General features: G+C 45.0%; 2 protein-coding genes across 2 annotated transcripts; one reads left to right on the top strand and one right to left on the bottom strand.

Annotated features, from left to right (window-relative positions):
* Positions 1–7,253: 7,253 nt before the first annotated feature.
* On the bottom strand, positions 7,254–13,475 carry ackr3b (atypical chemokine receptor 3b). Its single transcript, XM_036541208.1, has 2 exons — positions 13,310–13,475; positions 7,254–9,212 (listed from the first exon to the last, which is right to left on the bottom strand). Exon 2 carries the CDS (start codon positions 9,173–9,175, stop codon positions 8,075–8,077), a length of 1,101 nt encoding a protein of 366 aa, XP_036397101.1. The 5' UTR covers positions 9,176–9,212; positions 13,310–13,475; the 3' UTR covers positions 7,254–8,074.
* A 5,492-nt stretch (positions 13,476–18,967) lies between these two features.
* On the top strand, positions 18,968–69,058 carry iqca1 (IQ motif containing with AAA domain 1). Its single transcript, XM_036540767.1, has 20 exons — positions 18,968–19,011; positions 19,306–19,418; positions 22,590–22,917; positions 23,693–23,812; positions 24,562–24,753; positions 26,871–26,942; positions 28,877–29,082; positions 30,768–30,852; positions 32,034–32,183; positions 36,941–37,016; positions 45,985–46,091; positions 46,480–46,578; positions 50,571–50,638; positions 51,113–51,195; positions 52,450–52,557; positions 56,358–56,557; positions 60,975–61,061; positions 65,520–65,697; positions 67,104–67,342; positions 68,882–69,058. The coding sequence occupies exons 2-20, from the start codon at positions 19,408–19,410 to the stop codon at positions 69,056–69,058; spliced, it is 2,586 nt and encodes an 861-aa protein (XP_036396660.1). The 5' UTR covers positions 18,968–19,011; positions 19,306–19,407.
* Positions 69,059–72,089: the final 3,031 nt, after the last annotated feature.

Raw genomic sequence — 72,089 nt, 5'->3', positions numbered from 1 at the left:
AAATAAAGTCCCCTATATCAAGAGACCAGGCAATGCTCATGTGGCATTAGTCTAATGTAGCCTGGTTTGTAGGAGTAATCACACATCTACTGTGCCATGGTAACAAACACAACTCCTGTATTACACATACTTGTCATACTGTTATAAGGGGAACAAATACATAGGCTGACAGCCTATTTGTCATCTGTCTGTCTGTCTGTCTATCCTTTGTGTAATGTGAACTCAGTCTTGGACTCTGACTAATTTGAATCATTGCAGGATTACTCCCTGGGCAAATATATCCATATATTTTAAGGTGTGTGTTGGGGGGGCTCACAATCCCTTTGATTAGAAAACATAAACCAGGACAGTCCATAACTGGTGAATAAGTGTAAGTCGCTCTAAGATTGACATTTCATATAACAATAAAAACAACAAAAACTATTAACTGGAAGATGTTATGTCTGAACATCATGTCACTGTCAGTGGGTGACTGAAATGTTATTATGAATCAGTGATGGAGGTGAAAAGGTTTCCCTGGAAACCATCATTTGTTATTTTGCTTTATAAAGTATCCCAGTGGATGTGAATGAAAGCGGAAATGCTTTCAGTACAATTCCCTTTTATTACCTGTCAATCCATATTAATGAAAACCATTTTGAAAAATGAAATGCTTGGTCTGGGATAGACATATTTTGGTCCTCTGTGACTTTAACAACTCTAGACCTGTTTTTAGGCCTCATCTGACATGGGAATTGCTGCACTGTCCTATCATGATGAGGAAGTTACTGTTTTATACACACAATCGTCTCCATGGAGAGAGAGGCTGCCATAGGGACTGAAGATAATGCAAATCACGGACAAACCCAGCCTTCATCTTTGATATATTTTACCCCATCGAAGACACCGTTTGACCTTAAAAATGCTCTGACTACAGCAGAGACTAGGCTCTGGGTGACAGCACGGTACAGCACACCCTGAACATTATTGAAAAAGTTATTTTTGACTCGCCATGAAAACAGTAAATATTTACAGACTAGATATGGGGAGGTTTACACACGTCAAAGCCAAAGCATACAACTATAACTTACGCAGCAGAGTCTGAACTACGCAGCCCAAAATATTTAACCTGTGCGCGTATACAGTTTATAAACGCGATGCATGTGTATTCATGTATGGCAGCAATTGAGATATTCAAAACAGGACCTCGGGAAGATGTCGGGTATGTATTTTTTTCTTATCACCATAGAAACATCTGTCCCACATCTGCTCAATAAAGCCGACTTCATGCTACACTGAAAGGAAAGGAAAGACGGTGCCATACTCAGACAGCGACGCGGAGCGGTCTGCCTCTAACATACACACCCACACACAAACACACAGTCTGACACGCATACGCGGTCGCTCTCACACAAGCACACACACGCTTGCATGCACTCATACTGTACATTCACACACCCTCTCTCTCTCTCACACACACACACACACAGACCCTCCACAAGCCTCCCTTTCTCCTGTTGCAGCTCAGCGTAATGAAGATGCGGAGAAAGGCCGTTTGTTCCAGGGCACGGTTTCGCCTCGCGGAAGCCCTCTGGCATTCAAACACACGTCGCTCCCACGATCCGTCCATTCACAGCGTCGCGGACAGAGGCGAGTTCAGCAGACTTGGATCTCGTTGCGGTTGTTTTGTTCCTCTCCATTGATGTTTAATGGGAAAGTAAAATACCGTAGGCCCGCTGGCACCCCTGGCACGGAACCCTTTATATTTCACCATGAGTGGAATTCTCCTGTAAAATCTGCCCTCCTGCAGGAATACCGCTCGCTCCCCTCGCGAAACCCCGAGGCCAGCAGCAGCGGCTCAGCTGCGAACAGTACAGGCAGAGAAACTACATGACTGAGGTCCTGGAACTGTTTTAGCACTGCTAGCCAACATGGCGTGTTGAATAAGGATCAGTCTTTGGCAGCTGGCATTGTCAGCCGATCACATCTGCGGTAGTGTTTACCTTTCTGCACTTTACGTGAAATCATAAAAGTTGTAATAAAAAAATAACAGTTGGTGTTTCGTTAAAGAAACGTCAAATGTCAACTCTTTTTTCCTATTATTAAAATATTTTTAATTACGTCGCTTAGTGATGACTATATAATGTGAGGTGCACGCAGCTTCAGCCCAGTGCTACACCCTTAAACGCAACTGAAGAAAGCAATCAGCTATTGACGGGTCATCCTAAATTAAGATGCCAATCCTCTTAATTCCCAGAGAACAATTGTGAACAGATTCAAGTCAGATAAAAGTCTAATGGCGATCCCCCGTCTCTGCCCTCATGCACTGCCACCGTCTCAGGAGCACACCCATTACTCCACTCAGGGGGCACAGCCAGGGCTGGAGCCAGCAGTCCTGAGAGCGCCTGGCCTCCAGGCGCGGTGAGGGCCGGGCCACACAAGAGCAGCAGGCGAGTCTCAGCGACACAGAGGCTAATTCCACTCACAGAGGCCGTTGCTCCAGGGACTGTCCCTGCTTACGTTGGACGGACGGCGTTGTAGCCTCAGCCAGAGACACAAGCTGAAAAAAGCCTTATTATTTGCACTGATAACAGGAGATAGAGACACTGTGACTGTTAAACAGTGTAATAAAATGAGGGGTTAGCATGCTAGTAAGTGTTTTAAATACCTATACCCTCAGGGCAGGGTTTTTTATAACAGAATGGAAAAACGTGGTGGCAGCTATTGTGCAACAGGTATTCAGTACATCAGAACAGCGTGGTTGTATGTGTGCACTAGGATGGGTGCATCTATGTCCCCAGGCATGAACGGAGAGTTTATTTTGCTTGATTTGTCTGTTGGTTCGGGGGCAGCTGTGAACTTGTGACCCCCTTGAAAAGCACAGAGAAGCAATGTCCATTGAGTGGCTCTTTATCCCGCCTGGAGAATCTTCTGGAATCTCCTTTTGACATTCCTGTTAAATTATGGCTCCTCTCCCCCTTCCCCCATCACCCTTTTATCTATGAAATGCCTTGAATTTACCTCTAGAATATGTTTCACATTGTCTGTGAGATCTGCCACTTCATCGTAATTTAGAGTGATCCACCCTCTGCCACACTTTCACAAAGTAATGGGTTCGGCTGAATATTTGAGGCCAGCGCTCCCCACAGTAAATCACACTTCTAGACATTAAAAAACAACCCGAGACCTTTACGTAAACACTCACAGATTTTTAAAAAAGATTAATATCAAATTTCTGTCAAAATTGTATTCATACAGTAAGGAAATTATTTTTATGTGTCCAGGCTATGACAGAAGTACACAAAGCTGAGATACTCAATGAGAGGGCACACTGTACATAAGGAAGTCCATTTCAGACATATGGCTGACACATTGCTCCACCATATATAGAATACACTTCCACTTGATTTATGGAAGTAAACAATAAAACAAACTTTAATTTGGAAAGTAATCAAATTTACATCCAGTATTTGAGCACAAAAATATGTGGATAAACACGTGCAGCATCTGGAATCTAGTAACATTGGAGTCGTTCTGGTCTTAAAGGGCACGTATGAAAATCATTAGCGAACGATTATTGAATAATTCTGGGGGAAAGCAGTGATTTTGCGTCACTCGGTGCCAGATAAAACAGCAGAATTTGTGGGGGAACTGGACAGCGGGAGAATTGGATTCCCTGGTCAGCAGTGTGTCGGAGCAGCATCCGCAAACCCAAACAGCCTGTCACTCATGTCCCACTGCAACTGGACTGAGCCCTTGGAGAGCCTCACAGGAGACGCAGGGAGAGCTGGAGCACAACACACACATGTACATGAAAGTTAATATCAATGAATAGTGCTCCTCAAGGAAACAAGAACATGTGTGCCATTTTCCTTCCAGTATTCCTAAGAGATACAGCGAGAGATTTGGTTCTCTTGCCGTAGAATGTGGACTGTATCCTCTGTATTCAAACCAAACCTAACCCAGCATATCCAGCACTGTATGTTCAGACATCTCACTTCTATTGTCTGAAGCACAAAACAGCCAAGTAATTATCTCCTTCTTTGTTTATTGATGGTAAATGGCTCAGTGCTTGGTTTAAATGTTGGATATATGGGACAGTGACTGTGGCGAGAAGTTGAATTGCACACAGCCAGAAGCCTGACAGGGAAGCCAAATGGAACATGGGGTTATGTAGATTCATCCATGCTGAACAAATACTCTCATGCTTTCCAGACTGACATCGCACAAATCATTCCTGTACTTACTATGAGACTACCATAACTTACTATAACTGCAACAGAATCTGAGCTATATTCATAGAAAACATGATGCATATCTGATGCAAATTTATGTATTTAAAGGTGCAGTCATGCAGGCATCTGTTTTTAATGTTGATACATGTCTTTTCTGCTCTTGCCTGATATCCACTTGATATTCCTCTACGCACCCACAAAACCTGGCACACAGTGGAAGAAAGAGCCATTTTAAATCATTTTGACAGCTTGTGGACACAACAATTCGGTCTTCCCGTGGATCTCTGCTTCAGTTTGGCCCTCTGACCCCAAGTCTTCATTTCATATCAGCCTCAAATGACCTACAGACTATGGTATAATAAAAACAGGTGTCAGCCCATCACAAAATGTGTGTGTCATAATAACAAAAGAACCATAAGTTGTCCACAGTTGACAATAAAAAAGACATCTGGAAAGATGAAACAATAAAGTTTATAAACGGATTGCAGTTGATGTGACGACATCTTGACAATAATTGTTGGTCAAAGACCTGGGCATGAGCCATTGAAGAGTGGCATTGCCTTCTCAAGGTTTCTGCTAAGAAGGTTGTTTTCTTTCCTGCTGGTAAAGAAGAATATTGTTTTACTCCAACCCTGCTCCCAAGCCTAGCACTTGTCCAAATTTATCCTTACCAACATCACTCACACATGCAGTGCATGGCAGTGGTTTCCATTAGAGGTCCTTGGGCTGACTCTCTATGAGTCAATAAGGAAACACACAGAGTGGCAAAAACAATGGAAACAGGTGGAGCTTGCTTTTAACTCTGGCACAGTCAAATTCCTAAATTCTACTCAACAGGAGAAGTTAGAGAGGCGACACGCTGAGTGTGCGTGCACCTCATTGTCCTTATGTGCACGTAGTGCAGTGGAAAAATAGCTACAGACAAACAAGGCGAGGCGGACTGGAGTCCGTTTAAAACTTTTGACCTTTACTAGGCTCCACCTGAGTGGAGATTACATGTACTTGCAGGATGCGCCGCACTGGGAAAACGTTCATTACGCTGTCTTCAGGGGAAGAGGCTATGCATGAACTACAAAGAGAAATACCACAGTAACAATTCCCTTGGTTTTCCCAGGTGTTACCAATTAGCCGGTCCTGTTGTCTGCTTATTCAGGAGACAGAGAAACAAACAGTCTCCCTCTCTCTGTCTCTGGCTCTTTCCCTCTCTCACTCTTTCACACACACACACACACACACACACACACACACACACACACACACATACACACACACACAGTGAAGCCTGCTTTTCTCCTTTCTTCATTTGCAAACAGTAGCAGGAGAATAATAAATATGAATTAACATCTTGAAGCCAGCTGCTATCAGTTGCCATGCAACTTTTACAAACTGCATTTTTCTTCAGAGTCTGAGCAAATTTTAATCAGTGTGCATGACTATGTACTCTTTTGTTAGCTTTGTAACTGTAACATAACTGTGTAACATAAATCATGATAACTATTTCAGAAAGAATGCCCGTTTGTATGTCATGCTGTTGGATTTTTCCTGACCTGTGGCTTAAAAACCTAAACAAACATAATCAAGTTATATTTAAATCTCTTCATGACAGAAATTACTCTATGATTCAATTTAATTCTGTTAATTCCATTATAATATTTCCAATATATAATAAATATAAGTTAGATCTTGAAGCATTAACCATTGCCTCTAACAATAATCAAATATTTTCATCATATCACAGATATTTCCTTGCAATCAGGGAAAAATGAAAAAACAAAGACTCAAAAGTATATTTAATGTGTTTATTATTTGCAAAAGCAAGTAAAAGACATATAACAAACTACTGTAAAATCATAGAGAAATACTCACTACAACAGCGTGTTTATACAGTATATAAATATGCATATCTGGTTCTAATTACATCATCGTGTTTGGCTTTTACTTAACGGAATTCAGTTCTTGTTCTGAATAACAACTTCAAGGAACATTTTTCATTCCACAACAGTGTAATTTTATTTAAACCTACAATAAATAACCACACATTTTGATTTTTTCCAAAGAGAGAAACGCTTCCTTAAATTGCGTATCTGTTAACATGAACTTTATTCACAATGCAGAACAGGGAGAGAGAACTGACATCTTCAAGGTTCTTTTCAGTATAATTTGACACCTATCTGTCATCGTCTTTCACTAGCAGAATGATATATACACCACATAAACTGTGGACAGAACTTGAGCCATTGTTCCAGTGAAGGCAAATGTGACATCAGACAAGAGACAACTTTTGAGATTCCGACCAGATTAAGTGCTTCTTACCATGTTGCAATTTTATGACAATGGGCTATTCCATAGAATATTACTTACATCTGTACACCATCAATGTGGACCACATTCCCACTAATATAACAACTCATACTTCCTCCTCCAGAGAGACATCTTCTTTTGGCAGTATACTGGCACAGCAGTATTTTTCAAATTCACCCATGTACATTCATGCAAACAAAGGGCTCCTTATTTTGTGTCTAGAAAACACAAAGCAAGGAACCACAGTGTGGTGTAGAATAACAAGGGGACTGTCCCAGACCCCGGGCATCCTGCCTGTCTCTCAGTGGCACTCACCTCATGGAAGGTAACAATAACAGACACACAGAGGACCCTAATTACAAGGTGACACTGAAATACTTTTCCACTTCTGGACACACTCATGACTCATTTTTCACTGAATATTTGTCCCCATTCTAACAGTGTACTATTATGTATGTAATGCACACCTTCAGAGATAAAAAAATAATGTACAAATGAATGAATACATAAATAGGTCAAGAAATGTACAAAATACAGACAATCTAATTATATAAGTTATCTGAAGACATATTCCTTCTAAGTATACACAAAGCACCAGGAAAGTGTCAGGTTTGAAGCGTTCCATTAGGTGTGTGTTTGCTGTATGTCCGGGCATGCACATATTCAAACACACACTTGCACATGTGCTCGCATGCAAGCTTACAAACACGCACACAAACTCAAACACGCACACACACAAACATGCACACATACACATGTCTACACACACGCCTACACACACAAACAATAACATCTCAAACATGGCATGTTCTTGGATCATTCCTCAGAGTCTGGAAGCGTGAGTTGTGTTCTCTGACAGGTCTGGTCTCTGTGCCAGTGTTTCAGCCTGATTTCTTCACCTGATTCTCAGTACAGCAGCTCTGACACAAAGGCAGGTCCAGTCTGCCCAGCACTGAGAAACAATGGAATCTCAATGACTGACCTCTCTGCCTTTTGGGTGCTAGGGACCAGTACAGTTGTAAGAAGCTGTGACTCTAGAGTGACTACACCAGCTGGCATATCTGTCCATTTCTGCCTCAGGGACAGCCCCCTCACCAAGCCCCACCTCTCAGCCTTATGACAAGCCCCACCCCCCTAACTGACAACAAGCTCCACCCCTTGGCCCAACAGTCAGCTCTCCAGGGGAAGTGCTATCTTCAGATTTCAATAGTCTTTGACCAGACTTTCCTGGGGCAGACCGACTTTCACAATGCTCTGCAGGAATTCTGGGAGTGGAGAATCTCACTGGCATCACAAGCTGGCAGACTCTGGATACAGCCTGTAATGAGAACCTTCTTTTATAAGATTTTTTCTTTTTACAAAATCTGTTTAAAATTTGGTCTTTATAGTGCCTCACATGTGTATATCTAATGCTAGACCCCCCTCCCTGACCATGGACTTTGCACAGTAGATGTTTTCTAGCCTTGAGGAGGATGGGGGGTGGGGTCCAGTTCCAGTCCCGGTTCCATTTTCCAGATCCAGAGTCTAAGCTGAGTTCCATTCGGGACAGTGTGCGTGTCTCACGGCTGCCCGTTGTTCTCCACGGCGGAGTACTCTGTCTCCGACACCCTGGAGGCGTCAATGAGCTTAGCCAGGCCGGTCTTGGTGGAGTACTTGAAGATGAAGGCCTTCATGAGGTCGTAGCGGTAGTTCTTGTTGATGAAGTTGTAGATGACGGGATTGATGCAGCAGTGGACCAGGGAGAAGCACTGCGTGAGCTGCAGGGCCATGAACAGGAAGTTCTCCATCTGGCAGCTGAAGGGCAGCACGTTGAGCAGCGAGAGCGTGTCCACCAGCAGCACGCCGTGGTAGGGCAGCCAGCACACCAGGAACACCACGATGTAGGTGAAGATGATCTTGCGGCTGATACGCCGCTCCGGGTCAGCCGAGGAGGAGATGACGCCGGCGAGCAGGACATAGAAGACGGCGATGACCGGGAACGGGATGGCAAAGCCCAGGATGATGAAGCTGAGCTGCACGCCCACCATCCACTCGCGCGGGCTGTCGGTCGGGTACACCGGGCGACACAGGGTGTTGTGGGAGTGTGCCGACTCCACCGCCTGCAGGAAGTAGGTGTCGGGGATGGAGGCGGCCAGTGCCAGCACCCACACCAGGACGCAGATGGACCGGCGTGCCACTTTCTTGGAGCGGCTGTTGGAGTCGCCGAACAGGGCCACCGACAGGTAGCGGTCCACGCTCATGCAGGTGAGGAAGAAGATGCTGCCGAAGAGGTTGACACTGAAGATCAGGTGCGTCATCTTGCACATGGCCTCCCCGAAGGGCCAGTGGCCATGCTGGACCAGCGAGATGACCCACACGGGCAGGGTGGCCACCACGCACAGGTCGGCAATGGCCAGGTTCAGGATGTACAGGTGGGTTTCGTAGCGGTGGCGCTCTGCCCGCAGGTTGACCCACACCACCACGGAGTTGGCCACCAGGCCGATGATGAAGATGAAGATGTAGAGCGTGGACATGGTGTAGAGGATGGCACTGCGGTTGAAGCTGGCCGTGCACACCAGGGCCTCCACGTGGGACAGGTTGTCGTCCTGGTCGGTGAAGTTCATGCTCACGGAATCCCACAGCTCCATGATTTCAGTCAAATCGTTGGCGCTCAGAGTCATGCTGCCTCAGTGAAAGGTGTCTCTCGTGAACTGAAACCTGGGAGGAAAAAGCCAGACATGTACGGGTTAATAACTCTGAAGGCTTAACAGGCTTTAAGGAAACACAGGGATGACGGTGTAAATGAAACAACAGTGAAAAACCAAAAACGAAAAAAAGATGTATATTTACGGAAACAGTATGCAGTACCGAAAACATTCCAAACACGCCGTGACCCGGAGGCAGACGGAATGTGAAACCCAAAACTGCTTTAAAGAATGTTTTCTTACTTGTTCATTATAAAAAAGCCATTTCCCATGGCTCCTGAGTTCATCTTGTGCTACTAAAAACAAAGAGTCAGGAGCGGGTGCTGCCAGGGGATCAAAGTGGGGAATTACCAGGGCCCGCGACGCAGTGTCCTCCACACATGAGACTAATCCCAGAAAGCAAACATGCTAAACGAGACCATGCCCGCCGCCTGCTGAGATCTGCATTGTCAGGGTCACCGCGCAACCTATGACCTCCTGGGTGTGACCGCGATCCTGACCTCTGCCAGTAGACGTGAGGAGAAAGGTGCAAAGATCCACACTAAAATGGCTACATCACAGTACTGCGAGGAAACCTGGCCCTTGCACACTCACCTTTGTGTAAACATTAGTCAATCAACAGGCCAAACTACAGAAATAATGTTATATATTTATGTACTTTTTGTGTGCCTGCACGTGTGTGTATCCATATGTGCATGTAGCAATAGACACATATATCTCACATCAAATAACGCAACCTATATTGTAAATACATATGCAATTGTATACTGCAAGAGAGGATCACTAATTGAAGCAACTGCCAATGAGGAAAGCCACCCTGTACATGACTATCAGGGTAAAATGGGTAAAAAAAATACACAGCCCACTGGCTCACACTGTCATACAGGGTAACAGAATCTAATAGAACCTTTTGTGCATCCTGGAATTATAGCTCCATGGCTCCTCCCAACTCATTAGCTGAATCCAAACTGCATTTGGAACCAAACTTCATGCTCAGGATGGGGTGTGCCCTGCCCCAACCCATCCAAGGGCAGAGTGCTGACCCCCGCACCCCTTCAGAGGGCCAGAGAACGTCTTTGATTGAGATGGAGGGGCGGTCACTTGACACAGAAAGGTGAAAGGTTGAGCCCCTCGATGGCAGCTGCCACAAAACAACATGACACTTCCCCTTGAATTGAGAAACGCAGGGTAAAAGCCGGCAGCTTCACTGCCAAGACAGTAGTGAGATGTGAAACGGGATCTAAGGACTCAGATGCGGCCAGGCCAGGGGTCTCTGTGCTTTCAATAAGGGCCGTCCACAGTCAAAGGCAGACCGCAGACCACATAGGGGCAACCACAGCTGCAACAGCAGCCCAGGGAAGCATGTAAAAATTGTTCCTGCTTAGGAACGGATTGCTCTGTTGAGCTCGCACATGAAAAAAATACCCCACAAAAATTCTAATGATGTTCAATTTGAAAGCTCGACCTGCATGACATGAAACTTGAAACGGTGTATCTGTGAATGTGCCATTTGTTTCAGTAACTGCAGGAAACTCCACATTGAAAAAAAGTCCTTGCTGTTCAAAAACACATTCACAGGGAAACTACATAATTATGCAGTTAGGGACAAAATCTTAACACTACTAAAACTGCGCAATCCAGTTTATCTTACTTTGCTTCAGCACACAGATCAAACCACAGAATGTTTTAATAAATGAAGGAAATAATTCTGACTTTCTGCTGGACAAACTGCATGCCTACCATATCAAGGCAGTTTTGGAACTTTTGAGACACTTAGGTTCCAAGGAAATGGCCTGGCAATTTTTGTCAACAGCTACCAACCAACAGTCATGGCGTTGTTTGCTTTTCCCCTGAACACAGCCAGATGTCAAGACCGTTTGAATACATTGACTGAATAATAATGCGGTTTCCGTGAGCAGACAGACAGACAGACAGAGAGTCACCTTGTGGCATTACAGAGAAAAAGCACCTATAAGGTGAAAACATAATGACTAACTTGTCCTAGTAACGATCAATCGCGTGGTGCAAGGGAGAAACTGGAGCTCGCAAATCGCGCTGGGCTCTGTCCAGCTGCTCCGCGTGCGGCAGAACCGCTGGGCCGCGGGAGGGACCTCCAGCTCCGCGCAAATCCGCCGTGTTTACAGAGCTTAAACAGACTCGCTCCTCACCTGATCCCACGGCCCCCAGGCAGCTCTCGCTCTGAGGCACAAAGAGTCCGCTGTGCCGACCGAGTGGCTCCTAGAGCAACCCCCCCCACATCCCAAATCCACCCTCCCTCCGTACACACACACGCACACTCTGTCTCTATGGGAGTCCTGCTACTCTCCATTGTCTTCCTCTAAAGTACACGATGCGCGTGAAGCACTTCTTCAATGCATACAACCAGCCATTATATGTAAATACACTGCCGATAATCCAGGTATCCAGTGCATTCTGCATGCTTTACAACAGTGGGCGAATCGACCTATATATAACCTATACATATATATATGCATACATACATCATACATTATCTTAATTATTTTCTTCATATGATTTGCCAGAGACTTTCAAACACAACATCTTTATGCAGTCTTAAATCACTGTGCGGTATCTGGCAGCTGCAATGATGTTTCCTTTGACAGAATGTATTAAAATAACAAATATGTGTATCAGTACATTGCATCTCCGAGAGGTGATTTACGAAGCATACGTTTTACTGTAAATAATATTAGTCACATAATTCAAAGAATCTACTGATATCACGACTTTGCGTATAACAATCAAAAGAAGGTCGATGTGGACTGAGAGCTGCCCAGTACTTTTCAGGTATAATTAACTAGCCAATTAAATTTGGTACGCAGTAAAAACGGTGCGACTCAAGGCTTGTTATTGCTTGCTATGTTAATCCGAAACTTTGGAGGTGCAACAATAGAACTGTGATCTTTGTTCTGTCTGAATGGATTCACCGTCGATGATTTAGCCAGCTTTTGTGTTGAAAAAATAAGAGCTACATTTAGGCTACCAGCGTGCCCTGGTGGGTCTTCAATATTCTGAGATATATTAAAAAGAGCTCCTTACTTAGCGCGCGTATTTTTCTCATTACAAAAAGACAACTGTTTCCAAGCTTAGTTAAAACCACGTCAAGCTGCGTCGGACAGGAACCAAGTAAGTAAAATCCAGTAGTTCAGCGAGAAACGGTAAAAGAAAATGTACAATAAATCGACCATTTCGCACACATATAGTGCGTTTGTTTTTTGTTTTTTTTATATGTGGCCGTAAATAGCACTGAAGTCAAATACATTTAGAATTTAGCGCATGCACTCCGCATGGCTGCGATCCAGGTTCAGAAGTATCTTGGAAATTTATTCACAATATACTTCCCTTGAATCAGAATTTAACAACATATAACACATATTTAGATCTTAAATTATTACTGTAACTTACAGGTTTACAATTTGCACAATCGCCCTGATTGACATCTTATGTATATTCAAGACAACATCAATTAACTTCTCCAAAATATGCTTAAAATGACTACGTTCGCCTTTGCTATTTGATAAACGTTTTTTAAATAACTGCAGTTTTCGGTATTCACGAAGTACATGCATCCTAAACAATCGCTTTAATATCATCCCGGCGAGCTCAGTACCACCGTTCCTACCTCCACTCCAGATAGATCTCCGTCAAGTAAAGAACTGTGGTTTTAAGGTCGGTACCAAAAGAGTGTGTCCTGCTTTGGCCTTATCGGATGCCAATGAACAAAGCGTAGCCAAGCGTCTTTCACAGAATAGGGACATTACAAGGGGTTGGAACTCACTGTTAATCCCTGCCACCAACTGCGTGAGCCCCAGGCGCTCTGAAAATCTAATGGCTGAGGTTACTATATGCAATAGTGTCACGGGTTCCGCGAACTAGCTATGATTATCTAAGCAACACCCCAGCAATCTGTCCTTTTATTAAACTCTGTTGTGTTTGCACGTTCGTCAAAACCTGTCCCGTTTTAATTAAAACAAATTTCATTATAGATCATATTTTTTATAAATCATACACCGTTTACACAGTTCAAAGTGAAACACATGCTGCTCTTCACTAGTTGTAGAAATTCAATCGTCAAACCTTTGTACTTACTTTTGTATTTGATTAACTCCTCCAGGAGCAGCCGCTTCGATGCTGTGCACAACCTGCGAGACACAAACTGGGGTGCGGATCCGCAGTCTTCCCTGGGATGTTAGCTCTCCGATTTCTGATAGTACGCGAAGGAGCGTTCCTGCCGAGTCACAGCGAAACTACCCTCTGCGCTCTTCGCATGCACTTGTTAATATAAGGGAAACTGCAACGCCTCCCGAGGCAAGACGGAAAACTGATTCATTGAAGTTTCTGCCAAAAACAACAAAAGGAGTGACGAACGTGCAAAGCATCGGATTTCCACTCCTTCCAGAATAGCTGCATACAAACATTTGCATCTGATAACAAAACACTGGTACGTCACTGTCACATTATTTTTGTTTTTAATGCAGCGCGAACAATTCGTTCGTGGGAGGCGTTACATTTCTGTATCGCGGGTGCGCGGGTGGGGGGACGACGACAGTATCTCGAGGTGGTAGTGTTCAGTGCTGTCGATTTTGCAGTCACATCTGTTGTACATGAAATATTTTGCGGTTACCTTTATAGACACGAAGAGGAATCGATATGGATTCGGCAGCTGGGACAGGGTGGAGAGGAGTGACACAAGTCTTAATGATTTGCATAGGCTTTGAACACAGGACATAATCAAGACCCAACAATCAATTAATTTGTGTTATTAGTTTTTTATGTATGTTTAATAACATATTGTATAGCGGACTAGGTATTCTATTCACGGGCAGTCTTAATGAAATTTTCATTTAACATAATGTCCAAGGTTTACCCCAGCTTCATACTCCATATACAGCTCGAGCGCACCTGAGATATAATGACAGTGAGTTTTGCCGTCATATCAATGCAGCCACGCGCAAGTTTCGCGATGAACCAGCAGGGGTCAGCCATAATATATTCTGGCTGCCACGGATCTTTAACGTAACGCCGAAACTGTACTCCACTCTTTCCTCGATAATGTATATGTCCCTGCCCGCTATAAGCAAACAGACAGCTGACTTTTTTTTTTCTTCTGGAAAGGTAAATAAAAATCATTTTCTGAAAGCCCCCAAAAAACTTTTTTTGAATCAGAGTACAGGCCCAACAAAAGACTTTGAGAATATATATTTTAGCTCAATAGATATATTAAAATATGTAAATTATTGCCGTTTTGGTTATTGCAATATATTTCTGTATTTCTATATATTTACATCAATACATTTTAATTGTTTTTGCAATATATTCTTGGTCTGAACAACATAATATATTTCATTTCCGTATGGTGGTGAAGCGTTTCTGTATAGTTTCCTTGTGGTATTGACCTGTTTGTATCTCTTTACCCTTTAACAGGTTTACTGTGTCCTGCATATCCTCTTGGAATGGACTCAAAGGCTTCCAGGTGACAGTATTTTAGCTTACATTTGTATTGTGTGAATGAGAGGTCTCACCTGTTTCAGTTCTCCTCAGCTGGCGTCTATATTTAACACCAAGCACAGAGCTTCTGTGTGTCTGGCTCCTAGCCCATGCTCCATTGTGAAATAACCCTGGGAGAAGTAGCTCAGAGGAATGGTCACCACAAATAATGTTGTTTATTTTGGAAAACGTGGTCCAAGTACGTGTTAACGAATCACAACACAATGTCTTGCAAGGAGCCATAATGTCAGGCCATAAGGGCAGCATGTAATGACATCCCATGCATGTTCACACACCCATATATGACCCATATTCAGACTATTAACAATTTCTGACTGTAACACTCTCTTCCAAGCTGTTCTATGTCTCTTCTTTTTTAGACCTGATTATTATGATTAGCATCCAGGCTTCATGTCCCTGACCTAATAAAATACAACCATTACAAAAGAAGCTATCATTTTAATCTTCAAAAGTGGAGGGAAAAAATATGAAGGAGCATGTGTTATATGTCTATCGTCCTCCCTGATCAATAATAATTGACCAGATTTCAAAAGCTCCCATACAAGTCGCCCTCGCTCCTTAAAACCTTTGCCAGGTTGTTGTTTTCTTGTTTGCTGGTGGTTTTATGAAAAGAGAGGAAGGAGAGGACTGACCCTGGAGCCTGGCCATTGCATGGGGAGCAGCAGCTGAGGGAACAATGTGCCCCCCCCCCCCCCCAAACCCCCTCTGCATCTGGTCCTATCCCCGAAAAGGAAGCTCACGAACATCCTGTGCTAGCACCTGATAAAGGGGGACTTTCCAAAACGGTGGTTCCCACAGAGCTGGGCTCTTGGGCCTGTGTAAGGTCCCCAACAGACTCAGTGCTGCCTCGACTGCACATCCCAGCAAACACTGCGTGCCTGCCTCCCATAAGCATGCACGGACCCTCACTGAAAGAGCTGCTGCTTGGGTAATTAGACACAGCTACTGAGAGGGCAAAACGGCTGCTGCTTGGGATGGCTCGGCCTTTACACATTTATTATCTCAGTTTAGGACACAGTTGCCGCCCGGCGTGCTATTGGGGCGACTCATGGCCAGAAAGTGAGGCTACATTCTCTGCAGGAGCTGTCAGAGTGCTCCTGACTCGAGGAGGAAAGAGGAGACAGGGCTGACCCTCCCGGGAGATGAGGACCTCCTCGAGTGGGGGAGAGAGAGGGGAGGCTGGAGCCTTCACGGTTGCCTAGGAGCGTAGCTTCATTCCTGCACGTAAAAGAATCCAACCCGCAAAGGCGGCGATGTCCAGCAGGGTCCGGTTATAACACATCTGGTATTTGTCAGGAGATCTGAGGAAACCAGGGGGCTTTAGTCAGAAAAGAGGGGACTGTTAAAATGCGCTGGTGTGCGTCCAGGCCTTGGCTTACCTGGAACACAGATTAGAAACCTGTGGTCCAAACCAAGTCTTGGACAATTATGTCCCCATTCTTTCCTTCACGGTTCCAGTAATCTCAGTGGGAATGCATGCGCACAATAGAATACATAATAAAGTGGATTATAATTAAACATTGATTATCAATTCCCATGAAATGAAAGCTCTCCTTGGAAAAATGATTCATTTGGGCCAGAAGGCATTAATGGAGTGCTTTGCATACATGCTTTAGATGTACAGTACTGGACTGCTGCACGAGCTGACTTCCTTTTTCTGTCAGTTCCATTCAGAAACCCTGAACAGCAGCCAACTTGGAAGAAAAAAAAAAGGTCCATTAGAAGGTGTTTTCTGTGCAGCCTCTATGAAGTGTTTATTAAAAGTGACGAGACATTTCCTCTGCATCAAAACGTAATGCATCCTCACGTTATTTCTGAAATACGGGGTGCTAACAACACACACAGATATAAATATTTAAAGTACTATATGGGGTTCGATTCTGAAGTTCTATATGTTATCATTTCACAGGGTGGTCCCCAAAAACATGCTGAACATGTTACTGTGCAATGTAATCAACCAGACAGTACACCACACAATCAAGCTAATAATGGTACGTGGATTCCAGAACCATAGAGCAACCAAGCTGCTCTCATTCTGTTCCTGTAAATATTTGTTTGAACATGTGTGCTGTATACAGTTACAAGCAAGGGTTTATGAAGCCTTTAAAATGGAAACATCTGATGTAACAGGAGTCGAGTCTCCATGTTAAAAGCAGTTTGAAGGCACTTTCACAGATAATTGAACCACTGCCTTGGCACTCTCAAACACTGCTGGAACGTTAGCCTATCAGATCGATACCTCTAGCTGCATTGTAATTATTGCTCCCTGTGAGTGCCACATGTCACTGATGCTACCACTCAAATATGCACCCCCCTCCCCTCTGATTTGCTCCAAAATCTGACTAATCTTTTAATCTGACTAATCTCATTTTGATGTTTAAAGTTCTTTCCGTACAATTCACAGCTCTCTGAACTTGGCTGAGTGGCCGCAGAGGGGCTGCTGTTGCTTTGTGAACCCAGTGGCCCCACGATGAAAGCATTTGTTAGCGGGGCATTCTGCCATAATGCAAAAAGCATTCTGAAAACTAGCATTCTCCATCTGAGCGCATGCTGGGATATATGCTAATTTAAGAGACACGCCGCAACATATTAAATTGACCTTCTCAGTGAGAACTTTAGCTTTCACAGAACCACTATCCCTCTGTGTTGCACACTAGTGCATTTGGATATCTGCTGAGTGATTTGCATTATCGTATGAAACCACCAAATCCTGTCGTGCGAAAAACGTGGACAAACAGTCTAAAGTATTTCAAAACACTGTTGCAGTTGTTAACATGGTGGTAGTTTCTATAGCAGGTCAAGCTGCGACTTGCAGATTTTTTTTTTTTTTTTGAGTCATATGCATTTCGGTTGGCAGGCGCTAACCCCGGCAAGCGCCCCATGATAGTGCTCCAAACAGAGGATTTGCATTCACTCTGAATTAAATTGTGTTGAAACATTCCAGTCTGAGGGATTTTAGTGCACTGCAGTGGTATGATGAAACACTTTTTAACAGCAGTGTTTAGAGTTATCATGCATTTCTCAGACTGTATGTGTGTGAGTACGTGCGTGTATGCGCATGCTTTGGTCATGGTGTAAAGGAATGTGCGGTGACACACTCATTGTGGGCTAATGTTTGCCCAAGGTCCCACTTTTAAACTGGGATTACTGTTTTGTTTATCTACTGATGTCTGATATTTCTCCCAGTCCTTAATTGAATCAGAACAGTAACAGAAATCTAAAATAAATACATTAAACGTATTTGATTTCCTTATTTATCTAATTTCTGTCTTTCACAGTGTAACGGCCATAGACAGCAGTGACTAGGAGAGGACACAATAGCCATAACTAATTAAAGGTAATTAATGAGACGTTTCTTAAAATGCACAGTTCCATGTGTTATTCGCCGTAGCTATGTTATTCTCCATAGCTCCCAGTAATTTTCCAGTTTTGCCGCTTTATGCAGATTGTTCTTAGTGGAATTTAAATCCATTAACTGTCATTAGTAGATCGTGACCTCCATTCCCTTCTCTGTAAACCACTAACACATACCGCCAGCACAATGACAAGTGCTACTATACTGCTGAACTGTGCCTTCAAAACTGCCAGCATTAATCTATGGAAACGCGTAAATTCAGCTGTACAGTTCACGTCAAACGCACAGCTCAGTGCAGGTATAATTCTTTCTTTGACGGTGCATTACCACATCAGTTAAATTAAGTAAAAGTTCATAAGATGTGTAGTACGTGTATATTAAATGTTGTAAACGTATAATAATTGGTTTTCGGTTTGTTTTAAACAGGGGCCTGGAATGACATCTATTGAAAACGAACTGCTTTTGTTGAACAACAGCTGTTGTACAATTTAACACAGACGGGACGAAGCCATTCTGCGCACTTTAGTCAGTTAGAGTTGTATAGTGCGAGCTTTTGTAACTAACTTTGGGGAAAGAATAGCAGCGTTAGAGATAGAATAACGTACACATCTGAATTATTCGAGATATACGTTGTATGTTTTATGTGTTCAAAATACGGTACAACTGCTTCTTGGGAGCAAAATATGAATATATATGAAAAATACGAATGCGCGCTTCTTTCACTCTCGTACGCCAAGTGCTCTTTGGTTTAGTTCACAGGCTCCAGCGAATCCTGCGCAACACTGCGCAGGCGTGGCGTCTCGTTGCTAGACGCGATGCTGAAAAGCAAGATTGCAAACATGCTGAGGTTTCTGTGGCGAGTTATTTGTTTAAACTTTGGCCGTCACCGATACCATTTTAACGGAAAGGCTTAAAGTATGTGTTATAAGTAAGTTCAATTCAAATAATCGCTGACTGCAAACGTTTAATTTTCTTTTGCCCGTATGGATCAAGTATCTTACAGATTAAAGGGGTAGGGCTGCTTTTTCACTAATTGTTGTACATCTATTTTAAATCTGTATAAATTGGAGAAATAATCTCATCATTCAGTATTATCTATTTAACGTTTTTTCCCTCAACCTGGATTAAACGTGCAAATGAAACGTATCTTAAAATCTTTAAATCTGTCTGTTTTTTTCAGACTCGGTTTGTCTTTCGTTGATTTCCGTTCTTGTATCGATAGGCCACTACCAAGTGACTTGTGGAGTTAGCTGTTGAGTCAAGATGCCATGAAATGAAATGAAAAAAGAAGATATTGCCGGAGAGCCGTGATAAACGTGGCGCCATGTCACACAGGTACAGTCGTCTCCCATAAATGCATATTGGGTTATTGCATACTCCGTTTATTGCACAAGTATGCACTTGGCCCTGTTTTAATCCTGTCCTCTTTACTTGTGGCTGCTATGTTCAGTTTGGTTAAGTGTGCAACGTCATAGCAGTCCCGAGCACATGGAGGCGTCACTGTAAATGTCCTGCCTTTCAAGCCATTACACATATGTATAACTCCTGGCTGTTACTTTAAAGGTCATCTCCTTTCTGTGCCTGCAAACCCCGTTTATTCCACAAATGTTATGCAGCCTTAATTATGTTTTCTTATGTATTTAATTCAGATGTATCTTGCTTTGAGCTATAGGCACAAATATGTTGATAACATCTACAACACTAATGATGCCCTTTGGGGTAGAAATGATCATGGGTTTTAAGTAAGCCATATCTTGAGATTAAAGGGGTTGTTTTGGAAGCGATTGACTCGTCAATGGTGGCTAGATTGTGCTTTGGCTTTGTTCATTGCAATAATTATTACACATTTTTTGTGTAAATGGTCAGAAGATACTTCCTTTTACACAACAATGTAATACAGTTTTGAACAATTCAGTGACATTTGCACCTCTGCATCAGCAAGGATCATGTTTCTCCATGAACAGGGCTCTGATAAAAGTAAGAGAATAATCCACGTTTGATATATTGCTCCTGCTTGCAATACAAAACTGCTCCCTCCCCATGGAATCTTCTCTATCAGAGCAGCATTGAGTGATTGGAATTCTTTTGTGTGACAGTGAGCCAGCAGATAATAGGAGCTTTTTTCTACTTTGTAACTTATTGGAGTTATTATTCTGAAGCTTATTGTACTTTCTGTTTAATAACAAAGAGGCTTGGTGTGTTTTGTGGGATTCACACACTTCCTTGGTTGCGTTTTGCCCACACACTAGGGAAATAATTAAACCCAGTGGAATAGCTTTTTTCTGCATTGTCCTCTGTACTGTAAAAGCTCTGCTCCTTCAAGGCAGCCACCGACGATGCCTTGGTGGGGTGCGCCCATTCTCTCAGGGCTCTTCCTGTTAGATTTATGAAACCGGGGGAGCGGTGTCTCTTCAGAGGAGGGCACGAGCAGTTTCCCGAGGGGAGGTGGCGGGCTTTGCATTGTGTCGCCGCTCCCATGACAACGAATGTTCCTAACGTCAACCCGGGGCCTCGGCCCTCGGCATCCCAGGCGTGCGCGAAAAGTGGCATAAGAATTAACTCAGAAACTCAGCACAGTTTACCCCGATATACTGAGGCTTTTGGGAAAGGACTGATAGAAAAAGCTTTCATCACTTAATTTTTTCCTGCAAAAGTTAAAAAAACACAAACAAAAACACGATTGTGTTGCATGTGCCTCTGCCGAACTGCTGAGCCCTGTCCTCCGTCTGTAGAGATTCCAGAATGAATAGGGCTGCTGTTGCCCTGTGAGGCCGTTGCCAAGGGGCTTCCCGAGGCCCCGCTTGAGCCGCGGTGAGTGGGCAGCGCAGGTCTGCAGAGCCCCCGTCTGGGATTCTTCCACCGGAGCTTTGTTGCCACACGCAGCCTGGGACAGCCAGGAGAAGCGCTCTCTCCATTTTCTTGCAAATCATCCCTTTCAGAGGACACCCACTCGGCCGCCGCCCTCCACTCCACCCCCGCACCCCTCCCACTCGAATTCTGCCATCCCTTTATTTTATTCCGCTTCACCCCGCTAACAAGGGGTCACGGCGGGCGGTGTAAACGCCCCTGGGCTGGCCCGCAGAACAGGACCTCATCAGAATGAGAAAGGACGTGCTACCCCCCCACCTCACCTTCTTTTGATTTGTTAAAAGACAGCTCAGACGCTGCTGTAAAGATCAGAGTAAAACACAAAACACCCCCATTACACCCAGTACATATTCCTTTGGGAAATGTCTGAAGTCTTTGGGTTCTTTTTTCTTTTTCAAATATATTACATTTATTATTATCTGAATTACTTTAACATTTATTCATCTGGCAGACACCCTTAAAAGAAGCGCTTTCAATAGGGTTGGGCACTCAGCTAAACAGGGACCGTTCATTATTGCCATCCTTGAAATGTAGAGCGATTGTGGGGACTGCAATAAGGGGAGACTGGGAGTAAGCACTGTCCCAGGCCACACAACTCAAAACTATTGCACCCAATTTCCACCCACCGGGTCTGCATCAGCACAATGCATTCACCTCTAATCTTATGTCACTGCAAAGGCCTGAAGAGCCACCAGGCTTTTATCTTCTGCAGTTAAATTGTGATCTGTTTTACAACTACTAGCTTTTATTACAGTGTTAGGAGGGGGAGGGGTCACGGTTCGGAGAGCGCAGGTGCAGTCTGAATAGGTAGGTTTGGAGCCTGTGCCAGAAATTGGGCTGTGTATCTCACTGTTGTGGCAGTTTTGGGGAGCTCATTCTACCACTTGGGGAACAAGGGTAGAGAAGGGATGTGAGTGAGATGTTATCATTAGTATTGGTAGGTGTTGTAGTATCACCTTTGCCATTTTTTAATTATTATTAATAGTAGCTGTGGTAGTGTAACATATTGATGGACTGAAGCAAGTCCAAACCAGCTTTTGCTGATGTAATCCTCAGCAACAACAAAATATGTCTTCAACTCAGCTGGTGTTCAGTAAGGTTTAAGCCATTTGGATATATGCACTGCCCTTTCCAAAATGACTGCAAGACAAAGGCCATATTGATCTGCAAAGTGCAGAAAAGAGATCAATGCATTAGCCAGACAGAGCTACAGCTGAAGGTCAGCATGGATTTCAAAGACTACTTTCTCTCTGGGATTGAAGATGAGGTGCATCATTTATGTAAATGTTGATGACTTTCTGACACTGGTGTTAAAAGTATTTGTGGAATGCGGTATGGTTATCAGTGGTTTTTGATTAGGTTAGTTATTAAATCGGTGATTAACAGCACATGTTAGCCTCACCCATTCTAGATTTCTCGCACCACTTGTAGACTAGTAGATTAGTAGAATAATACACTAGTAAACTCGTCCACTAGTAGAGAAGATAAGTAGAGATAGTAGAGAAGAACAGAAAGTTAGCTTCCCTAAGCCACACAAGGACATTTTGTGGCTCTTGTGCTTAAGCTTTAGTTACTATTTCTTGTATCAGCATGGGGAGATGGGGAAATGTTCAGCTGCTGTGTGTTTCTCATCCACAGCACTTATGGCAGAATGTGGGCGGTAGCCCAGGGAACCCTGGAAAATCTGCTGGAGGAGGAGCTCCCCTCGACCCCGCCCCGCCCGCGAAAGGACCGGCTCCTGGTCTTCCAGGGCCTGGCCACATTCTACGTGAAGTACCTGCAGATCCTGCGCAGCCTGGAGGCGGTGTACGACCAGATGGTGCACCCACAGAAGCGGCGCGTGGTGCGGCATGTGCTGGACGGCGTCATGGGCCGTCTGCTGGAGCTCAAGAACGAGATGGTGGAGCTGGAGTTCTCGGAGTTCCACTACTACGACGACGTGCTGCAGGACCTCAAGCTAACCCCTGTGAGTATGGCGGCTCTCTCCCAGGTTCCTGTCAGGCCGGGACGGCCTGGATTCCATTGTGTCTGAGGCATCTGACAGCCGAATGGTAAACACGCCCCAGGGTGCTTTGACATCTCATCCATTACCACTATCGGACAACTTCACTCTGTGTCAACTTAAAATTGCCAGCAATAAGCTCTGACCTGAGGGGAGAGCAGCGCAAGAGCATGAAGAAAAAAAAAAATGCCAGTAGTGTTGAAATAAAATGTCGAATTTGTTGCTCTTAGTTTTGCTCTCTGATCGTTGTTCAGGCGTAAACTTGCAAACACTGCCCATGAGGGCCGGGGACCGTTTATGAAGCAGGAAGTGCAGTGCTTTGTTGTGTCTGCCATGGTGACCCATGCAGGTGGCTTCTGGCAAAGCTTTTAAGGACTGTTGCACTTTTATGTGTATGGTTTTTGCAAAAGAATTCCACTGACGTATCTAGCATTTTTCCTTTGGGTGACACTTGATCTCTTTTACTATCTCTTGTAAATCTCTCTGTCTGGTTTTGTCTTTCTCTCTCACTGAGTGTTCTGGAACGGATTGTAAATAAAGGTGGTACATATTTGTGGTGGGTCACAGAGTAGGCCTTATCCTGTAATGAATCACAGGTTGTTTTTGCTATGGATTTCTGTGCATTTAGGTGCATTCATCTCCTATATGTAATATTTGTCCTTTCTTTCACAGCGCAATTTGTGTTGCTTGTTCTTTAAATTGTTTCCTTTTGGTCCCTCTACCTGGTTGATCCAAACAGGGAGACCTGGAGGTGCCCATCCCACGGTACTTTGTGAGTGAGAAGCTGCGTGTGCTGCGAGAGCGGGAAAAGTTACTGGCCCACATTCTGGCCCGTGGGGGACACCTGGAGCCAGAGCTGGTGAGGGAATCCATTCTCTCACCCTCCCATCCTGTGGTCCCCATCTTGTTGTTTCATGCAGAGTGATGCATGCATAAAAAAACATTGAAAGGTTATGCCAGTCAGATGGTAAAGTTTTGAACTTAATTTTCGGATAGGTACTTAATATGAAAAGTGTTATTTCAAATGAAAATGACAACTTCACTTTACACAGTATGGCTGTCACAACGACTCCCTGGGGAGGGTTGGACTTTGTTGAACAGTGTGTAAAGGGTGTAATGTTGTATTTAGGTGAAATGCAGAGGTGCCTAGAACAGCAGGGCAGTCACTGTACTGTCAGAAGCAGAGCATCTTTTGACTGGTGATAAACTAGAGATGAGGATGATGTCATTATTGATATGTTTTGTACAGCTGAACTACCTGCAGGCTGTCTTGGCAGTGTCATGCTAGCAACCAATAATGCAATAACTGGTCTCAATAATAAAGTCTGAAGAGCAAGTCAGATCCTGCTGATTGCATGTCTGCAGTTGCAGACAGAGCTACTTGTTCTTAATTATGTGAATCTTTAAAGAAGCTCATGAAACTTTTTCCTTCAAATTAGCTGGTATAAACTGACCTTTACACTGAAATAATAGGTTGTTGTTCTATGCAAATGTTAAAGTTTCTCAGTATTGTTTGTAATACACAAGCGAAAGACTTGCAGCTTCGTTAATGTGAGGTAGCGTTCCGATCTGGGGGATTCCTCACGGTTTGGACGCACCCCTCCACAGGATGTCCAGGTGCGCACTATGTCCCTGGAGGAGGCGGTGCGCCTGGTCCAGGTGTGTGAGCGGGCGCGACAGGGCCGGCTCAGAGCCCGCTTCATGAGGGAGATCCGGAGGGAGGAGGAGAAGGACCGCCTGGGCCGGGTCCGAAACACCAGCACCATGAGCCAGGACGAGGCGGCTACACGCATTCAGAAGGTATGGTTCCTAACCCTAACTCTAACCACCTGCATTCAGAAGCATTCAGAAGGTATGGTTCCTAACCCTAACCCTAACCACCTGCCTTCAGAAGGTATGGCTCATCTGTGATCAGCCCAGGGGGCACATAGTCTGGTTGCTGCAGCTTCCAGCCTTGGGGCTCTGTACGGCAGAGGCCAACCCATCTGAAAACACAACTGCATAGAAGCAATCCTGTCTACGAATCCGACATCCTTTGAGCCACTTATGTGGTGAGATGGTTGTAAAAACGTTAATGTTAAACTAGTAATGTATGGTTTAAGCCTGTCATTTTTGATAAAATCCAGAAACATATGTGAAATGCAGCTTGGAGCAATATGTTTAGTATATTTAAGTTGCAGTTAGTCTCTTTCTCAGTTGGGGCTGAAGTTGGAGATATGATTACGGGTGTTACGTCTGTGGACTAGGTTATTTTGGACGAGGCTGCCCTTTGTGGACAGATATGCCTGTCTTCACGTAGAGAAGGGGAGTGTTTCCCAGTGAATTCCACAGGGAACATTAGAATTTCTGTAGAATAGGAAGTTTTCACCCACCTTCTGGCTGTGGGCCTAGCAGGTGAGGTCACTGGAGCTGTGGAAAGATATCACTCACTGAAAAACCTTTGGATAAAACTGCAGATGCATTGCGCCAAGTGGTTGTACTTTACTCAGTGTACCTTTTTTTGTTTATCCAATGGCTCCAAGAGCACAAAAAGTTAAAATTTTGGGTGTTCATTTCACTGCCCTCTGTAATCGTTCAGTCTTATCCCAGACATCTTGACGTCTGTGAAGCAGAATGTGTGCTGAAGTTAAATGAAACCAATGCGGTAGACAGAAGGCGATGGAGGGAGGGATAAGATCACTGAGACGGCTGCTTCCGTGCTGCCCGCGTGTGAAAGCATGAAAGTGGCAGGGCTTCTTTTCGTGGAATGCACTGTCTGCATTATCCATAGGGATGAGGAAAAAAGACATTAAAGACATGGCGTCAAACAGCCACAGCCAGGACCACGCTTCCAAGCACCTCTGTTTTGACAAAGGCTTTACCATCAATAACAAGATGGGGAGATAAACGAAGAGTCAAGAGTTCATGTGAGACAGGTGCCTGAGGGGGAGTGAGGGAGTCATGGATTAAAGTGTGTAAATGATGCTGTATATATTCCATGTAATTTATATCATACTATATACTATATTATATGTCATATTGTGTTTTATATCCCCACATACACCGTACATCGTTTTTTTCATACACATATATATATGCATTTTAGTTCTGGTGATGGTTTATGTTTTGTCGGGACAGGGTCCATATCTGCAGGCTGATTGGCTGCAGCACTGAGGCAGTGTTATCCTCTCACTGTTTACCCACTCGATCCAGTGGCTTAGCACCTGGTCTCGGCCCCTCTGCCCCCCGGTCCATTTGCAGAAGGTGCCTGCAGTCATCAAAACCAGTGTGAGCCAGATAATCAGTACTTTGAATGGAATTTTAATCCTGGCTATCATAGAGGTATATTTCAAAATCCTTTGAGATTTTGATCTGGAAGAAATATGATTCTGGGGAGGGCTTTACTCATTAAACATTGACTTTGGTGCTGCTGATAATTTATTTAGAGGGCAGTCATAGCCCCTCTCTGGTAGTTGGGGGTCGTTATGAGAGCTGGGTCCACTGCTCAGTCTGGTCAGCCAGTGAGCCCTTACAGGTGCTTGCAGATCAGGGTTAAACAGGAGCACCTAGGTTGATTCTTGTTGGGCTATTATGCATTTTAGTGTATGTTCCAGCCTCTGCTCCTAATTTATAATGAGTCTGACCATCCAATTAATTTGGATTTTTTAATATAAAAATGACACATGACAGCTGAAGATTGTGCCTGTTTCCTAAAATAAAACATTTTACTGCATTGCATTCAGGGGAATGCACCAGGGCAAATGCATAAACGAAATTAATATATTAGATCCATTAAGATAGGGTAATTGGCTGATGTATTCCCTGGCCCTCCAGGGATGGAGGTTATAGCTTGTGTATGAAATGGAAGTCAGTTGTGACAAACAGCAGATAACAGGGTAGTGACATGCTTCTTCAGCAGATGTGTCTATTTATCGTAGGTGTGGCTCGGGTACAGAGCGAGGAAAAGGACGACAAAGGAACGGATGGAGGAGATGGTGTTTCTGGGGATGGTGAGTACACAGGAATACAAGCAATATAAGACCACTATTTATTTTGCATTTGCATATGTACAATCATTTGATAGTACAGCAATTGTATCAACATTTACTAGGAGTTTACAGGAGCACAGACACGTTGGCATACATGCTCATCTTGTGCAATGGAATGCATTGTCTTAACTCGTCATCAACCACTGTACACAATATATGACAACAAAACACATAGTTCAACAAGGGCAGTAGGGGAGGTGTTGCATCTATAAAGGCTACAGTTACAGTGATATTTTTAAATGCCATAAAAACAACAAGCAGAAGGGGAATTTGAGTGAGAGCTAGTCTTGAAAGTTAATAATTACAATATGGATTTACTTTTAGCCATTTGTGGCCAAATTTTGAAAAAACAATATGTCTGCCATCATTTCTTTTATTGAGGCATTGAGTTCCAGTAATCAGTGTAAGCATTTGTGGAAAAAGCGGCCTGTATGTAAGCACTGTGAAGCAGTGAGTCACTATGCAGCCTGCCAGTCTCCTTTTGGAAGCAGTTGCCGCTCCACTATCTGAGAGGACCATGACAAATTCCTAATTCGTATCAAAGGATGCCATAGGAGTAGTACTAACAACAGTAATAACAATAACAGTCTGTAGTTATTGGAAAGGGTGGTCTTCATAACCTCCCTCTGTGGCAAGACATTGTCAGCTACAGGCTGAGCCAGTCTGTGCCAGCACAGAGTCATGCTATGATCAAAACAACAGTCAAAGTCAACAATAACACAACTCAAAGGCACCAAAAAAAGGAGGCCCAAACAAACTCCCCTGCTCACAGGATGTAAAGAGCTCAACCCTTGCATTTCCTGACTTGTCTGTAGCAAAAGATGCAGTACTTCCCGGCATCATCTGTCAGTTTGAAAAGTCACGCAGGTCTTTGCAGGAAGATGGGTTTAAAACCTGAGGTATCCTTCTCCATGCCGTGCTGTCCGAACCGCTCTGATGGGCCTCTTTGATTGTGAGTAAACATTTATTCCTGAGATAAACAGATAGATCCTATTCCAGAGCATTATACATCACGCTTCATTGAGCGTCGGACATCGGTTGACAGGCAGCCAGTCTGCTGTAGCGGTAAACACAGAAGAGTGAGTGTTCAGCTGGCACACACACACACACACACACGCACACACACACACACACACACACGCACATACACACACATGCACACACACACGCACACGCACACACACACACACACGCACACAAACGCACACACACGCACACACACGCACGCACACACACACACGCGCACACACGCACGCGCGCACGCGCACGCGCACACACATGCGCACGTGCACACACACACACAAACACACACACACTGTCACACACACAAACAGCGGAAACATCTCAAGTGTTTTCTGCTTATGGTTTCCACTTGCACGGATACAGTGGGGTGTGTGGAGTGTTTGAGTGTGTGGAGCATTTGGGCGTGCAGAGTGTTCGAGTGCATTCAAATGCCTTTGAGGATGGGTGGTGCAGCCCATTTCAGCTCCCCCTAAGCCTTTGCTCCCAGCACTGCTGTCACTGAGCTGACATGCATTATAAGAGTGCATCAGCACATGTTTACTGCCAGCCTTGCCTTTCACCATACCACCAAGGGGATCCACAGCTATAAGAGGTAGTCTCACAAAATGTGGAGATTTTGTAAAGTGCAATGATCAGAATTGAACATTGTATTAAAGGAAACGTTATGCATCGTGACATTAATTTGGAGATAGCAGCTGCACTTTTAAGGGAGAGAGGCAGGAATATCCTATCCTGTCACAATGTGAGAAGCCTCCCTGACAGCCCACAGGTACTCCCTCTCCTGGTTTAGAAATGGAACCACTGAATCAGTACCTGCATGTCAGAAACGCGCCTGCTCGTTAGTGATCCCCCGCCCCTGTCTCCGCGCCCAGGTGCCCCCACCGCAGCAGGTGAGGCAGAGTGCGACGCAGGTGCGGGCTCTACAGGTGGAGAGCACCCGCCGGTTGGTTCAGGAGCAGCACGAGGATGAGTTCCAGCGGGCGCTGGTCAGCGTCAAGGAGTCGGTGTGGGCGGTGGACGCGCCGGACATGCGCGAGACCATGCAGGAGCAGATCCGCCAGTGGTTCCTCGAGTGCCGGTGAGCCTCGCCCCCAACAGCAGGGTGAAGCCCCGCCCACTCTGCATCACTTTACTGCAAAGCTGTGCCTCACAGATATTCTATTTTATGAACAGATATTCAGCTTCTTCTGGCCTCCTTACTTCCTGACCTAGTAGGGCACGGGTGGTGACAGGAGTTTCTTCTTGTTGTGTACATTGCTGTGCTAGCTATGGATGTTCTGCTTCTTCAAGAAGGTTCATCACAAGCAAACAGATCAGAATGCTTATAGCTTCAACAATGGCAGAAACCTTTCAATGTGAATCACGCAGAATAGAAGATCAAGTCTGCACAGAGTATGTGCTGTAATCTTGCTCCAAGCAGCCTCTCCCAGTTATTAGAAGGAAGTACAAGAAGTGCTTCATCCTCAGTGTGATGTCCTCAGAGGGCACACAGCCCTCTCTCTCACATTGAGTCATACCCAGCACCTCCCTCTGTCCTGGTTAAGTTGTTCTGTCCTCTGCCTGCGAAGCTGTAAATTTCTCTGGCTGAAAGGGTGTAATGTAAACAGTGGAGCCCTCACAGGTCATTGTGTGAGGCTAATCTGGGTGGGAGGCTCTACCACAGGAAGCCAGAGCAGCAGAGAGCCCTTGTTAGCACGTTCCTGTGTGATTTATGCCGTCACAGTGCTCACGATGTCACCTTTTACCGGGAAGGCGATGGACACAGGTCAACTCAGTAGGGTGTGTGGGGACGCTCGCTTCCAAGGGGCAGCAGTGATTGACCCAGCTGGTCTCTCCTTTGCTGTGCCAACACCAGTGACCTCACCAAGCCTAAGACTATCACAGGAGCGTGATGACCATGGGGCCAGGGCTGTGAAGGTTAACCTGTCTTCCTAGGGCTGATGAGAGGCGAAGGGGTTATGGGGTAAGATAGTACCCCTCATTAGGTTCTTTAAGCCTCTTCTTCATTCCTTCCCCTGGGGTAATGGTAGCTGGGGGGCATGATGCCATTCAGACACCCACCAGCCTGTAATCACAGAGAAACTCACAGAGGGAACCACAAAGAAATAAACAGAGAATCTCATTGCAAATATCACAAAAACAGAGAAAAAAAACTCACAGAAAAACTCACAGAGGAAATGACAGAGAAAATCACGAAGGATCAGAGAAACTCACAGAGAACATCACTGAGAAACGGAGAAACAGAGGAAATCACAGTGGAACACAGAGAAAAATCACAAACAGAAACTCACAGAGCTCAGGAGCACAGGAGCGGTCTGTTTCAGGGTATCACCACACACCCTCGGCCCTTGCCTCTACCTGGGTTAGAGGCAGTGGTCGCCTTTTTATTAGATTTTGCTGGAGATTTACAGAAGAGAACAAGGCCTGATTGAAGTCATTACCCTATTACCCCAAACCTGATCCTATACCCCAGAGAGAGATCAGCATGTGGCAGGCCTCTGCTCTGCTTACAGCCTGGTTCAGCTCTAACACACAATCCCAGCAGTGTTCAGCTGCTTTGGCTTTCCCTCAGGCTCTTATATTCATACAGGAAACACCAGAGGTTTGTGCATGCATGAAATGACATGGGTTGTGCATTTTAATTTTGTGATAGGCTAAACAAGATCTCCCAAGTGTAGTGTTAAAAATAAGGAACATTCAGCTTAACACAAGCGTGAAGCGTGTCCATTTTAGAGGGACTCCACCCTTTGTTTTCTGCTGCAGTGATGCTACAGGGAAATTTCCCGACTTCCCCAGCGCTGACGAGGGGGGGTCCGCTGCCATATTTGCACAGAAGACGCCTGAGCAGGTGAGTCCCTCAGTGAGCCCCACAGCCCTGTGGATGGACCAATCCCAGCATAGACAGATGGGAATTGGCCAGTCGCAGGACAGGAGTGTGTATCACTCCACAGTGCATGCTGGGATGCCTGTTTCTCAGAAGGGCTTGGCTGCAGACTTACAATTTTGTTTGCAACCAGTTTGTCCAAAGTGGTCCTGCCAATGCATGCGACATCATTAAACATGAATCCTGCTCCCAACACTGACCACACCACCAGGGCAGATCCTTAGACACCTTTACTGAAAGCAGAAGGGAAGGACTTCAGTAAGATTTGGGCTAATAGCGATATCAACCTTTAAAATGTTAAGCAAAAACTATTCCTTTGACTGAGCACTAAGGCTTACAAATATGACAGTTGATATTATCACAATCCTGATGATAATGATTTTAATTCAGTTACAATTTTACTATTTTGGTTTTTTCAATAAAAATGCTCAGATACAACTTAAAGCAAGTGATAGGACAAGTTCCTGAGGTAGTGTTAAGAGAGCCATCCCACATGTGCAAGTTTTTTTCATCCCAGGGAAAGTATAATGAAGCGCAGCATCTCTAGTTATTAAACTCTGTATTCAGTTATTTGTGTATATACTTTTTGTAACTGTGTATATACTATTTGTGTGTATATATCTGGCATGCTGTCACTCTTGTGTGTTTACAGGGGTCTAACGCAGTTGCCTTGCCACTGTTGTAACCATTTGTTGTGACATGCAAGGAAACTCTAAGTTGGCTGAATGAATTAATGAGCCCAGCAGCAGCCAAACAGGGTAGTGATCAGTGCAAGTCATGTACCTCTCTCCGGGTACATCATCTGTATGTGCATCATACAGGGCTGTGCTGTGCTGGTCTTTCTAACTGCACTTAAGTCCTAATCCCTGATAATGGAGGGTTCCTGTTGGATCTGGCTGGCGGAATGTGTATGTTCTCACGAGACAAAAGATTATTTAGCTCCCTGGGAGTCCTAGATATGATCAGATGAGTAAAGAAAAAAGGGAAGCTTTAGTCTTTAATGGTGTCCAAGAGCATGTTATTTTCAGATGGCTCTGCAGTCACCATCTTGCCTTTGTCATGTGCTGCAGTAGGTAGTTTGGCTGTTACCCCAGGTCTCTGCATGTGTATGCATGCTTGTGTATGCATGCTTGTGCATTTTTAAGGTTGCTGCTGAACTGGCTGCCAAAGAGGAGGAGAAGGAAAAGAGGAGGAAGAACAAAGGGAAGAAAGACAAGAAGCCTGGGAAGGAGAAGAAGGACAAGAGTAAAGAGAAGAGGGGAAAAGGCAGAGGCAGAAAAGATGCAGATCCAGAGGTAGGGATCTATAAAAGAAAAAATGCTGCTGGGATTGTACCCTTCCTAATCAGAGGTTGCAGGTTTTATTCCCAGATGTGGCACTGCTGTTTTACCTTGATATAGATACTTACATTGAGTGACCTCAGAAAATATCCAGTTGTATAAATGAATAATATGTAAAATGTGCTCCAAAGACTAAAAGGAAAAAAAATACAGGCATTTTATGTAAACACACACTATAACCAGCCACAAACCAGACAGGAATATAGAAGATACAATATTAGAACATAAACATTACAAACTAAGTTGAACTACATACATTTAAAATAAGTATTGCTTGTCATTCAGCCAATCTGAGCTGCTGCACTGGTAAGGGAGTAATGGCCTCTTTAGCACAGTGGTAGATCTCCTGCATTTTATAGGTTTGGGGAGTCATATGTGTTTCTTCTGCTTTTTCTCATACTCGCCAGAAATGTGGGGTCTCATGGGAGCTTGCTCAGCTTACAGTTGGTAATTCACAATGCAGCTGTCGCAGAAGTCAAATAGGCCCCATTCACCCCAAGAACTCTGACAGGATTATGAGCTGAATTTGGCATTGTTGAGGTGATCGCGTCCCACGCGAAACGATAAGTGGACCCTTTTTGCAGCGACGCCGGGCCAGCTGTGCTCCCGAGCTGAAAGCAGACACAGAGCTGTAAATATTTGACGGTCACTGCCTTAAAACGTCACCGGCGGCACGCTCATGAAGCTCGGCCAGGCCACTCAGGGTAATGTCCCTCTCTGGTTTTGCATTTATGGGGTTGGACAGCCGACTTGTTTTACCCCACTGTGGGACACCGCCACCACCTCCAATTGTGGCTGAGAGTCCCTCAGATGTCCCTTTAACACCAAAAGCCCAGTCCCCCAGCCCTCTTAAAGCTTTCAGCACCCTCCCCAGCTCCTTCCAGCAGGAAAGCCATTGAACCTGAATGACTGCACTTCTTCTCATCTGTCACGTCTCTTTTCACTTTCAGAGATCTGAATGATATTACAGACGTACGCAAGGAGATTTAACAATGAGAACAGCGAATATGTGGACATAATATAGATGTCCATACTATTATTGTTATTTATTATGCATAGAGTTAAAATTACACTGACATTTAGAGAAAAAAATGAAGAAATGATTAATTGCCCTCAAGGTAAAAAAAAATGCATTGTGTATTGTACTGAATGGTATTTGAATTTAAATTTAGTACGGTTCTCCTCATAAAACATGGTGCCAATCTACTGATCTGTGCACAAAATGGAGACCATCGTAAATCCAAACATAATTAAAAAGCTCTTAAAAGTAAGTGGGCTACTAAATCGCTTTACTTCTATGGCAATGAAATATCCAGGTAAATTTAATTAACTGGGCCCTTGTTTTACGTGTTCAGATTGCAGGTTTTTGCATTTAAGCGGGTTACCTACATTAGCAGTGGAGGGGTACACAATGGACCCATTGTGATTGCCCTCTTTTGAAGACCTGTGCTTTATTCTCTCTCTCTTGTGGAGGGCTGTACAGAATTGGAGGTTGGGGGGGGGGGCTGGTGTGTGGTTACAGAGGCCCTAGATAGGGTGCTCATCTGAAACCAGATGGACATGCCAGAGTGGGGCGGTCAGGGACGGTCAGGGATGGTCAGGGATGGTCAGGTACGGTCAGCATTGCGTACCTTCACGAGAGCAGAGGTATAGACAGCTAGGGAGGGCGGTCCACCGCTCAGCCACTGTGGGCTCGGGCTGTTCTCCAGGACGCCGCGTTACGAGGGCTGGCAGCTACCTAAGCGGTGTGAGTTACGAGGCCGTGGCCGCAGCGCTCGCCTTCGGTTAGCCACGCTAGAATGGAGTTATTGTTCCCGCTGAGCGGAATCACATGTAACTGAAAACTTCCCCTTTAATTTGGTGGTATAAATGTGTCACACATGGCTGGCACTCACTGACCCCAGTTCAGTCCTGGAAACATTTCAAGTGTGATTTTATAGGACGCCTTCAAGTCAGGCCAGCTGGAGGGTTTGGGGGGATATCCGACAGTAAAAAAAAAAAAAGTTCCTAATTATTTTCAGAAGTAAATATAGTAAACCCCTTGTAATTGCAAAGTGGCTAAATGCAATATTAAGTTTTATTGCGTAGTACAGTATGCAGCTGGTCTCATTGTAATCCCACCGATTTTCTCCTGTATTGTGCATATTCTGGTTAATTGCATAATGTGTCAACAGTCCTGAAGCCTATGAAGTTATCAGGAGTCAATTGTTGATGAGGCAGAAGATGTTGACAGATGACGGATGTTAGGACTTGTTATGCTGCAGTTCTCATAGGACATTTCATGTGCAGGTCAAATTTTAGTTCTCCTTCCCCTACCCATGCCTGTGGCAACGTTATTTTTCCACTAGACACAGTAACATTCATGTGGACAAGCTACCCGGCAAGGTTAGCGACCTGCTAGCAAATCTAGATCGTGATGTCACGTTGGCGCTGTCCCCTCTGTGTCAGCTGATGAGGCCCCTCTCTATTTTAACATACTAGGCATGTGTAATCTCAGATATTTTAGTTCATATTTATATTGCTCATAGTTTATAATTATCAACTGGGAAGGAATAACAATAAGATTCCCCTAAGAGAAAAGGAATCACCTATAGTGACAATTATTGAATTAATTGTAGTATCCATTGTGTGATCAAAGGTATGATCAATCTGTGGTTGATTTGAGACACATGTTCTAATCAAACACCTTACAGTTACAAACATAGATGTATAAGATGTATAACAAATAGAAGTGGATAAAACTTTTCAAGAAACATGAGTAATTTACTCTTGAGAAGACAAACCGACAGAAAATGCTCAAAGGGTTCTCACCAGAATATTACTTAGTTGCTCAAATTTATTTGAGTGCACACCTTTGTGGACATCATCAGCACAGCACATGTTGTACAGCCCAACAGGAAGTAGATGGAAATATGGATTATAAAAGGGAAGAGGTTGTAAAAAATACACAATAATTATATCAATCCACTACAAACGGCAGAGCAGCTCACAAAAGATTAAAAGTAACTTAATCAAAGAAACAAAATGCCCTTATCACATGTTAATTAGACAGTAGTACTATAACAACACGATTGGCACGATCGACAAATGAAATCTAAATTAAATATGAATACTCATACTGACACTCATACCTCAAATAAATTTGATGGGAAGGGCTGTAGCTTCAGGGTCATGGGGGTCAGGGTGCTGTCTGAGGGACATCCTGACCCTGTCCTTTTTTGAGGGTCACCCTGGAACACCCTATGCTGCTGTTACAGGAAGCACATCCAGAACAGGAAATGAGGGGAGGTGAGTGGCCAGTGACAGCGGGTGTGACGCTGAGAGATGCTGTACTACAGACAGCTTTCCTTGTGAAAGCAGAAGCTTAAAATCGTTCACAGCTCAGTCCAGCACTGAGCAGCACCCTCTTGGAAGTGTCTTTATTTTTAATACAGTATTTCAGTTCGGTATGTTAGATGGATACATCAGACTGACATTTTCCCATTACAGCATTAACCAATATTTGCAATTATCCTAAAGTTGCCCACGTAATTGCAGATGAACAAAGTCTCTTCACCTTAAATCTATCTTGTGTTAGATAGACTCTTTCTTTGAAGACTTTGTTTAGCCTGCTGTTGAGGATTTAAGTCCTGCCAGCTGTCACCAGAACAGCCATTCATCAGCATTCTGAGTGTTGTGATGTATTCTGTGCCTGGGTCCTGCTTGTTGAATACATATGAAGAAATGTGGTTAGCATATGTGTATGACTGATTTTGATGAGAAGCAGAAGTCTCCTGCTCAGAACTGGAGACTGTTTCTGTATACAAATGCATTTGACTGTTTGACACTAGAAATTCAGTGTGTCAGGGGCATTCCTTTGGATCCAATTTAAAACTTGTCCATAACTTTGACTTACAAGTAAATGCAAATGGCCCATCATTTCAAAACAAAGATTTTTTCTGTTAATTCTGGATATTTCTGAACTTTCAGGACCACCATATTTATGTATAACAATAAATATTTCAATAAATATTATATACTGAAATGATTTATTACAAGACATGAACAATTCTTTTGTGTATTTTGAGGAAACCACAGCAACTCTATCCAACACTGGTACGATTCCATGCATATTCTTCCTTGAGCATTTATAGAGAAACCAGTCATAACTGGTTTCATCTGCAGGTGACAAGGAATCAGAATACTTATCCTGTTTGACATAACAATTTACAGCAGAGAAGTGGCCCCTGAACTCCCCGCACGTTTCACACTGACAGATTCATTTGTGTGTGGTAATTGATTTGAGGTGAGTCGCGCACCCCTGGATAAATGGATTTAAAACAAACATTGGCAGCAATCCTCAGGACCGTTGTTTCCCTCCTCACACTGGCTGCTCCCGTCTTAATGCTTTCACTGAAATTAACCCTAAAATATCTGAGCCAGAGAGGCTGCCATCCATACATTATTCTTCCTGTTTCTGTTCAGTCAACTCTTTTGACTTTATCATAACAACAAATAACAGGCTACTGTGTTAAGCTGTTTCTTGAAGCATCTTTATTCTTTATTCATCCTTTTTAATAGAGTTGCTTCTAGGAAATGGTCGACAGTACAGGTGAATGTAGTGGACGAAGAGAGATGTATTTCTTTAGTCTGTTGTTAATGTCAGTGACGTTGGTCTGTTTCCTGTTTCAATGAAAATAAGGGCCTTCGTTTACTGCTCTCCTTCCTTGCAGGAGGAAGAGAAGGGCTGGAAAATGCCTCCGAGCAATTTCCTTCCCACCGTGGTCGAGGGGACAAAGGCATACAAAGGTAAACACTTGAAATTGCTTGGACTTGGAGTGAATATTGGATTCAGAGACTCTGGGACTCTGCGAGACAGTGATATATTAACTCTAGATTACAGGCTTGTGATGAGTTGAGATCTCATTGTTGCAGTGTCTCATATTCTCATGCATTAAGGTCAGTGTGAGGGGAAACATCTGGTGCAGAGATTAGAACCTCAGACTCTAAGCTCAGGGGGTTATGAGTTTGAATCCCAAGTGGGGCACTGTGGTTCTTTTGTATCAGCAAGGTGACCTTGACTCTGCTGAGAATCATACTCGATAAATCTGTGAGTCCACACATTTGATGTGTTTCCCTGAGTGAGAAATTTGGTGAAGCAGATAAAATTCACTGATAATAATGCAAAACGGTAACACTAATGACAGAGGATATTACACTGTTACATCCAGCCCCACAAGGGTTGTGAATCTCACTCCAGAATGCTGGTAAATGTCCAGCACCTCAATGCTTCATCTGTAATGACAGGGTTTGTGAGGGATCTGGTAGAAGTGATATTGTCCATGGACATCCCTAAACCTATCCCTCACCCCAGCCTCAACCCAGACCCTAACCGTAAACCTGGCATGAACCAGATTTTTCCGGCAGAAGGACATCCCATCTGTGATGGCTCGCAACAGACTAAGTGCCCTTGTGGAAGCGGAGTTTTCATCTGTTTGCGATGATGTTGGTGTTTGTAGCAGAGACAGGGCCACTGTGAGGAGGGTGACTCGCTGGTGTCCAGTGGTGTGGGGGCAGCCGCCAGTGCCTGCACCCGGTTCTGCCCACGCTTCCGAGTGGACTTCCTCTGGCTTCCCCATTCTCACAAACATCTCTGCATTTTAAAACAGCTTTTATTTGTCTCAGTGTGTGTAGGTATACAGCCCCAGCAAAATTAGTCCAGCTGAATTGAATACAATTTTGCTTTATCTTTTTTCCATGGGAAACAGAGTGTTGTTTCCTCCCATTGATGCCTTCCAGAATAGCCTTCCCTGCAGGACAGACAATAGGGTGCAGGATGGAGCAGAGCACAGTGGGCTAACCTGCGCCAACCTGGGCTCCCAGCGCCCACTCTGCCAGCTGTTCAGTCCCACCGACCTCTGCGCCAGCTGTCAACAGCTGGCACCTGCGATGTCACTTGGCAGGCCCGCGTTGTGTACGCGTGGTTTGTGGGGGCGTGTGAGTACAGACACACCAGTAAATACCCTTCAGTTACACCTAGTAGCTGTACTCAGTTTCTTGCAATTGCTCAAGTCAATCAGTCCACTTGATTGACATTGTTGCTTGTCTCAATTTATCTTTAATGGCAGCTGGATTTTTTTATGCATGTAGCTCTCAGGGCTTGTGAATTTTAAGAGAACAGAGTTGTCTTCTTAAATTCTGAAGGACAGACCCCTCAGGTTTTTGCTCGGTGTCCTGGCGGCTGTGCTCCGCTTGGGCGGTGGTTGGGTGGTGGTCGGCATTTACGTGTACGCAGCATGTTCCTGGAACGGGCACCGGAGGACGGCAGTAAATCACCAGCTGACAGAAAAACAGATCGGTCCCTTCCCATGACAGGGCGGGTAATCAGCGCAACCCTCTTTCCTGTCTGACCGTGACCCAGGCCCTGCCGGAGGAAGGGGGACGTGCTCCTGGCATTTCCGAGTGGCGATGAACCGTGAACGTGCGTGTGGCGGGGTTTACTCAGGCCGAACCCTGGTGGCGCTCCCATTTCAAGACCCCAACAGGGAGCAATAGAATGGAGAGGCCTCTCAGAGGCCGGACGCAGTAGTGGGAGTTCAGCCCCTTGCTCCCTCAAAAGACGCCATGCTTCTTATTCCAATTGTTTTAAGCCATGTAACCTGCCTACTTCTTTATGGTCAACTCCTTATAACTGCATCTTGGATAATTGCGTAATCCTTTTTGTTGCATAGTACATAGCTGGTCCATTTTAGTTACATTGATTTTACTTATTCTTTTAATATATGTGCTCTGGTTAAGTGTGTAATGTAATACACTACCTGAGCGGGTTATACACTTTACTCTCTATACATTAATGAACTGGCTGCGAGGATAGCAACTGGGGCATATCGAGTTGTGATCCGCCTTTGGTTTTTGTGTCGATCGGTTCTGGAATTGTACTCAACGTGATCGGTTTCCAGGCCATGTTGTGTTACACAGCGGTAAAGAGGGAGTCTGACGTCTCTGGTTAGACATTCTGACCCAGAGTGGGACGGCAGTCAAAGCAGACCCAGCCCATGAGCCAGCTCTGGCCAGATACACAGAGGTTCAGAGGGAGTATCCTTGATAACTATTCCATCACTCCTGAAACTCATTTCCTCTCCCTGTCAGTGTTCTCCCATCTGACCTGGTCACTCGAGGGTCATCCTGACAGCTCCCCAGGGTCATGTGTACTGTGTAGCTTCGGTGGTCTCTGGATCAGCAGTGCCAGTGAAAGCACCTGGGACATAGTGCAGATGCTGGGAACCAATCACTGCTGTTATCTCCTCTATTGCTTGTCTGTGTAAGCCGAGAGTCCAAGCTCAATGACAAACAACCCTTCCCTTTTTCAACTCTATCTGATCTATATCTCAGTAGAATATCTTTACCGATGCACTTGATATTCACACAGCATAAATCATGGACTGAATGTATTTGTAATGCAATTTATCTACATGCCTCTCTGAAAGTAGAGCTCTGCAGCTGTGGAGTGGTTGAGGGTCCCTCCTGGAAAGTCAGTACTTTCACAAGAAGCCACTGCCGCTTCCCTTTGACTCTGATGTTGAGTCTCAGCATAGACACAGGTAGAGGCTGTGAGGAAGAGTGAGACAAACCTATTTCACACACTGCGTAAGGTATGTAAAATGGCCGTTCTGTTCACAAACACCATAATGGATGGAGCTGCCATATGTTGTCAGTCACTGACTGTATTAACATATGTTCTCCATAGCGAAACATGGGGATTGGTTTAAATCAGTGACTTGCACAAGGAAGTGTTACCTATTTTGGGGTTTGTGACACCTCACTTTTCCAAGACTAGAAACAAGAGCCCTTTTTAGCCGGTTACCGTGTCTATCCTCATAGGCTGGTGCCAGTATGAGCTCTGTCCCAGAATTCTCCTCTCAGGCATTGCTGTGCATGTGAAAGGGAAAAGAAAACACCAGCCATGCAGGCAGAAGTCTGCAGGAAGCAATTACACCACGAGTCAAAGCTGTTTAATTCCCTTTCATTATGATTCCCTTCAAGAATGTCAACCGCCTCAACCTGGGCCTAAGGTTACATAGCTGAAGAATGGGGCTTTCAGATGTAATGGAAAGCAGGCCTTGTCCCCCTGCCTCGGCGTGCCATTTTGAAAGCATTCATCAAGCCATCGTCACAATGGTCTCCAGAAGGCAAGTCTCCGCCTGGCTCTGCTGAGGAGCCCATACCTGCTTTTGATTGTACGCAGTTTGCTGTTTAGCATGTGGGGGAGTGAATGAAGTCTTCTGTCGTCACTCAGGGATGGATCTCATTTGCCGTTCTGCCCTCTCCGTTACTGTCTACTTTGTTTGCGAGGAGAGAGTCACCTCCGTAATCCTTATGGTTTATTCACGGAGGAGCCCAGCCGGTTTTCCTCGGAATTCCTCCCCAAGCATCAGAGAGTTCAAGGTCATGAAATTTTAAGGGAAAAAATATGTTCAGACACGTGTAAAGAATCCTGCTTGTCAAGAGTCTGATGTACAGGAAACGTTTCTGCTGAGTAATGGTATGTCTCTAGTGTAAACAACACTTTATTGGGTGTCTGTGACAACAAAAGATAATAATAGGGAGGTGCATTAGGTGGTAATGATGCGTAAATGCAGAACCTGAATTAGTGCAGTGTCCAGTGCAGGTTCGGGTGAGCTCCAGCACTGTCAGTGTGCAGGTGGAACTGGACGTGCACAGCCAGGCCCGGGACAGGGCGTCCACTCTGACGCGGCGAGAGGCATCCGCTCGCCGCTTCCTCTTTCCCCTCCATCGCAGCTGGGCCGGTCGCACGCCGACTCCGCCACCCTGGTGGGAAAATGTCTCTCTCTCTCTCTCTCTCTCCCCTGTGTGCCATCGTCACGGGCCAACGGCTGGACCCGAACCGTGGATTTAATTTCAATTTCCTGGTCGCAGAGCGTGCGATAGGAAACGCTTGTGAGTAAGAATTGTCCTCCTGTCTGAAACCCAGCTACAGACAAAGCAAGTTCATTTCCCAGAAAGAGCAGTCTGATTAAAGGAAACCGGTGGACACTTGTGCACTAGCATACAATGAGCTGCATAATTGGAAGGATTTCTATGAGAACTGAATTTTAACTGCAGTAACTTTATACAGTAGATTGCATTTCAAACAGTCTTTATAGTGGAATTTGACATCATGTATGAATCAATGCCGTGAATGCAGATGTTTTTTTGGCATTTCCCCCCATCCTCATCAAAGCATCAAAGCTGGCAACACATTTTTCATATGAAGCGTCAAATAATATTTGATATCAAAGCAAAGCACACCCTCTATTCTGATTTTGTTTAGTAGTATCCTGTGCTCTTAATTGAGTCAGTTTTATTTTTTGAATTTAAATCATGCAATAAACTCTGAAGGATTAAGTGTTGTTTGGCCCAGTAGAAAATTCACAACAGAATTTTGTAGTACAAAGCAGAACCTCTTTTTCTGTTGTTTCGTGGTATCCTGACCATGCAGCTATGTTGCCTAACCTGTAGAATACTCTGTTAGGTACACTTTGTCAAGGGAAGAGCTTCTTCCCTTTCAAAGGTTCGACATGTTGTCATTGTGAAACGCACTAGAAAGCCATGCTCTTAAAGATGCGTGTGGTCTTCGTGATGGACCCCTTCCTTTTGTGGTAAGCTTGTCGACCAGGAGGATGCTAAGCTAATGAAATGTCCTGGTTTATTTTAGACTTAATGGTGTGTTTTCCCTGAGCTACATTTTCTTTAAGGGAGATTGTAGCTAATGTCATTAAAATGGAACCGAGAACTTGACCTTGGCATCTGCTGCACCTAGAATAGGTTTTTAACTAAATCCTACTGTTTTCAGTTGATTGAAATAGGCGTCTTCTTGCTGAAAATCCCTGGTTTGGGAGCACACCAGAGATGAGAAAAGGCTATTTTGTGTATCGGGTTGCTCGAGGTGTTATGAAAAAGCTATTTTAAAAGGGAGATCTTTGACCCAGCAGGCTGATCATGTTTCAGAAGTCAGATGGTTCTCTGTGTTCCACTGAAGCAAGCTCTTCGGCTAAGGTCCTTTGTCTGAGCGGAATCAGTTTCATTGGAAACCATTCACTCCATTACATTAGCATTTAAGGCAGTCATAAATTTCTTTTGTGACCATTTGTCTTTTCTGTTTTGATTAAGGCATTAGAGGTCTCAGGCACCCACCAGTCTTTCAAGCGAAGGTACTTCAAGGAGCCATGTTTGAGAAATGTGTCAAGTATTTATGGGAAGGTTTGCCATTTCATGCATGGCCAGGGACAGAGAGCCAGGTAAAAGACTGAAAGGAGGTAATCAGATGCAGTTCCTGATCCATGCCCCTGACGTGAGCGGAATGAGGGAATTCTGGGGGAAGTTGTGCACGTGAAAACCATGGCTGGCTGACATTAAGAGCAGGGCTGGCAGTCACAAGGGCAAAGAAGAGACAAAACTAGCATATTCACATCCCTACAGGTTCAGTAATAATGTGAGCCAAATTACCATGGACGGTACTGTGAGGAGAAAAATATCATGTTTGGTTACCGTAATAGGCTTGACACAGCCCTGGACTGAGATCCACAGTAAGCAGTTGTTGTCCATGTGCAGTTCCAGCCTAATGTGCAAAAATGTGGTTAAATACGAGGAAGAAAATGTTATGAGAGGCTGATGATGTGTGTGTGAAACTTAGTGCTACTGTGGCCTTGGACCAGTGCATACTATTTTATGCACATCTGCATGACCAGCACGTCTGCTTAATCTGGGTAAAATCAGGCTATGCTGTCAAGAGGTAAACAAGGAAGAAAACCTAGAGGAAGGAAGGAAAGAGAGAGAGAGGAAGAAAGAAAAACAAAGAAGAAAAGAAAACAGGACAAAACAATACAGTCCGCTGCATAATTAAAAACCCTTTGACCTGATTAAAAGATGATAAAAGTGATAAAAAATCAACTATGGACATTCATGACAAGAGACAGTTGTCAGTGTCATAGTGTGTGTGTTATTGGGCTGTAACCCAGGAGAATAGATGCACTACCTTTGTTCCTAAGGCCTATTTGAGCAATTTCCCTAATATGGACCAACAACTCAAGTCATGACAGATGGACTGTTGTGATCCAGGATTGCAGGGTAGCTTATTTTAGTTACTGTGAAGCCTGCCAGTAAGTTACTGTGAAGCCTGCCAGTAAGAGACGGTGAAGAGTGAAGAGATTAAAGCAAATCAAATGGAGCTGGGTGGAATTGTTTGAACCTGGAATCTTAGTCAGTACAGCTGATTTGAGGAGATGGAAGGGAATACCCAAAACATGGCTGAGTAGGTTCCCATGGCTCCTGTGCTGAGCACATGCAGTGCATGCTGGGCCAGGTGCTACCAGCGTCACTTTAGAGTGTCTCTGAAGAGTGAAAAACGGATGAGCTGGATTTTTGAAGCCACAGATGCATTTGTCTACATAACCCCACATATTTTCCACCTCAAAACCTAGACTCTATGTTTCCCAATCTCGTTAGAAGATTTCTCAGGGGAATGTTGCATTGTGCAGAATGGAATGGAATGAATGAAAATTGTGTCTTCTGGGTACACTTTAGGGTTAATCCAGTTAAACACGGGGTGTAAATGTGAACTGGCACTGAATGAGAGGATTGTAATGAGGGAAAGGAACGGAAAGGAAGTAACCAGCAAATCAACACAGTTATTATTCAAAGCTCTGAATGCATAAAACCCATCAGCATCGGATCTGTCTCCAGAAGCGGGATTTCCCTCTTTTGCATGGGAATGACCAGCAAGAGCTTTTGCATGAGTCAATAAATTACTGTTATGCCAGACAGAGCGTTACTTACAGGATTTGCTAAACTTTTTGGAAAATAAGCCACAGGTACACTGTGTTACATCTGATTGGTCCAAATGGTACATTAGATTTATACTAGAAAACATTATTTCATTATTTCAATATCACACATATTATAGCAAGTTTCAGTATGTCGGGACTGTCGGGAGTCTGGTGTCCAGGCCTGCCCTTTGTAGGTTTGATACAGGGGAGAGGACAGAGTTGGGAGTTTCCTCAGCCGTTGCAGTGCCAGTCTGTGGCCTCCGGTGTTGTGTGGGACCACACAGGTATCAGCAGGGGCATCAGAGAGGCGGCAATGTCTGATGAGGGGAATGAGGATAGCTGCCCAAGGTTCTAAGTGTTGTGGATCTAAGTGTATCTTTATGTCTGCGCTTCTAAGTGCAGTAAATCTGTGCTTGTCTTGCTGCCAGTGGTTCTAAGTGCTGATGTGGTTCTAACTACAGTAGATCTGTGCTTTTCTTGTGGTCGGTGGTTCTGGACAGGAACATGCCCCTACCTGTCTGCCACTTTGCCCTACTGCGGGCGGAAAATTGCCTTCCTCCAAGGATGCACTGAGTGAGAGAAAGCCATGAGGACAATGGACCTGAGGTTATTCAGGTCCAGCCCCCTCCCCCCCTATTTCCCTTGCAATGTCCAGCAGCTTGATGGAGGACTTGCTGAAGTGTTGTTTTGACCGCTGAAGAATCTTAATTGCAAACTTCCTGCTTTCTACCTTTTTTAGAGAGTGTTTATCTTGTTTCCTTAATGGATGGGGAATGCTACCTTTTGTCACATTTCATCCCAGCTGGGTGGAAGTTGGACTGTAGGACTGTAGAACTCCTGGAGGGCTATGCATGAATGTTGGATTTCATCCTAAACAAATACTTGGTACCTGAACTGGTACTTTTAGTACATTTGGTGTAAACACTTCCCGCTATTTAGCTATTAATATTCTTAATTTATGTTTTTGAATGAAATTGAATGTTGCATATTATTCCTCTTTCCTGTTTTGTATGAAATTGAATGTTCTATATTATTTCATCTGTTTCTATGTTACCATGCATGAATGAACTGGAATTCATATCTAAACACATTTTTCATTTATGCTCGCCTTTGTCTTGATTTATGAAAGTGCAGAGCTGGATGTTATTAAGACAGTCGGGAAGTTGTCTCCAGTTGTAATTGTAATTCAGTCTGAACTTTAATGGTGACAGCTAGTTTTCCATGGGGCTCTCTGATAATGCTGGGGAAAGCTGTGAAAATGAAGGGATCTGTGAATGTGGAGAGAGGGTGCCAGAAGAGACTGTGTGTGGGGCAGGGGTGACCTGATCACCTCCAGAGTTACCACTGTGACCTTCACCACAAGGCGTGAGGTGCTGGGCTCGCCCTGTATCTTCCAAAAATGATTAGGGATGATTACAAAGGGAGTTTGTACTAATGATGTCTTTCATCTGCCACCTGCAAACTCCAAACATTTTTCCCCATGCATTTTCTCTGTTTTTTATCCATGACCTTGATAGTCTAGAATGGTAAGAATGTCTGGCTGTTATCAGGTCCCGCTGGGAGGCAGAGATGGCCTGGCCGTGAGAATGTCTCCCTGTTGTGAGATCCCATACAGCATGGTGGTGTTCTGTTATATGGCATTAGTCCTGTTGCTTGTTTCCTCATTGTTATTAAATTACTTTGCCTCAGTCTTTGCAGTTTCTTGTTGTTTTTCCCCCTGCAATATCATTTATTATTTGCTCTGGATGCAAACATTCCCAGGATACCTTGCTCCCTGGGTGACCTACATAGCTTATGTTATGCAGCTGGGTATTTATTGAAGTTATGGAGGTTAAGCCTTTGGTATAGGGTGTAATTTGTTCTAATTTGTATTCGTATATATCATTGGTTTGGGAATCAGACCCGCAGCCACACAGGGTGTAAGCCTCAGTGCCTGCAACGGTGTGTTTCAGAGGTGTGGAGTGGGCGGGACGAGAGCCAAAACTTCACACAGCGCTTTGATGCCCAGCTGGTGCGGGACGAGAAAAGGGCAGAGGTGGAGGAGGAGGTCAGAGTTCAGGTGAGAGAAAGTCCTCTTTAGACCTGCTGTCTAAATCCGCCCCTCAAAACTCACCTGTGCGACCTCTGCGGCTTCACATAGGGGGGGGCGCTAGAAACTTACCTTGACACAGCTAATTGTCCTGAACCATCTTTCCATTATTTAGCATGCTAATAACTGTGTCGGTTTGCATAAGGATTTCCCATCTACACCTCAGTGAAAGTGGTGAGCTATCGGGGTGAGTAAACATCTGAGAATGTACACAGAATTTTGCTCTGCATACCCCCAGTGTGTTCTCTCAGCAGTTCCTCTGTTTTGATCAGTCAGTGGATCCACAGGTGAAGTGGCCTGTCCATCTTATGTTAGAATGGGAGGAGCTTCAGGCAATGTGATATGGCACTCCTCACAGGTTGATGAGCTGATGAGACAGGAACTGAAGAACCTGAAGATAGCAGTGGACCGAGTTAAGGAAAAGAAGAAGAAGAAGGGCAAGAAAGGCAGCAAAAAGGTGAGGAGCTTTGGAACTCATCTAGACTGAAGCAGGAGTTTGGGTTTTGCTGCAACTTCCTTAAAGGTTATAACCGATTTTTTGTTTACTGCTGAACCATTTTTTCCACCGGATGCAACCTGTGTTTCTCTAATATTTTGCTACCTTGAAATTGCAGAGGTAGTCACTTGATCAGCTTGAGCATGGAAAAAAATTGTGTTGGTTTTTATAAATGTGGAGTCCCCAAAACAATTGAAAATAAACTGTTTAGGTATGCTTTCTTGGACTCCAAACATAGTCAAAATAGTAGTAATAGCTATGCTTCAAAATAGCAGTGAGGGTGGAACTGGTAATGACCCTTAACTTGGATCCCCATGGCTGCAGGAGCTCATTTCCAGAAATGCCATAATTCCTGTCCCAGTGCACCAGTGCGGCCCATGCAACCACTAATTGGGCGGGAGAGTCTGAAAAAAACAAACCCTGAAGTAGATATTGCCTCCATAATTGTCATCATCATCATTATCATGATGATCATCATCAGGAATTTCTGGACAAGTGGATGTATCGATCAGAGTGGTGGTCTGACCTTGGTCAGTTGGCCCCCAGCAACACCACTAGGCTAGCAGCAGTGGACTTCCTGTCCTGGTAGAGTCTGCAGATCTTTTCCAGTCCTTGACGGTGCTTGCTGTGAGGGCACTGGCCTGTTGATCCGGCTAGCAGCCCATGCTGGGCTCAGAGATGAAGCCATGCGTGTCTAAGTACACACAGCCAGTACAGTGAAGCTGTGAAAGGCTCATTAAATCAGCTAAGTGACTTTTAATGAGTTTTGCACACAGCCACATGTGAGATGCTTTGAAGTAGGTTGAATGATGGGTATTGAGGCCCTATTGCCATTGGTGCTAGCTGAAAATGCCAGAAGCAGATCTCTCCAAATGTCAACCTATCAATCACACATCACAGTCTCTGCAAATTCAGTTAGGGTTGGGGGTAGGGATGGGGTTATCGCCCTTAAGGTTAAGGATGAGGTTGTTGTTAGGGCTAGGGCTAGGGTTGAGGGTTGAGTGTAGAGATACAGGTTACTGTTGAGGTAGCGGTTAGGGTTGAGGATAGGGTTGGAGTTGAAGTTGGAATTTAGGATATGGTTGAGGGTAGGATTGACTTTGGAACTGTGCTTGAAGTTAGGGTTGGGATTGGTTTTAGGGTTAGGATTTTGAATATGGTGATGTTGGGGTTGGAGCTGGGTTTGAGGCTAGAGGTGAAGTTGGAGTTGTAGTAAGGTTACGTTTAAGGTTGGGTTTGGGTTAGTGTTGAGGTTTAAACTGTGATTGTGGTTGGGGGTAGGATTGATCTCAGGATTTAGAATATGATTGAGGGTGGGGTTAGAGCTGGGGTTGGAGATGGGATAGGGTTAAGGGTGTACTGGAATTACAGTTGAGGCTGAGGTTGGAGCTGGGTGTGAGGTTATGGGTGTGGCTGGGCCTGAGGTTGGATTTGTAGTTTGGGTTAGGATTCAGATCGGGGTTGGAGCTGGAACAGGCTGGACATTACTGTGCAGGACACATTTGGACATTTAGACAGATCTGCCTTTCTGTGGCTTGGCTTCATCACTAAATCTTTGCGTAATCACAAATTATTTGCCTTTGTAACGTAGCTGGTGCTGAGGCAGGTGGAATGTGAAGCTTCACAGATGTCTTGGACTCCACACAAGGTTGTGATACTGGACAGTTTCCCTGTTTACTAACGCACTCAAATATGCCAAGGGATCATAGGAATGTTCTGTACCATTTTTATAGTGTTAGCAGTCTCGTGGCAGGTACTATCTGTGGAAAAACCAAGACCGTGGCTGCCAAGTTAAATGCTCACTGTCTGTGGCAAGGTTGAGGTTTTTTATATCATGCCAGCTATCGATATCATTCAGGGATGAAAGTCATATTTTGTCTTGCTCTAGAGTTACATTCCTTCATGGCATGTCTGCTGTAATATTTGTTTGTGCCTTTCTGAGGGCTGTTGAACTTGCGCACTGCTAAAATTCTTTAATATTTCTAGCAGCTGGACAGCTTTTTAACCACACTGTGAAGGGTGGTGTTCTTTTCCACAAACCCAAATTAGAAAACACACCCAAATTACTGAACACGTGCCAGGTACAGATGAGTATGCCTCTTATGCAACATTTGGCGGCCTACTCTGTTTGTTCACTGAGCGTCCAGAAAAATACTATGTGGACGACTGCTGGCTGTCACCGATTCAACTTTTCCTCTCTGGCAGTCATTTTTGAACACTTTTATGGAAGGGTGAAAGTTGTTCCGTGCTGGAAAATCCAGGAAGTGTTTTTCACCACTTCTGCTGGAGCGTAGCTGACAGAGCACGCGTCCCTGCACCCAGGACCCTCTGCTCAGAATGAGCTGCCGCTCACAGGAGGCACATCCCCACTTCAGTGTGTCTCAGAAAGCTTTCAGTCATGCCGGTCTCAGACCGGGTGGAACAATCCATGACAATTAACACATTCAGCGCTGAGGCTTTTCAGTGACCCTCGCTGTGTGTTGAGTGAAGGCTGATCCAAACGTGGCGAAAACTTGCTTCTTTCCCATGTGCCGTCCAGGTCATGACTCAACCTTTTGGTCATTCTGGTGTTCATCCCTTTTTGCAGTGTCTACCTCTTATTTGGGTATGGAAAAAATTCTACCAAAACATCTTATTCCTCGCAGACGTGTTTATTCCAAACAGTTTTGTGGCTAAGCGCTGTGCAAAACTTGTCCTTTTAGCCTGTCACAGTATGTCCACTGCATTTCTCGAGAAGGGCACTGTTGTTGTTGACTTCAAGTTCATTGGAATTTAAAAAGGCTTATGCTGGTGGTTACTACTGTGGTTTAGCAGCTAGTTTTCCACTCAGATATAAATAATCATTGACTGCGGAGCAGCATGTGTGACAGGGAGCAGACCCTCTTGCGTCCTGCATGCGGGAAGGCTGAGTAAAGTATTGCCGGGAGACTCTTAGCTCAGGCCGCCAGGACTGGGGAGGTTTGGAGAAACACTGTAACAAACACAAGACCCAAGTTTCCCTGCAGCTGCCTGCCAGTGGGCGTGCAGATCGGGGAGGCTCTCAAGCACTGTGCAGTGGGGGCCAGACCAAGACCACCGGGTCTACTGTGTTAAAACTCGTATTTAGACCTGGGTTCTGTTTAAAGCCAGCCTAGTGGCTTAAATAGGTCCCTACCACTCCAAAGGTGAAAACAACATGCAATATAAAACAAATGTTGGTGACGCCTAGTTGTTTGTATCCACTTTTATAGCCACTTTTGTTGCCACATTTAAAAGCTGTATTTTACTGAAGAAATTGCAACAGTAGCGTCCTTCCTGCTAATAAGCCCACACCATTCATTTCTGTGGCCACATCTCCAGGTTTCTCCAGATAATGACATTAGTAAGTGTCAGTAGCAGCGTGATAGATGCATTGCTCATAAGGTTATGACTTGTACAAGTTTCTGTGGCCTGAAGGTGTGTTGTTGTCAGGGCATTCTGTAGACAGGAAAGCCAGTCTATCACAGAACTGTTACCCACAGTCCACCTGTAAGCAGTAGGTACCATTTTTAAGTCCTTTGGAATGATCCAGCTGGGGGTTGAATATCCAAACCTCCATGCACCAGGTTGGACACTATTTCTAATTTTTTTTCCTTGTATTGTAATTACATCCCAGAGTCGCCATTAGTCAACAGGGTGCTCCTACTGTCAGTCAGCCAAGCTAATGTATCTACTGCAGTGCAGAGTCCAGGGGTAAAAGTGAAGCCATTACCCTCCTGCAGTGAGAAAAAGTTTATTTTAGAATTCAAAGTTGATGGAGACATCCTTTGGGGGAGCAGAACATTAGGAGAGGTCATGTATAACTTTCCATTGAGTCATGGGTTCCCAAGTGGTTAGAATTTGCCGTTTTGGTTAATGTTTACGTAGTGTGTGGTGAAGAGTTCATTAAAATGTCACCCCATGTCCTTGTTTTTACACCCATTTCTCCATTGTAGAAGAAGAAGAAAGGGAAGAAGAGTTCCAAGAAGAAGAAAAGGAAGGAGAAAGACCAGACTGCAGACAGGTCTGTGGTGTGGACTTTTCCTTTCTTTCTTTAGCCATGTTGTGCACATCACACGCAATCTGTACTTAATTGGGCCACTGCAATTCCTTCATAGCAGCAGCTCCAAAAATTAAAGACTTATTTCTAGCCCGAAGATGGGTGTAGTGTTTTGGGAAAGCACAGGGCAGCAGCATGGTGTAGTGGTAGGAGGAAGACTGCTTCATGATAAGACAATCGAGAAGCGTATTCAGTGTTAGAACACATTAAGTTCTCAAATGAATTGAATTTCATAACAATTTCATGCTAAATACTCACATATTCCGATGGGTTTACCTGACTAATTGCTTCCACTGTTGAGACACCTGGCAGTATAATTAAAGGACACGCAGCAGCAAAGCAGATCATCTGATTACTGTGGCCTTCATTATGAGTTATCACAGTGATGTGTCATGGATGATTGGGGATGAGGTGTTCTGTCTCTCTCTCTCCCTGTAGGTCAATAGAATCACTTTATGAGGAGCTGGTTTTAGAGGGATTCCTGATCAAGCCCATGAATGTCAAGCTTTCTGAATACATTGGTACTGTCCCCCCCTTCCCTGCTCCTGCATCTCTGCTATTGCTCCGGTGCTCTGTGTCTCTACTCACTGATCCTGTGTTTCTCCTCACTTATCCTTGTAGCTTTTCTTTAGGTTTGTGCTCTGAAGGTTTCACATTTCCATTCTAGATGAATTGCTGTTGTTTTTCTAAAATCCGTATGGCAAACTATAAATCAGCTCTACAGGAGCAATAATAAGTAATACATTCTTCCAAAAAATATATTTTTTGAAGAATGTAAAGAATGTTTTTGAAAGCTCCCGACTGCAGCCAAGAGTGGCTCTCATGAGAGGAGACGCTAATATGACGTGATTGCAGACACACGTCTGAATCACAGCCCAGTGGACGGGGGTTTGGGGAAACAGATGAGCCAGGTGGGGTGTCACTTGGACTCTCCATGGGAGTGTTCCACAGCTGTGGAGAAAACATCAGAAAACACAGCACTACGGGAGTGCCTCGTTAAGTAATAATTAATACATGGACAAAAAAAAACAAAAACACAATAAAGACAGCTGTCTCCGGCGTCCTATTCCAAGTCCACCCCCTGCTTTAAGAAAATATGTGTGTCCTTAATCCAGCTAGGAAACTCAGCTGAAAACACATTTCTTAATGACAGCAATGATATGAAGGCTGCAGAGATGAGGGTGGGATTCATAGATTGATGTGGCCGGTCAACCCTGTGGATTGCATGATTACACGTGAAAGGCTACTGGGAGAGTTCAACGAGCATTACAGAGTTACAGGGTACTCCACCTAACTGGAGAGGCTCCAAAGGGAGTTACAGTTACAGAGGAGTGCACTTCACCGGGAAACTCCAAAGGGTGTTACAATTCCAGAGAAATGTACTTTTCACAGCGCTAAAAAATGAGAAATTTCCATGTGTTTGATGATTTACTAGAACAACTAGGGAGATGATGATGTCAGTGTCGGTAACTTGCTTCCGTTTTATGCCAACAGGGCAGTCCTTTGACAGTGTTTCTGTTTTGTTTTATGGGGATGTAGCAACTCCCTCTTGTCACAGATGAGTCACTGAGTTTAATGGCTGCCTGTAAGGACTACTCCTCTAGTCATGTGTGGTTATTCATTCATGTAGCATCTCAGACTGTCAGCGAAGCATTGTGACAGATGATGTCTTTAACATGCCCTTGTTGTTAGATGAGGTTATTCCCCTGTTCTGACAGAAATGTGCTCAAACACGCTGTGACCTCCTACCTGACCCCTCTCTCTTTCCCCCATAGGAGAATACAGCTACCTGGCAACCACCCTTCGGCAAGCTGACATCGAGCCCATGCCCTCTCTGTCAGACGTACGGCAGCTCATCGCTCTGTATGGGATCCTGCCACTAGGTGAGATCCCAGCGTTTCAAACAATTATTGTTCTATGTTTGTGCAGTTACAGCATGGTGTAGTGGTAAGGAGCAGGGCTTGTAACCAAAAGGGTGCTGGTTCGATTCCCTGCTGGGGCACTGCTGTTGAACCCTTGGGAAAGGTGCTTAACCTGCAATTGCCTAGGTAAATCTCTCTTTATAAATGGATAACATGTAGGAGTTGCAACCTACGCAAGTCACTCTGGGTAGGAGTATCTGTTAGCAGCCTAATGTAATATAAATTAATGTTCACCAGACAGGCAGTAACTCTGCTTTGCTTGTATTTGACATTTTTATTCTGTAATACAACCAAACAGTCGGGGCCACTTTGGCAACACGCCTCGATGTGGGACATGAAGCGGGCGGATCGTGTGACCCAACCAAAGCGCAGGAGCAGCCATGAGGAAAACTGGCCGTAAAAGGGCCGGCGTGGAAAAGTGAAACCCGAGCCCCACGTCGATCCGCCTAATGATGTTGCGTTGTTAATATTTAAGCGCAGCGATACTCACTGCAGCGAGGAGCGGGGGCGTGACCTGTGCTTGAACCCGCTGGCCCTTTCGGACCGGCCACAGGTCCCTTTTATCACTTTCTCCCCTAGCGCAGAGCGCTGCTGTCACGGCGTCATCACCCCGCGCGGGGGCTGGTGTCCGGTGTCCGTCACCGCACGTCACCGAGGTGTTTCAGGTTTCACCCCAGGTCAGTGGGATTACAGGGGCATCGGGGCCCGTGCTCTGAACCCGATACGGGACATGAACTGCCTCCTAATGCAATGGGCAGTGAGGCCCCCCCCCCGGTCCCTTCTGTAAAATACATCTTAATCCCTTCCGCCCCCTGATTCTTAGAGGGGCCTGGGAGGGCAGTAAGGGGCGTGTCTCTCAGCACCGCAGAGATCATCGAGAGGAGGCAGGCCAGGCCTCTGTGGGGGTGCCCAGGTGTGCTTGGCTGTGCTGTAGTGCTCCCTGGTGTCTAGCAGCGTGAAGGGGCAGGGCTGCGGTGATTCCGGTCTCTGTGCCCCCTTCCTCCACACTGAGGCACAGATATGAGGAGCGCACCCTGCACCCCCATACTCTCCTCGTCCCTCGTCCATTGTCCCTCGTCCCTCGTCCCTGCCCTCAGCGGCGCTGACATGTTCACTGTGATGTGTTTGCCACAGCACAAGGTTTTCATCAGGCAGGAAGGCAGGAAGGCAGGAAGGCAGGAAGGCAGGATGTCGTTCCTCCCCTTTTTTATGACTGTTGATGTACTTGATCAGGTCAGGTTAAATCGTGTGCAGTGTGGAGCAGAGCTGGCGTGTCCTATCAGAGGCCCTGATCACACATGGGTTGTCGGACTCTGTCCTGTTCCCTCCCCTCTAGCGAGCAGCAGGCAGGGCTGGCAGAGACATCACCTTTAAATCCACAATGCGTCTGTAGTGTCTGGAGTCTGTCTGCAACCACAGATTCATGGATCTTTAGAGCATACGGGCGCTCCATCCCATGTGCTGTATCATCAGTCTTAGCCTATCCACTTGCTTTCAAGATCAGTGAACCTCTGCAGAATTCTGGCAACCTCAAATACAACTTATTTTCATAAAAAATACGGCCATTTTGATCTGGAGCACCCATCAGCGGATTATTTTTGTACTCATTTGTTCAGAATCTTGCAATATTACTTTGGACTACAGACTACATTTTTCTTAGTAAAGTGATTCCAAGTGTAGTGGAATGCAGACCTGTGACATTATGATGGGTGACTCGTATTTAAATTGGCACGGTCTACATGTGGCACCCTGTGGTCTGGGAACCCCCACACCCTTCTGACGTACCGCCGCACCCCTGACCTTCACCCCACCCTGCATCTGGACAGCGCCATGCAGCGAGCAGGCCGGCGTTAGCCTGGCACACGCTTCGAGGGCGTGCAGCATCCTCCGTGTCTCACAGCACATCTCACATTGCGAGCCTCTTACTCACCACAACGCACGGGCTTGGCTCAGCGATTTTTCTGCAACGTCGCCATGTTTCAAGCATTTCGGGGAAGTTTTGGGACACACTGCATCATTTAGAGCAGGTGGCTTCAGCTCAGCACTAGAGGGGAGGCCGGAGGGGGGCAGCCTCTCCCTCTGCCAAAACAATATCCGGCCCGGCACACAATAACAGGAAATGATTGTGTTTGATCCCCTTCATGTCTCAATTTGGGCCATAATAATGTTTGCCTTGTTTCTTATATAAAGAGAGGACTGTTAATCTTGTCTTTGTCAACTATTTGTTGACTATTTGAAGTAAGTATTGTCTTGCAAAGTTTATTTCTTTAGAGTAGCACCATATAAACACAGCTGAAATGGCTCCTGTTAAAGAGCCTCTTTATGTAGGCTACAGCATTAAGAATTGCTTAGACTGAATGACGATGCTGTAATCTAGAAACAAATTCTGTGTCATTGCTTTGTTAATCAATACATTTTACCAAAGGCTTACTTCCATTAATGCAAATGGATCCAGAGTCTCCCTGAAAGTTTGTTCCAGGGGGACAATCTATTAGAGTGTATTGTGCAGATGACTTTGCCCCCTGCTGTCTGCTTATTGTAGGGAGTTTTGTATCTGATCCAATGCTGGCTCTGACCAGCTGCTCTTGCTGCACAGCATGTTCTGACAGAAAAATTGCCTTGGTAAAATGTTACAGCAAATTGCCTTTTCTTCTCCAAAAACATCTCATGATGAAGGAAGTCTCTCGCTGTGTCTGAAATTCGCTTCGTCTGAGCTTTTCGGAATCCCAAACGGACGAACAGTCTGTTGGCTTTCATCATCTTCTGCTTTGAAGCTCTAGGGGTTAGCTCGGTGGGGGGCAGGGTTACATGAGTGGCTCACTGCCTGGTGTGCGTGTGGTGGGGGTAAGGGGGTGGGGGGGGGGTATTACTTACAGACACACAAACGCTACTAAGCATGAAGATCTTTAGGAATGGAAATGTTGATTACCATTTTATGAACACACACAGTGTAATGGTAACCTTTAGTCTACTCATGACCTTGTGTTTATGCCCCACAGCAGAGCGGACAGGCAGGCAATTAACCCTTACATTAACAGACAATTTGTTTGGACACCAATAAACACGGCAGGCTGGAGAGGGGTCCTCTAGGCCTGGATGGAGCAGTGCACTTTGGGTATAAAGTGCAAAGTTCAGAGTTCCTCTGTGATCACAGTGGTCAGCTGTCCTGGTGCAAGTCCTGTCTGAAGCATTGTTGCATACTGAGTGGTGGGGGGCATCTGCCTAATGGGAGGGTTGGGGGGGTGCTTTTTTGCAATCAAGCTGCACCTGTCGCATGTCCGGGGGTGGATGTGTCCCTATCTCATGCTCAGATCAGCAAGTTTCCTGCCCCCTCTGCAGTCTGGCTTTTTACCACAGTAAACATCTGAGGCCACACAATGCCTCTCACTCAGCCCACAGGCTAATTAATCCATTGTTCCCCCTTGTTCCCATGTACACTGGCCGGACCAGACCATCAGCTAAATTAATTAAAGTCTTGAAACATGCAGCGATATTCTCCTGGCTTAATGATTGATATTGAGAAAAAATGAGAAAATGAAAGAGAAAATAAGGAGTGCCTTTTTCATCTAAAATACAGTATATTCAAGCTGAACCAGGACACAGGTGTTTGACTAAATCCATTTGTATTTTTGTTTCTGTGATTCTGATTGGTTCTCCCCAGATAGGTGAACCCTGTAATGACCTTTATTATCTGGTACATGAAGACCCCTCCTGCCTTTCTGAGTCCCTCACTATGGCTGTCCTCCTGCTGCTGTGAACAGGATCCCAGGCCGTGCACGAGAGAGCTCCTCTGGTGAAGACCATGCTGCTGGCTGGCCCTTCAGGCGTGGGTAAGAAGATGCTGGTGCACGCCCTCTGCACTGAGACTGGAGCCAACCTCTTCAACCTCTCCCCGGGCAACCTGGCTGGGAAATACCCAGGCCGGAGCGGCCTACAGTACCTCCTGCATGTAGTGTTCAAGGTGAGAGAGGAGCATGCTACCGTTAGCCTCCTGTTTCACTTTCAATACACAGAGTCTCAGATTATGAGAAAGCTTCAGACAAGGGGCAGGACGGGTCTCAGGTAAAACGTAAAACTGGAGATGATCCTATCAGCGCCTTTCCTCTGAGTTCTCCTGGTGTGGTGCATCATGAGAATGTCTAGTGTTTAATTCCCAACGATAATATGAAGGTGTGTCTCTCACCTACTCTGTTCACTGGTCATAGTTTGTACAAAATCTGTAAAAGAAAGAATCTGTAAAAGATCTTGTACAAAATCTGTCAAGAAGGAGCTTGAGAGTTACATGAAGCACAAAGGTATAGAAATGGCGTATGGGCTTGTCTAGACTCACATGTAACATATTTCTTTGTCAATTCAGTAGTGAGATTGATAGAAAGCAACCAGTGCTCTCACCTTTCACAGTTTTCTTTCCTCCTGAGTGCTACAAGGTCAAGCTGCCATTTTGTGCATTTCATCAGAGTTCTTATGAGCGCCTGCTCCTTCCTGTTCATAAATCAGCACGCTTGCGGAAATTGGATACCTGCTCCATCTTTGGGGTGATTTGTCAGGATTCTAGCACAGCGTTCCGCACTGCGTCACCTCAACGAAAAGGGACAAAGGCTCTATTTAGCTTAGACACCTTGGTCTTGCAGCTGGCTCCAAACGCAAACACATGGGGACCCCTCCCTGGCTGTTTACGGCATCGTTGGGAGGCAGACCTTTCACCACCTCACCGCTAATGCAGTCTGGGAAGCGCTGGGCCCCATTAAGGACGTCCTGCCCCTGCTCGCTACATCTAAGTCCTGGGGTGGGGGTGGGGGGGTTTGGGAGTTGGTATTTGTAAGGTGCAGGCATGCATGGGACATGATGGTGAACTGCATGTCTGTGTGCATGTGATTTTCAGTCCAAGGCCTCTTGAAAAGGGTCAATATGGGCAGGGCAATGCTGAAGACTTGTGGTCACATCCATCGTTCAACTGGGTGGTTCAGAACAGAGGCAGGCTTAAAGATGCAGTCATGTTTGTTGAACTTTTACAGCTCTGTTGTCAAAATGGCTAACATCCAGCCTAACCAGTGACCTTTCCCCATTACATCACGTGCCTGGAATGCGCCCCTTCCATGACATCTCCCCTGTTAAGTCATGAGCATGCTGTGTTCCAGTTCCTTTGTTTTCCAGCCTTTTATTCCAACTATGTCATTTTCTGTTAGCAACTAATGTGGTTTCCAAAATGCAATTTTCTGTTTTCAGCACACATTGTGTAATGTATTCTCTCTCTCCCTCTCCTTTTCCCTCTCTCTCGCTCTCTCCCCCCAGCCCTGCTCTGAATCCATTTTCAGAGTCCCTTACGCTTCCAGTCTACATAATCCAGTCAATCAAAGTCTCCTCAATTTTGTCCCGTAATTTGGAACCTGATTTGCATTGTCATGGCAGAGTTCTCCATTGTGGGCCCTGGGACTGCATTTCCCAATGCTTCAGTGACCTTTGAGAAGAATGTTAAAGCATCATCTTCTTCTGTGAAATGGGGACAAAAGTTCTTTGGCCTTTCAGTGGAAGAGCTCCAGTTACATTCCCTCTCTAGGCCAGAAACAGGCCTGCCCGTAGGGAGATTTTTACAGCCTCTTGGCTTCGCAGTCTTGCATGGCTTTTTCACACACTGGCTCCATTATCCACTCTTCAGAGATCAGTTGTAGTCTCATCTTTTTAGCTCGAAGGCTGGTCCCGGTTGCATCAGCACATACCTGTGCATCTGCCTCCAGCTGTCTCCCGATATGGGGCTGTATTGCACTGATGCTTTAGAGACCGTGTCTGCTGCAGATTATAGCCTTTTTCTTCCAGCATGAACTGTTTCGTATGTGAACTTCAGCTTTCAGTCAAAACGTCAGGAAGGAGGAAGGAAGCCCGCTGAGGGGTTCTGACAGCAATGGCTTGTGGTCTGTCTCCAGTCTGGACTTCGAGCACAAGTATGAAAGCCATTTACATGCCAAGTTTGATGCCTGCGCCTGTGTTTCAAATGGTGCAGAAGTGTTTTTCTGCCTTAGTCATGCTTCTTGCAATGAAGCCAGGCAGTTACCACTCCCGTAGCTTGAGACCAGGTGAGAGCTATGGGATCGCTGGGTTCGCAGCAAGCTGGTACCCACCTATTTCAGCAGGCATAACTGGAATCAGGTTTAGTCACTGTACTATTATGGAGTGGTGGTGATCATGACTGAGGCTGAGTGTGAGGGGGGCTGTCTGCCTTCAGCTGCACAGAGACTCAGCTCTCCAGCTCCACTCATTCTGCTCCAACAGGGTCTTTCCAGGATAGTGGGTGCAGTGCCAAGCTGGGCAAAACGTACCCCCAATAATTTGTCATTGCCACGACTATTTGAATGTCTGCATTTCACGCCGGCCCTGGCATCAGCAGCACAGCTCAGGCCCTGCTTGGGTTTGGCATGAGTCCTTCTGTGGTGATCCTGTGTCTCACAAACATCCGCTCTGTCCTTTGCAAGCCCGTACTCGTCACTCACTGTCATTCACAGTACCTCTGGAACAGAACCTCTCCAGAACACAGTTTTGCCTTCTGTCATGTTCCCTCTGTGTCACACTGACAGTTAATATGTTGTCTGCATGGCACTAAGCCTTATCACATCCTACCAGGTGTATCACATCCATCCGGTGGGACAGAGAATGGTCTGGAGTCGCTTGCAGGTCAAACAGTAATCCATCAAAGTCATAATAGCCGAAGAGATTGATGAAGATTGCAAGGAGGGGACTGTCTTCATTAAGAGGGATCCATCAGAACCCTCATTTGGTGATAAAATTTTGAAATAACACCCAGAAGTTTAATGCTGGTCCCACACCGGCTTTCTGTACAGGAGGGGAGTCTTCATGGAGATAGCAGTGCCAGTGTGTTACTTTCAGGTTCCAGTTCAGATTTTTATGGATCTTATTGTGCACCAAAACACTGTTCCAATGCTATGCATTGCAGAGCCGCATAAAACAGAGACACTGCAAAAACAGAAACGAAGCAACCACATTCATTGGACTTTTACACCCCCCCCCCCCCCCCCCCCCACTCACAGACAGCGAGCATCCAGGTGAGCTGGCAGCCGTTCTAAATGACATCACACCCCCTATTACCCCTCTTCAGGACAGGTTCCTCTCCTTAATGGCCCATAGCTCAATTTCCCCCTCCAGTACCAATAACTGATGGGGTTCACTCGCAGTGCTGGGGGTGGCACCACCCGTTCCTCTCCAAGTCCAAGAGAGGCTTCCCCCTCCACTCTCAGCCCAGCTCTGGAAGGGGAACATTCCACCAGCATTGCAGTAGCCGTAAATGAGCCGTAACCCACATTAATGGACTTTACGAGTGAACACAAAAAAATGAAAAGTTAGTGTTTACACAGAAGACAGGCTGAGAAGACGATTGCCTGCAATTTGTGGTGCAGTGGGTGTCTAGCTCACCAGAACAGCCTTTGATGTTAGAGTTTTTTGTTGTTGCCATTCTCCTGTGGCATCTCTTCTCACGTGTGACATTATCAGAGAGAATCTGACTCTGCCACCGGTCCATATTGCACGGCTCCACATTTTTGAGGAGCTGAGCCTGCATCTGTTGATGGAGTTCACATTGGCTGCAGATGTTGTGGGGGAGCGCTATATACATCATGTGAGTAGCTCCAATAAAGGCCTGTGGTTGCTCTGCCTCACGAAATGTGGGCTGGCAAAATGGAACTGTAAACAGCAACAGAGTGGCATCAAAGGCGAGCCTGCAGGTGGATCCAGCATGGTGGAGGTCTCCCTGAGTCTCTGCATTCCTCTTTTTTGCGGGGTGGGGTTAGGGCTTGGGGGGAGTGCAGTCAAGAGCTGTTAGGTCTTTCCTTCTCTACAGCAGACATACTGTAAGCATGAATATGGACAGAAGGCTTACATATGGCTTTGAAGGACACGTGTTTGGACTGAAACAATGCTCTGTCCTTCTCTGTAGGATGGAGCTAAGAAACCAAACCACATGTCTGCAGCTTGCTGAGTTGGCTTCCTGGTTTGTTACAGTGACACCACAGCAAATTCATGTCCACCTGATCAAAAAGACAGGCACTAAGTGCGTGAACATTTGCCTAATCCAAATGCTGAGACAAAAACTGCATGCAGTCCATGTCTTTTTGAAATATTTTGAGGTTATATGAGGTGTCTCTTGATTAAATTAGTGCGTGTACTGGAGTCCATTGTACGTGCTTGGACAGGGTTGTACACTCATGTAGTGAGGTATGTTGTTCTCTTTTGGGCCAGGTTTCCTTGTTATATAATGAGATCTGTCATTCCTGTTTGGGTCAGGGTTTAGTCATATGGTCCATGTGAGGTCTGTTGGTTCCCTTTTGACCAGTTTATGCAGTGGTTCATTGAGGTCTGTATTTATCTGGTAGGTGGCTCGTCTGCTCCAGCCCTCAGTCATCTGGATCGGCGACGCAGAGAAAACCTTCTATAAGAAAGTCCCCAAGCAGGAAAAGGAGGTGGGTCTACCTTTACCATGCAATACCTCAACAGCGCCACCCAGTGGACACTTCTATGAACTGACAGAGGCTCAGAACCCACACACACCATCACAGCTTTGCTTTTACGTTGTTCATCTGTGAGGGAATAATTCTACCATTTTATTTTTTTTTCCAAATTCCAAAGCTGAACAATGACAGAAAGCACATTGAAGCTTTTGAATAACCGAGATGACAGTAGACATAATATGTCCCAGCAACTTTTCATGAAGGGTTTAGACTGTGCTGTGAAAAATTAGGCTTGACTGCATGCTCCATTTCACATTGATTTCAACATTGATATCCCACAGAAATACTGCCAAGATACACCTTGAGCAGTAGTTCAACTAATTAATATGATACAGCTACAGTAGAAAGTAGACAAGCACTCAGAGGTAGAGCATACACTTCCCAATCAGAACACACATGGGCAGACTCAGCTGCTTGCTGTGCATTGATGACGTGCATGGGTGGGGATGTTGCAAAAATGCCACCGTCTACCTCAAAAAAGTAGAACACAACACCCTCTGTGTGACGCAGAGCATGCAATTGGCTTTAAACTGAAACTAAAGTGTGACAAGGGTGTGACCAATCAGGTCACAGAACAACATTCCCCTGAATGATTGACAGGCCATGATAAGACATTTGCTGAATTGCTGTTGGTAAGTTGTATCACCTCTGAGTGGCATAGATACCTCATTTTCCAATCACAAGCAATTCTATATTTTATGCGAAGAAAAAAGAAAAATGACTGGGTAATAGCATATACGTGATCTGTTTCCAAGGGTGAAAACCTTGATGTGTTTTGTGTTTTTCTTTAATGGCCATTAAGGCTGCAACAGAGTGACTCAAGAGACACAGCAAAGCAGTGCAATAGACCCCCTCTTTGGTACATTAAAGTGTTGGATCAATAGAAAAAGTTATTGCCCAGTTCCATGGTAATGGCAAAGGGTGTGGTTTCATATTGTTGGTATGTTGTGAATGTGGTCTTCATGAAATACATTTTGACATCTGAGTGTGGGCATCATTCATTCCTTCTTAGACAGTAAAAGTGGTAAAAATAGATTTTGCATCTGTCTCACTGTGTTTAAAATCAGGCCCAGAGATGGTGGAAGTTCAGCTGAACATCTGTGAGAAGGCTGGTATTTCTGAATTGTGTAACAAGTTTTTGTAAGGTTTGTTCTTCAGGCACACACAGGAAGAAATCTTGAAATGTTCCCACCCAGGCTAATGCAGACAACAGCATTATCAGACTGATGAAGGTATTCTTTACAGCTGTGCTGTAATTACATCAGACACCTTAATCTGGACAGAAGTGGTTAATAGGAACAAAAGCTATTTCTTGTTCTTCAGTGTCATCTTAATTTTTTTCTTCTGTGGTTTGCAAAGTCCTTCTAAATTGGCTGTTGACTCTCAAATACATTCTCGGTTTAGAATGTTTTTAGTGTTTTTAATGGCAATTTAATTGTTTGAAGTACATCTGCCCATAATTGAAGTGAATTGTTTGTATTATCTCTCTTTCGAAGTTACAGTATCCCGTGCAGTTTCCTTTTTTTGCCACCTAAATGCCGGTACGGTAACGCTCCAGTGAGCTGCATCGGCTGTCATCCTGAGCTATGGCTACTGCGGGTTGGATGAATGACCAGCATTCATTCCAGAGAGGGTGTCTGCTGTCATTGCCTCTCTCTTTCTCTCTCTCTCTCTCTCTCTCTCTCTCTCTTTCTCTCTCTCTCTCTCTCTGGGCCACATTCACTCTGCACTGAGCTCTTGGCTGAACCCCTCTGCAGTTATATGTGTTTATGGGCGATTAGCAATTTTGAGTGCGCTGAGTTTACACAGGAATTACCATAATGCTGGTGTTTAAAAACCACAAAAGCTGACAACGGGACGCCCATCAAATGGTAATGCAGCCAAACCTCAGCGCTTTGCCCCTGGGGCAAGAACAGCTGCCCTTTTGACCTGTGACCTTAGTACCAGAAACGTGTACCTGCATGCATCTCCATGTGCAGTTGATTTATTAATTAACTTAATGGATTGATCGGTTGATTGATTAATCCATGTTTGTTTTTCATAGTAAAGTCTGCAGGATATTAGAAGGGCTTTTATCAAGTAAACAAATCTGTATTGTGTGCTGCATTAACAACAGTACAGCCAAACGCTGCTGAACGTCCACAATACGTTCTGTAAAATAGGACGTTATGTGATTTGGATGTTGTGCGAACACCATACTATATATAGTGTATGGTATAGTACTGAGATACACGTGTTGCGTGCGGGAAGCGTTGCCTTTACTACGTCCGGTTACGTTTTTAAACTTTATTATAACCTTATGGGACTACGGACACATATGCAAACGGACATTGTCCGAATAGATGTTAAGTGGCGCGTGACTGTACTAGACTTGTTTGTCTCATGGCAAATGGTAATCCATCAGAGTTAGTCAGTCATGGCTGTAAATGTTTTAATGGTTCTTAAAAGCTTGATTCATAAAATGAATGATCTGATTACTTAATGGGTAACAATGTATTAAGATGGGGATTATAGTGTGCTGATCCACTTCGGTAAGTTTGTTACAGTCACGTCTGCCCATTTACTGTGGTACTGACCTAGCGAATGAAGAATAAAGACCTCTGACAAAGAGAACTAAATATATGTTTAATCATAGTTTATTCAATTTCTACAGAGAGGATTTATATTGTATTTATGTTGGATTTGCTGTGAGAAGGCTCTCCTCACACCAGAAGTTAAGAGGTGGAATAATATATATTTTTTTTAAATTACACACCTTCACTTCCAGTATGGATGGTTCAGCTCAGCTTCAACCAAAAGCAACCACATCCTCCAAGTCATTTCAGGCATGGGCAGAGTTTCCCAACGGGCACCTTCTGCTAAAACCTGTCTCCATTCAGAGGAAAACCAGAGTTAGCTATGGAAATGAAGCCCCTTTCTTTAGATTCACTTACCAATGGGATTCCAGGAAGGACAAAGCGCGATGTTAGGCTTGTAACCCCCAGTTATTGACAGTGTCTGTTTGTCAGCCAGCTCTGCAGTAGTTCTTGAACAGAGGTGGAATTCACACAGAGTCTGCTTTCAATTCAGGAGCTCAGGCTCCCTCGCGCTCATCCCCAGCTTCTCCTGTCGGAGTGCATTAGCGCTTCTTAATGAACGTCGGCACATGTTCCACACATGCAGCCCTAATCTGGCATCATCAAAGATGTGAGGCCTATTCCCTCCAGCCTGAGGGAGCTGGATCGCAGTGAAGGACCTGGGTGGGTGCTGCGTTCTGTCATAGTAATGGATTAAAGTGTCATAGTCAGCATAAAGAAGGTCAACTGCGGTACTGGAGAGAGTGTATTTTCAGAATGAGAATAAGCATACACACACTTGGAAATGCACACTTGCATGCACACACACACACACACACACACACACAGAGACAGGTACACACACATACGCATGCGTACGCATACACACAGACACACACATACACATACAGACTCACGCACTCATACTGCAAATCTTTTCCTCTGTCAGAGAGAACATGATAGAGTGCTGTTTTATCAACACACTATTGCACTAAAGCCAGGAGAACATGACCAGGCAGGAAAGCATCATCTGTTTCTCGTGCTAAAAGCCCAGGGGAGACACCGGCAGGCAGGCCAACACATCACACAATCCAGAGTCTGTCAGAGGGTGTCCCCACACAGGGAGAGTGCACTTACTCTGAAGAGACAGGTGATGATGATGTGTACACCCCCTGACAAGTTACCAGCCCCTCCTTCCCCCAACAGACCCTCTCTCTATTAGACACACGCACACACACAGGCTCACACACACACTCAAACACGCACACATGCACACACACACTGTTTCTGTGACACCGTGCCTCTGCATATTGTACATTCAATAGATTCCAGAAAACCACTGTTCTGCCAAACTGGGAGTAGGATGACTAAATTCAAACACAGCTGTGGATGCAAAGAAAAGCTATACTAATTCTGCCCTCTGGTGGCCACAGCTGGGTAATGAAAAATATGAATAAGAAGACCAGAATGTCATTTCCTGGAAAGCCCAAGGTGCACAATCCAGTGCACTCTTGGTTTAAGTGTTTTACTGAAACCCCTAAAATATGTCATCCAAATGCATTTGCAGCACTTTGCCCTGAATCAGCAGAGAGCAATCTCTGCAGGCACTTTACCAGAACTCAAGAATTCACTGATAGATTTATTGTGCTCATGTGTTAGACTTAGGTAGTGGAGAACAAGTGAATGCCCCTAACACATCACCCTGTAAGTCTAAAATAGAATGTGATTGGCTGCCTGAGCATTGGGACCAGAGTCTTTGGCTTTGGCTCGTTGAACCAATAACAGCTCTGGGCAGCATTATGGTGTGTGATTGGTAGGGCCAAGGGCTCTTTTATTTCTCTTTATCTCTTTACAGTTAGAACCCAAAAGGCTAAAGAAAGACCTCCCAAAGCTGCTGAAGTCCATAAAGCCGGAGGACCGTGTGCTGATCGTGGGGACCACGCGCCGCCCCTTTGACGCTGACCTCAAGACCTTCTGCAAAGTCTACAGGAAGATCATCTTGATCCCAAGACCAGACTATGCCTCCAGGCTAAGTTAGTGGATCCTTCCACTGAGTACAGTCTAAGTTTGTGTATCCCTCCACTTGTACAGGCTAAGTTAGTGCATTACTCCACTCATAAAGGCTAAATTAGTGCATCACTTTGCTAGTAGAGGCTAAGTTAGTGTATCCCTCCACCAACTACAGTCTGTTAGTTTTTTCTGCTCTGCTGAGTCCATCTCTGTCTTCAAGAAACATCTGAAGATACAGCTCTTCCGCTCTCACCTGAGTACCTGAAACACTTCCCCTCACTTCTCATGGCTCAAAACGCTCTCCTACTAAAGTATAAAATAAAATTTTTAAAAAGTAATCTGATGGTTTAACACACTAATTAGCTTTACCTGCTAGTTTATACCTTGCCTGGCCAACCATTGAAACCTGGTCATGCAGCGCATCTAATATTGTTGACTCCGTATGGTTTTTTGCTTGTGTTGTACTCTACCTGAACCTGAACCTCTACCTCACTTGTAATTCGCTTTGGGTAAAAGTGTCTGTCAAATGAATAAATGTAAATGTAAGTTTCTATGCCAAAGTTAGTCTGGAACAGGTCTTTTATGATGGTTGCAGTTTTGGTAAAATGTGTATGTACCAGAATTATGTGCCAGCAGGGGATTTCAGGGCACGGAAGTTATTAAGCAATTATATTCGAAATGTGTTTTCATCATATGAGGCTTACAGAGTGAGTCACAGGTCTGTCCTTGTTGCCACAAACTGAACCAACAGCTGGATTCTAGCTAATGGTGGGTTTGGTTACAAACCACCTTGGTAGCTACTCTGGACTTAAATCCATTATAAGAGCATGTATTTCCAATGCTGTATTGACCAGTAGGAATCATTCAATATTGCAGTTTTATTGGCTGATGGTGGCCTTGTTTTTTTTCAAGGGACTTACTTTCATTCAGGTGATACAGGACAGTTCTATTATACTATAAATATGCTACACGCATAAACAAAAATGACCACCAAACCATGTGATCTAATGAAGTGAAAACGAAAGATCTGAAAAGACTGACATGAGAAAGATACACTGAGCATCCACCCTGTCTCTCCCTCTGTGTGTTTATAACACCCCCCACCTCAGTAACTCAGCAGTGAGGGCCGTAGTCTATGCTGCCCTCCGCTCTGCATTGTGTGCTCTGCTTGGTGCTAGCCTGTGTCCAGCCTGTGTTGTGACTGTGTCCAGCCTGTGTTGTAACTGTGTTCAGCCTGTGTTGTGACTGTGCCCGGCCCATGTTATGACTGTGCCTGGCCTGTGTTGTGACTGTGCCTGGCCTGTGTTGTGACTTTGCCTGGCCTGTGTTATGACTATGCCTGGCCTGTGTTGTGACTGTGCCTGGCCTGTGTTGTGACTGTGCCTGGCCTGTGTTGTGACTGCGCCGCGTCTCGTCCGTCTGCCCACAGCCCTGTGGAAACACCTCTTGCAGGAGCACGGAGGGAAACTGACGGCAGCCCTGGACCTGAGCTCCCTGGCCAAAGTGACGGACGGCTACACGCAGGGTCACATCCTGCAGGCGGTGCGGGCGGTGCTGAGCCAGAGGCGCGTGGGCCAGCAGAGACGCAGGCCCCTGAGCGCCCTGGAGTTCATCCCCGCCCTCGCCCGCCAGGACCCCGTCTACAAGGAGGAGGAGGAGGCCTTCAAGGTGAGCCTCATCACCACGCCACGCTGGTGCAGGGACGGCGAGCACAGCCCTGCTTGATGCCCTTATCCCAGGCAGATTCCATTCATTTATTATGGTCCATGTTCTTTAGAGAGCAGGGACAACCTGAGACACGACCCTACATACCTGTATTAGCACAAAATGTGCACAAAAAGCTGGGATTGGCAGTCCTGTAATTGTGACTGAGACAGGATAGGAGAGAGAATAGATGAGAAGCTTTGCACAGATCTGGCCACATGGGGGAGCACTTCACCTCCAGATCAGAGATGGATCAGCTGGAGCGACTTTGTTGCAGCATGCCTGAATGTCTGCTGGAATGAATGCTGCATAAGAGCATTGTGTGTGTGTGTGTGTGTGTGTGTGTGTGCGCGTGTGTGTGTATTCAAGTGTGACTGCGTGCATATGTGTGTGCGCGTGTGTGTGCAGATATGAGGATGCTTATCAGTGTATGTGTATTTGTGAAAGTTTTTGTCTGTAAGTAGGTCTATCAACAGGTCTGATGTCTGTATAGGTCTGTATAATTGTCTGTGTGCGTGTGCGTGTGCGTGTGTGTGTGTGTGTGTGTGTGTGTGTGTGTGTGTGTGTGAGAGACTAGTGTGTGTTCCTATGTGTGCATACGTGTGTGTGTGTGTGTGTGTTTGTGTGTGTGTGTGTGTGTGTGTGTGTGTGTGTGATGTGTGTGTAGTTTGTGTGTGTGTGAGTGTTAACATCCAGCATTAGTATGTTGCATATTTGTATGTTTGCATGGCCATGCATGTGTGTGCATGAGCCAGCGTACGTGAGTGAGTGTTCGTGTGTTTGTACTGACATGATCTACTGCTGGCTCCTAAATAGACTACATTATGAGGGGCTGACACTCCTGGTGACAAATGGCATTCACAGTACACAGATCCTGTGGTGCCACTTAGCTTTGGCCAGCAGGCTGACTTCACTGAGGCTAAGCTCTGCTTGTGACCTGGCCAACCAATGACACCTGCACTCCCATGGTGGCAGCATACAGGGCTCAAATGAAGACTGCTGGGGTCAGAGTGGGGCAAACTGTTCCAATGCACAATGACTTTGACCAGAGGCATGACTTCAAGAGTTCTGTGTAGTGTTCTGGCCATTAAAATGTGTAGTCTACTGTCAGATGTATAAAGTTGCGCTTTAACCAGGTACACACATTTCTGGTCTCAGTAATGTGTATGTCACTGATACATGTTTGAATGTGGTCAGTAGTGTCCTATTTGCAAAAACTTTCATGCCACTTATATAGATGCACTTTGTACTCTCACACTGTAAGATGCTGTCTGTAAAAAGAGGTAATGTAAATGTACATGTAAATATCCTCCACTCTGACAGTCTCCTCTGTGAGTAGATCCACCTTTTCTAGTTCCAGTTCTTACTGTGAGCAATATTAGCACTGGTAGGATCTGACTGAACTGAGCAGTTAGGGAGGAAGTGGAGTGTAGGTTGGTGCATTCTGGAGCCATACAGACTGTCCTTCATGCCAGGCCATGGTGATGCTTGCTGTGTTCACAGGCCTGGTACAGCAAGACCCCAATGGGCAAGAAGAGGGCACGGGCTGCCAAGACCAGCGAGGAGGAGGGCGAGCCGGGCAAAGGCAGGGAGAAAGGAGGAAAGGGTAAACCGAGAGGCAAGGAAGGGAAGGGGAAGACGAAGAAGAAAAAGATGAAGAAGAAGAAGACAAAGAAGTAACCATCTGATCAGCTGCACAGCACCTCTCCTCAGCAGTGGGATTGGACCAGGTCTTTTTCCTGAGGAGGAGTGGACAGTAACGCTCTGAAACTCCTGGGCAAATGCTAGGGCAGCGGACCTCCTACATCACCAAATGTGTACTTGGGATCTGTGTGGTTGAATGTAAATGCACATCAATCTCCCTTGCTTTCTGTGCTTTTGATAGTCACCAATGCTTGCTGTTCCATTTATAATCAAGGTTACAATGATTGAGTTGAATGTTGGTAGTCAGAGGCACACAGTCCTGGAACCTTCAAGCTGATTTCTGAAGCATTCCGCATTGTGGGTCCCAGTAGTTCTTCCACAACAGCAGGTATGGATTTTGTAAGGCTCACCAGGGAAAGTTGAGCACTGTCAAAATGCACTCAAAGGAAATGGAATGATGAACATAATCCTCCCAGTCAATGCAATCTACAAGATTCTGTCCGATTCATTCTCAGTACTCAAATGAAACCAGACTTGTTACTGTGATCTATGAGATTCACTTTGATTCACACTCAGAACTCAAATGAACCCAGACTGGGTTTGAGCATCCTACCCTAGGTGAAACACAGATCTTGAGCATTGCTCATTGCTCAGATGCAGACTGCAGCTGAGACTGACTGAATTAGGCTCAATTCAAATCCAGAAGTAAATTATCTTGCCACAAAGGCAAAAGTGTGTAATAGTGTTTTATTATTTCTGCATACAACCCCCCTCATCCTGTCAGAGTATCATCTTCTGATGTGATCAGTCCTCCATCTCCTTTTCTTTCCAATGCTAAACTGTATTTTTTAATTTCCTAGCTCCTTTTTGGTGGAGTGGACTGCCTGTCAACAAGAGGACTTCAAAGTCTTTTATTAATTTCCCTAAAGACAGAACCATTTCAAAAATTATATCCGAATTTCTCATTCTCTTGAATCCCTTTTTTCCCTTTAGAGGTTGATCCTGGTTTCATTTTTAATATTTTCATTTTTTGCAATTAAATTTCTTAGATCTATTTTAACATGTTTGATGCATTCAGATGCATTATGATTCCAAATTTTGTTTGACATTGTATTGTAAGTATTCATTGTACAGTAAGTCTCTCTGAATAGGTCCATCTAATAAACCACACTAATACTAACGGTTTGATCTGAGATCTTTTGTATATTCCACTGTGCATGTTGAATCTGCTGTCTCTTGTCTCTTGTTCATGGTGGAATTAGCTTCCTCCTTCACCTGACCTGACAGATGAGCTGTACAGATATAAAGTGTCTCTCAGGTAACCCATAACAGCTCTCGGGTTTTGTAAAGCCTAACTCAATTTAACAATACATAAAGGACCAATCTGTATGAAGAATGTCTCGGCTGTTGCATAACATTCTCTGATCATAGCTACGGGTTTGTGAAAGTTATGTATTTAGTATTTATGTGGATAAAATTGTGTTTCACTTGGAAAGAGATGCATCAAATAAGAGATATATTGAAAACATTTTATCCATAAACTGAATTCCGAATTTAAACGTTTAAATGTTTACTGAAGATAACATGAACACTTTTAAATGTTTACCTTCTCGCAAAGGGTGGCTTGGTTTTATTCACCTGAGGAGATCTTGAGCCAATGTGCACCAAACAATTATCAGTAGCTCCCTTCACTGCTTATTGCTGAATGGAGCAGTTGGGTTCAGCTGAAAGAGGAAACAACACAGAAGACAGGCTGCTGTTAGCAGATGCCTGAGGCCCACTGGTCCATAGGGGACCAATCACCACAGGGCTCTTAACCCCCTCTCCCTGACCCCCCCACCACTGTACCCTCTTCCCCTCGCCCCCACATCCCCAGACATCAAATCAGCACCCCGAACAGCGAGACCGTTCGGTGATGTAAGATTTTTATCAAGCAAAATAATGAAAAAAGATGAACTCTGAATTAATTAACTGCTGCCGTGTCGTTTCTTCACTCTCCCGGCAACAACTCTCATTGTTTCTGAGCCAGGGAGCTGCTAATTAGCCTGTGTAATTTTCATTGTTGCTAATTACAGCCGGCGGGGGTGCGTTGGGGGGGGTGGGGGGGGGGTGCCGCGGAGTGGCACTGCGTCCCAGGTCGAGCTGCTGTTTACAGTGTGTGTTAACAAGCCAAGCGGCTGACCCACTTCCTTGCGTTAGTCCCAGTAGAGTACCGACCAATGCACAGCTATATGTCCCACCCTCTGCTGGACTCTCTCCCTGCCCCCCCCAAACCTCCTCATCCAAAATTTCTGTCCGCCCCCTACCTACTTTCTTCTCTGCACTGTCCTCGCGTCTCAGCCCACCTTGTTTGTCACCCTTCTTGTACCCCCTGTCCCTTCCTTCTCTCCCACCCCAGATGGGTTTATGGAGCGTGACAAACGCTGTCACCTTTTGTGCTCCTTGTAGCTGAAACTAACATCTTTATGCGATTGTTTCTAACTACGTGGTCTGCAGTGTGCTCATCCAAGGAAAGGCCCTCTGGCCTGTTTGGAATCCAGGTCTCAGGTTCGAATTTACTCACTTCAGCGTAACTGTGATCAAAACCTGTTTGTGTGTTTTTTTCAAAGGACATCATAGAGATTAGGTTTTTCCATCTTTGTCTATCCATATGAAAATCTTTTGTACATGGTAATTTAATGGTGAAAGCAAAGCCACTTTTCGTATAACCACAGTCACTCCATGCTGCACTCTAGTTTCTAGAGGCATAACAGCACAGATATTCTAATTAATTCCAGCTTCAGTACGTCCTTGTCAGTGAGTTTCCGGTTGGTAGCAGAGGGTTCTAGTTTTATCTGCATATATACCACATATACCTTTCCCTCTTTTCAGTTATACCTATATTCAGCTATACCTTCTGCCATGCCCCTTCATGAATATTCCTAATGTACCAGCACAATTGTAGGGTCATGAGTGACAGGAAGAGAACTGTCTGTGTTAAGCGTTATTATCTGTGGAGCTGATTATCTGGTCAGTAAATAGAATACCTGTGATACTAGTTGCCGTTGAGCACATGGAGTTTTTCTGC

This window comes from Megalops cyprinoides, chromosome 11 (genome assembly GCF_013368585.1).
Source record: "Megalops cyprinoides isolate fMegCyp1 chromosome 11, fMegCyp1.pri, whole genome shotgun sequence".
Taxonomy (NCBI): Eukaryota; Metazoa; Chordata; class Actinopteri; order Elopiformes; family Megalopidae; genus Megalops; species Megalops cyprinoides.
Note: the sequence above shows the minus strand (reverse complement) of the source record. Positions and strands in the feature narration are given on the sequence as shown.

Bases quoted from the DNA above. Each gene is read 5' to 3' on its own strand.
- iqca1 (XM_036540767.1), top strand. The intron at 46,092-46,479 runs GTGAGAGAAAGT...CACTCCTCACAG, and splicing joins AGGAGGAGGTCAGAGTTCAG to GTTGATGAGCTGATGAGACA. The intron at 52,558-56,357 runs GTGAGATCCCAG...TGCTGTGAACAG, and splicing joins GTATGGGATCCTGCCACTAG to GATCCCAGGCCGTGCACGAG.
- ackr3b (XM_036541208.1), bottom strand. From the start codon at position 9,175: ATGACTCTGAGCGCCAACGATTTGACTGAAATCATGGAGCTGTGGGAT.